Raw genomic sequence first — 62,055 nt, 5'->3', positions numbered from 1 at the left:
CCACTATGTGCTGTCTGCTCTGTCTTTCTGAGCTGGGAACAAACATGTTTTGAAACTTTATTGCTCTGTCTGTTGTAAGGATGCCCAGACCTTGGTTTGCAAGCAAGGTGTGGATGCTGGTAACAGTGTGATGCAAGAGGATGTGTGGTTCCTTGCCCTCCACTTACATACCACCTGTTTTTTTTCTTTCAGCTTGCTTTCCACATTAGACTCACAATTTTCTGTCTTAAACTTTTCCAGACCCAAACCTGGTTATTATAAGTCCTTGCATAATTTTATTCTTCCCCTCTCCCAACAGCCAGTAGCTGTCTTTCAGTACTTGATGCAAGGGACAAGGAGTACCTCCAGCTGCTGCTTGGGAATGGTTCTCGCATCATAGCTCAGAAATCTGTACCAAAATAAATAACCTAGTAGTTTATTAACAAATTGAAGTCGTGGGACAGATGGATAACTACTGCTTCTCAGGACAGATGATAGGAGCAAAACTTCTTATTTTTCTCCTTTGGGTTTGTGTTTTGGGCTTTCATTGGTGGCTGGTTTCTTTCTTTTCAGGTTAACAACTGCTGATGCCTGAAAAAGTACCTGGTAATTAGAACACCTAGCCTGATAAGACCCAAAACCTCCGAACAACATTTTCTTGTTACCAGGAGGTCTCTGCGTGAAGTCTATGCAATGGGGTGATTTAGCTTGGGTGTGTATGGGTGATGCTAAAACGAGAGTTAATGATAAATAGCACCAGTACTTTCCATAATCTTCCCATTAGTGCTGGCATCAGACATGTTTGTTATATGCTTTGCATCTATTATGAGCCCTACCATGTGTTGGATTACCCAGGTTCTGTGTAACTATCACTGCGTATTTGACTGTACCAGGTACTCTTAAGTACCTGATATGTATGAGGTCCAGATACCATTTAACTGTTCAGATACCATTTAACTGCTTCTCTGGTGAAGGAAACCAGATGTTGCAAGCCTTAATTCATTTTATGTTAAATTAAAACACAGTTTCATCCCAGGAAACAAGATACAGCTTTTATTACAAACCAAGAAACCCAAAACTCAAGCGTAGTTGGCATAATTAAAACTGAGGTAGTTTGGATAGTTTTAGAAATGTGCATAATGAAGCCTTGGCAATGTGTTAGAGTAAAATTTAAGTTATACTGTGTATATGCTCTTACGTTCCTTTGGAAGTTGTAGGCATGAAAAATGCATGTTCCACATGGGCAAGGATGGTGTGAGTTGAGATACATGTTGTACTGTATTGCTTGTGATGTATATTCGGTTTAGAAGTTTTCAGTTTGTTAGAAAACAGTGAAGTTTTTAAGATAAATAATCATATAAAATGGTAGGAACGACTATATTTGAGAGGTTTATAAATCAATAGTGTGATTTTGTAGAGTAGAAAGAGCTATAATTTTGCAGTGATTTTGTAGAGTAGAAAGAGCTATAATTTTGCAGTCCGGTATCGTGGTTAACCTGTAACCAGTGATAAAATAGTAGTCTTGGTAGCAAGAGCTCATATGACCATATATGGTGAAGGGTGTATGAGTGAATTTAAAGAGGTATATTGTGAAATTCTATCCAAGCAGAACCTAGAAATTAACAGAGGTAGCCAAGGGAAAATAGAACAATGCTGGCGTCCACATAATGGCTGGGATATGTCCAGAGGACAAAAAGGTGAAAAGAACAAGCCGAGGAAGACTTCTTAGTTCATCCGAGGAAGACTCCTTACTTCATTAGGACGACCACCAGAGGGGGGCTACGCAAGTGCAGAAGAGGCTGATGTCATAATAGACTGATGTGGCAATCCTTAATGCATATGTATTAGTGAATGATGCAATCTATATTGAATATGTATTAGTTATGTAACCTTTAGTATATAAATTACGAACGCGATGTGACGAGACCGAAGCCAGATTTGGGCGCGTGCCCCTGGTTTCCCAGCACTGCAATAAAGCACCTCATATAACCATTCCAGTGGTTATGTGTCAGTCCTTACGCTAACAAGTTGACAAGTTGCAAATCAGTGTCTGCTACTGCAGTGTGCACTTTATTGGAGGTCATGTAGGCTGTTTAGATAGCAGGCTTAATTTTTCTGATCTCCTTCCAAGTGTTAGGAAATAAACAGTTTCCTAACCCATATTATATTGTTGTTATTTGTATTATAACTTGTGCTAGGTGCTGTACAAACACAGTGAGGTACCTTAGCTTCAGACCTCGTACAGTCGTACATGCTTATCAGAGTAACGTTGTCTCCCAGGGGTTTCTGCTTGGTGTTGATGGGTCTATTACAGTGTAGAAAAAACATGTGAAAACAAGACCACAAATATAATTCACTTCAGGGCTAAAATAATTACCATCCTTATTCACACTCTAAAATAGCTCTGTATAGACTAGGATTTTATTTGATTTATCTTATTTCATCAGAAACTAATTTATTCTAAGTGAAGCAGAATCTACACTTAGCTAAGTCCTATTCATGTATTTTATTTAGTATGAGTGTGGACAGCAAAAGGCTGTGCCAAACTGGACACTTTTATCTTAGGAAAGCCACAGCTTTTCACATGAAAAAACTTATTCTATCTAGGAATATATTCAAATGAATGTAAGTGTTTTTAAGGATTTTATTTTAATGTGCTGTGATATAGATGTAGGGGTGTGTGTATATATATACGCATATACACAGAGATAGTGAAACAAGTTTTCTGGTCTTTATATAGTGTATTCTTCATTGCCTAACGTATGGAGAAAAGATGTTCGAAATTATTTACTTTTATTAGCTCTTGTGGCTGTGTTCACTAGGCTGGTGGAGACTGCTACCTTTTGAACACCTGAAGTTGTCTTTCCTGGAAAAAATGTACTAACAGAAGATGGAAAGCAAAGCTGTCTGCTTTGTTGTTATTATTATAATAATTTTTTTTCCTCATCTTTTCCCCCAGCCCCCTCCATTCTATTCAAAGGCATGTCAAACACTTCTTGGTATCTCTAAAGGAATGGCTTATAAATGAAGTGTCTCTTGATGCAGATGAATATTTAAAGCACAACAGTTTGGTTACAGTCAGGCATAGTATTAGGCTGATAAAATCATAAACTACACAAAATAGTAATGGAATCCAAATATTTGTGCTGCCAGTGTATGTTCTGGTCAGGCGTGCTCACTGTAATTATTTTTTCTTGGTAAAGTGTCTTGTTTTGGTTTTGCCTTTTTTTTTTTTCCTACCTTTATCAAAGAAAATTCTTGTATTTCATGTGTCAGCAGAGTTGCTGTTCTGTTTGAAGTTTGGAATGAAGTTTTTGGATGCTTGTGAAGAATGAGCTGGGAAAAAATTACTTTGGCTCTCTGATGCCATGGGTAGCTTGCAAGGCTGACATATTCAGTTTGGAAATGCGATTAGTGACGTTAGAGACCCTACATACATCCTTTCCATGCTGATTTGAGAGAATTTTCACATCATATTGTAAGGTTTTAATATATGTTATCACTCATGTGATGCATAGCTAGTATTTGTTTCTTCAGGAAACTGAGAGCAAGCAATGCCCAAATTGTGAATTTTTGGGTGGGTGTGTTTTGGAGTTGCTTTTTTGTGTGTTTTTTGTTTGTTTGTTTTTCCTCCTCTCTTAGAACAAAATTGAATAACAATCCTCCAAAGGATGATGGCTCAATGTACAAGATTAAACTTGAAGTGATATCAGTCGACATCATGAAAGACAGGGAGGTTGGAACTTGATGATCTTAAGGTCCTTTCCAACCCTAACTATTCTATGATTCTAAGAGATACTAGATTACATCTTCAGTGGGCAGGTATGGTATTCAAATGCCAAATAGCTCCATTTCTGTCTAGTTAACCTGGGTTTTAACACTGCTGTCCTGAAAGATAAGCCTATTGAGGTTTAACCTTTGTGATAAGTCATGTTGGGGCTGTGTATGTGAAGTAGAGGCAATAGGCTCTGCAGGAGTTGTCTCTGCTCTTCTGATGCAGTGGGGCAGGACTCTGAGTCTGTCAAATGCTTGTATTGTAATTTGTGGCTACTGATTCGGAGAAAACTCCAGGAACAAACTTTCCAACAAAGTTTTCAAGCTGACAAGCAGGTATTCTTTATTGCGGCGCCAGGAGACACGGGGAATAACTCCTCCTAATGTGTGTCCCCGTATTGCTATACAAGCCACCCTTATATAGTCCCTGGGCATACATACATATTCATGAGGCTACGTATGGATTACATCATTTTCCAGAGAGTTCCCCGCATGCGTACACAATTGTGGTGGTGGTCTCTGAGGGTTGTTTACTTCTTCCAACAATCTTCATCACTTCTGGCAGGCTTTGAAGCACGCGCAGTAGATGCTCATACTAGTTTAATTGGTTCGTTAGCACCAGAGACATAATAATCCTCCTATCCTCCTACTTATCAGTTAGTTTAACTGTAGCCCATCCTGGACACCTGCCATTCCCAGATACTCCTTATCCCTGTGTCCTGTTCTTCTAGGCTGTTTTTCTTAAAACTAGGCAAACTATAACGATTTATCTTGTGAGAATTCTCAGTATGTTCTCTAGTTGTACTCTATTTTTTTTTCTCCATGTATCATGCACCCCAGTAATTTTCCATTGCTACTGTTACAAAGCCATCAAACTTAACCTTACTTAAAACTACTTATAAAAGTTTCTATATCCCATTTTGTGATTTTGTGCCCCTTTGTCTCAAATTTCCCCCTTTTTCTGTCCCTTTGCAAATTCTTTTGCAACATTTTATATATTACCATTACCATCAAAAGTCTTTTTGAAATAATTTCCCATTTCTACCTGGTGCTTAGTTTCATTCCTTTTCCAGTCTTCGTAATTTATCATAGACCGTTTACAACATCAGAGGGAACATTGTATCATACCACAAGTAATCAATATTTAAATAATTAACACCAATATTCCTGCAACCAGTTGCCTCAACCAGGAGAGATTGGGTAACCATGAAGTTAACTTTTTCCATGTTTCTTCTAAACCCCAGGAGGTGTCATCCATGGCCATTTCATGAAATATCTTAGTTTGTTTCCAAATTTCCTCCAGATCTGTTTCCATTCTGCCACTTTAGTCTGTATAGGAACACCAACTTTCATTGATTATGGAAGAAACCCCTCTTTGTGATGCCAGTAACATGTCTAGAGCCATTCAGTTTTGTAATATCACCTTAGATAGGCTAGTTATTTCTTCTTGTTCTGCCTGGATTATATCGAAGTTTTTACTTTCCATTTCCTCTATGGTTGCCGAGATATTTATAATTGCCTTCTCTAATTCACTTACTGCCAAAGATGGAATTAGCCCTTTTACAAAACTATGAAATGAGTTGTGCCGTTCAATAATAGGGTTAAACCCTCACTTAACTCATTTAGCAAAACTTCTAATCCAGGTCCCAGAAGGGTACCTGTTGATAATAGTCAAATTGGGTATTACAGCACCTAAGGTGCATGCCCCCTTCCAGCTGGGGGTAGAATCTTATGAGCATTTTTTCCACACAACCAATACCATCCTTTCCCTTTAGGAATGGGCCATCACTGAACTACAATACCATCTATATTAATTGTATGATTGCAATTTGAATGGTGACCTACATCTGTGGCATTTAAACAAGCCTGATCTCCTACCCTGGTTCCTGGTGTAATACATCTTTGTGCACAGGTGTAGTATTTATTACCTGGGTTAGGATTAACTATTTCAAATGTTAACCTTTCCTTCGAATACAGATTGCTAGTGTTCACCCACAAATTTGTCCATGAGACAGTGTTAGGAATTGGAACTCCAATTAATGGGAGATCCAGGCTTTCTCCTGATTTAGGCAACTGTGCACACACCCAACAGTCACTACGATTAAAACATTAGTAACATTCTGCACTAATTTCAGGTATAAATTCTGGTCCCAAGCTTGTGCGCCAGTTATCATATGAGTCCAAATTATGACCGACACAATTTCATACGCAAGGGTACTGAAGGTTCGATCCACCATGTCTTCTCTGGCTCTGGTGCTTTCTTTATTCTTGAATAATGTATCCAAGCAGGTTGTTCCTTTATCTTCACTGCTGTAAAGGTGATCAATAATATCTGGTATAGTCCGCTCCACTTCTCCTGTAGAGGATCTCCTGAAAAATTCTTAACATAAACCCAGTCTCCAGATCTGAAAGGGTGAATTGGATAATCCAAACCTCTTGCTCTTTTCCCTATTATCTCCTCCAATTGTTTTCCCAGATTGATCAGAAACTGTCGGAGATAGCCTTCTTCCACTTCCTGAAGACTTTCTCCTTTAAACTGGGACTGATACGGTCTTCCATACAAAATCTCAAATGGGCTAACCTCTTCTTTTGACTGGGGTCTAGTTCGAATTCTTAATAAAGCCAGTGGTAATGCCTGGTACCAATATAAATTTGTTTCCTGACATATTTTACTAATTTGTTGTTTAATCAGATGGTTCATCTTTTCTACTTGCCCACTGGCCTGAGGCCTATATGGAACATGTAGTTGCCAATCAGTTTCTAATTTTTTCCTAATTACTTGTAACAATTTTGCACTAAAGTGCGAGCCTCGGTCAGAAGAAATTGCCTCTGGTACCCCAAAATGATCTTATTATCTTGTTAAATAATATTTTAATCACTTGTTTTGCATTATTTATTCTGTAAGGGAATGCTTCTGGCCAGCCTGAAAAAGTATCCGTTAACACCCATAAATATCGATAACCACCCCTTTTTTTTTTTTTGGTAATTCAGAAAAATCTATTTGCCACTGCTGTCCGGATAACTTCCTCTCCCAATTGTCCCAGTTTGATTTCTATTTTCAGTCTTAGGATTATTCTTAAGACATAGCTGACATTGTTTTGTCACTAACTGAACTGTGGTGTATAGATTTGTTTGTCTAAATATATATGCAAAGAGTTGCTACCCCAATGAGTTTTATTATGTTCTTCCTGAGCTAACATCCAGAGTTGGTTATAGGGGATTACAATTCGCCCACCAGGTATTTGAGCCCAACCCTCTATTTTCCTGTCCCTTTAGATCCTCAATCAATTTTCTATCCTCTTTTGAATATCTTGGTTTAGATTTTTCAATTGTTAGTTTGCCATCAGGGATTAAGGATATGATTTGAAATTGTTCAGCTGCTCATTTGGCTTCAAAATTGGCCAAATTATTTCCAATTTCTTGATCAGAGCCACCTTGTTGATGTCTTTTACAGTACATAACAGCTACTTCTTCAGGTAGCTGAACAGCTTCCAGTAATTGTAGAATTTCTGTAGCATGGTTAATCTGTTTCCCTTGTGTGTTCAAAGGTCCACATTCTTTCCAGATAGCACCATGGACATGGACCACACCAAATGCATATTTAGAATCAGTCCTAATATTTATCCTTTTATCTTTAGCCAGTTCCAGGGCTCTTATTAATGCTATTATTTTTTACTTCTGGGCAGAGGTGTTACCAGGTAAAGGTTTAGGGTTTGTTGGTTTTTTTTGGGTTTTTTTGTTGGTTTTTTTTGTTTTTTTTTTTTTTTTTTACCTGTGAAGTGGTGGTAATGGCATATCCTGCCTTTCATTTACCATTTTTCATGAAGCTACTACCATCAGTAAACCAAGAATCACCATCTTCCAGAGGTTTTCTTTCAAGTCTGGTCAGCTTGAATATGCAGTCTCTATGGTGGTCAAGCAGTTGTGTGTTAGTGGTTCTGTCGATTGTTCCTGCAAAAGGATGCTGGATTCACAACGTTAGTGACCACAATTTCTGTATCATCCTGTTCTACAGTGGTGGCCTGGTATTTAAAAAAGCGTGAAGGAGATAACCAGTGGGCTCCTTTCTGCTCCAGGACTACTGATACCACATGGGACACTAGTACAGTAATCTTTTGTCCCAAAGTAAATTTGCAAGCCTCTTTAATATTTGTGATAACTGCTGCCATAGTTTTTAGGCATCTGGGCCATCCTTTGCTCGCTTCATTCAGCTGTTTTGAAAAATAGGCCACTGCCCTTCTGTAGGGTCCTAGTTTTTGAGCAAGGACCCCCAAAGCTATTCCCTGTTCTTCACAGGAATATAGCCAAAACGATTTAGTCACATCCAGGAGTCACAGAGCTGCAGTTCTCATTTGCTCTGTCTTTAAATTTCTAAAAACCCCCTCTGCTGTATCAGTCCATTCTAAAGAGGGAGAGTTTCCTTTCAACAGTTCATATAGTGGTCTTACCAGAACACCATAATCATGGATCCAAAGTCTGCACCATCCAGTCATTCCCAGGGATGTCCGGAGCTCCTTGACGGTCTATGGTCTTGGAGTCTGGCAAATGGCTTCTTTTCTAGCAGTTCCAAGTTGTCTCTGTCCTCCTGTTATTTCATATCCTAGGTAGGAAACTTGGGTTTGGGTTAGTTGGGCCTTTTGTCTGGATACCCGATAACCATTCAGTCCCAGAAAATTTAACAATTCCACTGTCCACTTGATACATTCTTCCTTTGTTTCTGTAGCAATTAACAGGTCATCCACATATTGTAACAGAGTCCCGTTTGAGTAGGTGGCTTCCGTGATTCTAGTTCTCATGCTAGCTGATTTCCAAAAATTGCCAGACTTGTTTTTTTAACCCTTTAGGTAAACTATCCAAGTTAATTGAGTTTCCCTTCCTCTGTCAGGATTTTCCCATTTGAAATCCAATAATTGTGGCTTTCTTTGGCCAATGCCAACCAAAAGAAAGTGTCTTTTAAATCCAGGATGGCATACCATTTCTGATTATTATTCAATTTAGTCAATCAGTCATACGAATTAACTCCTACTGGACGAATATCGTCTGCAATTCTGTTGATTGCCCTGAGATCGTGAACCAATCTGCAACTTTTCTCATCATATTTCTTTACTGTCCAGATAGGAGTATTATATTCCGATTCACATTCAATTAATAATCTATATTTTAAAATTTATCAATTTTTTTTATTCCCTTTGATCTTCTAATTTTAAGGGATACTGTTTTATTCTAATTGGGTAGGCCCCCCTTTTTATTTCCACTTTAACAGGCAAAGCATTTTTCACCTTACCTGGAACTTCAGATGCCCATACTCCCACATATACCTGATTAAGGATTTCTTCTATTTCAGGGAGGTCCTCCTTTTTGCTTTTCTGTTGAATTAAACGCAAAACTGCAATTAATTGATTGGTTTTAAGTCTGAATTCCATTTTGCCTTCTTTAAATGTTGCTTCTCGCCCTAACAAAGATTTTAGAGAATTTGGCATGCATAAAAATTTATGCATTCCTTTTTGTTTTCCCAATTTGTACTTTAAAGGTTCCAAAAAGAATGCCTTTTTTCTTTTTTTTTTTTTTTTCCCCTCTTTTCCTTGGTGGCCAGTAGCTCCCACATCTGTAACGAATTCTTTTCTCTCTGATTTAACACCAAATAAGTTACTCCTGTATCCACTAAAATTCCACTTTATTTCCCCTAGTTCATAGTCTTAATGTAACCAGTGGATCTGCTAGGGTAGATTCCCCAGGTCCCCGTCAGTTTAGTTCCAGTTCAGTCACCGGAGCCACTCCGTGGCACTGCCCTCCCCAGGCAGTCTCACTTCCAGCGTCCAAAACCCCCCATAGCACGCACACCGGTCCGGTCCCACAGAAGAGAAGAGCCCACTCCCCCACCTCCTGCAGACATCCCTCCTCCCACGCTCAAACACTGGAGCTGCTCGAGCTCCCCTCCTTTCCCCCTTGGTTTTCCTTTTTTTTTTTTCTTTTTCTCACAGCGGCTCCCCCTGCTCTGCAGGGCTGCAGGTGCCTGCCTCTGCAAGAGCGCTTCTGGTTTAACCCCTTCTTAACTCTGAATGTGGATGTGCCGCTTGTTGCCAGTGACAGAAATCTCTTCCTCCTTATCAATATCAGATAGGACAGAGGCAGAGGGTGCTCCTCTCGGAGGTACCTGTAGTACGTGATTTTCCACCTTATGTTCCTCATTACTGTTTTTTAACTTTAAACATCTTTCCCCAATATCAGAGGCTGAGCATCTCCAGCGTAACTTTCAGTTTTTCCCTGTCCTTTTCCAAAGCCAAAATTAAGGAATCTGGTGGAGCTATATTAATTTTGCATTCAGTCTGTCACTCTGTGTGATTTCTTAAAGTGAAAAACATATCTGCATACATTACTTCATCCCATTTTCCTTGCCCCCTTAAAACAACATTAATTGTAACTATGTATTATAGTTCAGAGTTCCATTTTTAGGCCATTTTTCCTGATCTTCCAAAGTATACAAAGTGCCACCATTGGTTACAATATTTTACCAATATTTTCTTATTTACCAAGCCCCCAGGAGACCCTCCAAGTTTTTTCCAGTGTGCCAAAATGCACCCAAAAGGGTTCTTTTTCAAGATCTCTTCACTCTGCTGATTTTCCATTATCAATCTCACATTCACACACACACACACAGATGGGATCCCCAGACATACTCCACACAGTTACAACACTTGAGACAAAGACAGAGACTTAAATTCAACCAAACAAACAACAGTTAATAACACAGTTACAACATCCTGTCACCAGTACCAGAATCGCAAGACCAAAATCATTACTGTAACAAGTCACAAAATAGGCGAATACCAGTAGAATCAAAAGCAATACTTCCTAACCCCTATGACTCAGACCATATCGTAACATTAATAGGGGAGTTTCCTTGAACCCTCTATAGTTGACCAGCCTGTCAGTGTCCCAGGAAGGATGAGACCCTTGTGTCCGACCAGCCTGTCTGCGTCCCCCTGTGGGAACCATACTGAACAGCCCACTGCATTGGAGGGTGATTCTACTAACCTATTCAGGGACCCACGCTGACAGCATCACTGAATCAAATCCCTTATGGGCTGTTGATAGCACACTGGACCCAAAACCATTTCCACAAGACACCCCCCTGTGTCTTGTAGGACCTAAATCACAAGATGCCCCCTGCTTAGTTATAACAGTCTGTCACTGATACCAAAACCACAAGACCAAAATCCTTAATATAACAAGCCATAAAATAAATGAAATACCAGCAAAATCCCAAACCTTTTCTGCAAGACACCCCCTGCGTCTTGCAGGACCCAAACCACAAGAAGCCCCCTGCTTCCTTTGGGTGTATACCAGTAAAATCCAAAACCTTTTCTGCAAGACACCCCCTGAAGACACCCCCTGTGTCTTGAAGGACCCAAACCACAGAAGCCCCCTGCTTCTTGTGGGTGTATACTGAACGGACGCTAGCAGCTGGGTATACGCCTTTACGTACGAGATTTCTTATCTCGATTTACGGAAGGCTTCCAAACCATGCGTACGCTTACCAGGCCAGCTTACCAAACCAAACCGAGGTGCCCCCTGCACCTTACAGACTATATAAAAGAAAAGAATACCTTTTAGGAGATGGTCCTTGTCTGCTCCCGCAGCGATCCGAATGAGCCGAGGGGTCCCTCCGGGAAAAACTCCCGAGGGACCTAGGGAGCCCTGTCCTCAGCGGGTCCTGCAGCGGAGCAGAGAGGGTCCCATCTGGGTCGCCAAATGCAGACAGTGGGGTTGCAGTAACAGGATGAGGGCTATGTTGATGATATATCATCTGCTCCCTTTATTATTTAATAGACATTAAGAAAAAAAGGCAACTTTTTGGCATTTGGTACTTTCACTCCACAAAATCGAGATTATAATTAGTGCATCTGTAGTGAAACTTTGAAGATTTGGTCCATTTTTCTTAATAACATTGTGTTGTACGTTTTGTTATTACTTCCAAATATAAAAAACTCTTAAGTTTGGTTGTTTGGGTTTTTTTTGTTGTTTTTTTTTTTTAATGAATATAGAGGCTTCTGTATGTAGGAGTGCCTTAGAGCTGTTCTCAGAAGCTTGGATTTTCTGATGCTTATCCCTTCCTGTAGGTTCACATGAAGGATGTCATGTCAGCAGTGTGGGTTTCGGGCTTAGATTCTGTGCGCTTAGGTGAGCAGATGGTGAGCGAACCACTGGTACAGGAGATCATCAGAGTGCAACAACATTCCTCTCATACCACTGCATCAGGGAGAGGTGATGCTGGCCTCCTTCAAGCCCCGGGGCTACTCAGACTGTATAGTGACTGTTGGTGGAGAAGATCGAGTGTAAGTGTAAAGTGGCACCACAGGTTGTCACAGCTGGTTAAAAAGACAAATGTCTAGCATTCATGGTATGTCTGAAAACACAGTGTGGAGAGAATATGTGTACCTAATGGGCTTATTACTCTGTTATTTGTTTCTAAGTTGGTCAGACACACCTAAAATACCTTTGTGAATGATTCATCAATAAATAGTTATTTTGTTATAATTTTCTGATATTCAGCATGCAGTAGAGAGTAGGATGTATTGTTTGTTCAGTAGGTGTTGGCTGTTTTTTATTTAACTGAATAGACTTTACTCAAATTAAGCACAGAACATTGGAGAAACACTTTTCTCATGACCTGAAAAGCGTCTATAACAAATTATTAAAAATAATGAGCATGCACTTTAACTGTTTTGTTTATAATAGCTGTGGTCCCCAAAAATGTCCCATTATTGGGGCATCTGAGATGCCAGGTGAGAATTCCTGTTCTGCACAATAGCCCCTTTTGTTTCTTGGGTACCTCCTGTACTAGAGGGGGTAGGGTTTTGTCCTGTTTAAGTTCAGCACTTAACTTTTTATAGGTGCATTACGCTTTTTATAGAAGTGTAATGAAATAGTCCAATAACATTTTGCGCATCAGTTTGCGGATTGCTTTGTTCAGACATTACTAATATTCTCTATCAGTTCTTTTTAGTTTATTCAAAGTTCCTTTGTAAAAAATGTTACAGGCAGATAGAGTTGGAATGAAGTGCATCTGGTTTTATGTCTGTACAAAACTGTTTACACACATTTGGTTTGGGGGTCTTCTTACCAGGGAAATGCCACACTTTCTGAAAGTCAAATATATTAAAACATGAGCAAGCAATCTTTGGACACAAGCTGTTAACAGTGAACTTGTAAATTTCCTCCCCACCTTGTGTTCAGATCATGGAAATCAACCTCAGTGATGCAGTGTATGTGTCCTCTTTATGATCCCAATAGACAGCTCTGGATTGAACTTCCTCCTATGAGTATTCCAGGGATCAATCATGGAGTATTGTCAGCAGGTAAAGGGGAACTTTGTAAAGGCAATATTATAAAAGCATACCAGTGTGTCAAAATACATCTTGTACTAATTTTTTAAATTTGTTGTTGCTGTTGTTGTTGTTGGCTTTTTTGGTTGTTTTTTTTTTTTTGTGTGTGGGTTTTTTTTTTTTTTTCTGGTTGGTTTTTATGTTTTTAAGATGATTGACTGCACTGGGGTTATTTTGTGTTTCCCCTTTGCCCAAAACATTATTTGATTCTGTGAAAATCCCTGCCATGTGTCTTAAAATCACTATTCCAGCAATGTTTTATGGGAATCTGCTGCATCTGTCTCTCCAGGAATATGCCATGTTTTAAGTAAATTTTAGTTGCTGCATCACTGAGTATGTTGAAGAGTATCTGCCAGGGTATACTCGAGTCCAGATATAAGTATATGCTTTACCATCTCCAGTGTAGAGTTTGACCTGTGACCGGTCTGAATCTTAGTGAATTTCAGGATAGAGCTCACTAGTCACCTTGTCTTGCTCAGTGTACAAGTGAGTCCTGCTTTTAAGGTCATGTTAACTTTTGTTTTACAGAAGGATTTTTATTTGTGCTTGGTGGTCAGGATGAAAACAAGGGAACAATAAGCTCTGGAGAAAAATACGATCCCAATTCATGGAGCTCCTTACCACCAATAAATGAGTCAGGATCTCTAACTGTTGCTATTTAGGTTTTTATTTGGGCATGATGTTTCTTTTCTTCTGGAAATTTTACCGTGAATCTGTAGCCACTTGCATCTTAAGCATTCAAATGCATGCTACAGACTGACCTGTGTTTATATCCTGTTGTTATACTTGCAGTCTGATATTTGATCGCTTGTCCTGGGTTCAGCTGTAACAGTTATTTTTCTCCTTCCTAGTAGCTGGTGCAGTGCTGTTTTCAACTTGAGTCTGAGAACAATGCTGATAATACACCAATATTTTTAGTTGTTACTAAGTAATGCTTACCCTGATCAAGGACTTTTCAGTCTCATGCTCTGCCAGTGAGGAGGGGCATGGGAAGCCGGGAGGAAGCAGAGACAGGACACCTAACCCAAAGTAGCCAAAGGGGTATTCCATACCACAGCATGTCAGGCCCGGTATATAAACTGGGGGGAGTTACCCGGAAGGCCTAGATCACTGCCTGGGTTGGGCTGGGTAGTGGTTGGCAGGTAGTGAGCAATTGTATTTTGTATCACTTGTTTGTTTTCTTTTTCCTTTCCCCTTTTGTATTCTCTCCCCTTATTTCCCTTATTATTGGTGGTAGTAGTAGTGGTTTTGTATTACACAATAGTTACTAGACTGTTTTTATCTCAACCCATGGGATTTACATTCTTTCAGTTCTCCCCATCCCTCTGGGAGGTGAGGGGAGTGAGTGAACGGCTGCGTGGTTCTGAGTTACCAGCTGGGCTTAAAAAATTATACTGCTGGATCTGAAATAACTAAACAATTAGCAAAGAGCTAGCTGTATAAACTACAAAATTGCAGGTATTACATAACCAGTTAGTTATATAGTATACTTAATTTTTCTGCATATACTAGTGTTGTGGTTTAACCCACAGCCAGACAGCTTGTTACCCACTCCCCCCCTTCTTGCCCTCCCCCTACTCCTGGGGGAACGGAGAGGAGAATCAAAAAGAAATGCAACTCCCACGGGTTGAGATAAGAACAGTTTAGTAACTAAGGTATAACACAAATCACTACTGCTGCCACCAATAATAGTAATGATAAAGGAAATAACAAGGGAAGAGAATACAACACCCCATCACCAGGTGACCGATAACTTGCACCCCCCAGCCCGATCAAGCACTGACCCATACCTCCTCCAACCCTGCAGTCCACCCAGCCCTTCCGGCAAACTCCCAGTACATCCGGGGCATGACGTGCTGTGGTATGGAATACCTCTTTGGTCAGTTTGGGTCAGGTGTCCTGTCTCTGCTTCCTCCTGGTTTCCCTCCTCCCTGGCAGAGCATGAGGCCCACAAAGTCCTTGGCCAAACCAAAACATTGTTTTTCAGCTCTGTTCCCAGCTGAAAGTCAAAACACAGCACTGCACCAGCTACCAAGAAAGAGAAAAATGACTGCCACTGCTAAACCCAGGACAACTAGCCTCCTAAATTAAGAGAACTCTTAAATGGACAAAGAAATTGGTCTGTGCAGGAATGATGGACTGGCCAACATGCAAGACTTGGCTTGCACAGAGCTATTTAGGTTTGGTTTGAGTTAATGCTTCCTTCTTCATATTTGCTTTCCATCAAAAAGTACAGTTTATGATTTGTTAACAAATAACCTTAATACACCTGTGGTTTTATCTTCTTAAATTGGCATAGGATGTTTATTAAGAAATTGTAGTTTGCCACAGGATTTTCCTCATTACAGTCTCTGGTTGGCAAAGGCTTGTAGTTTTGGCCGTATTTGTAGTTACTGTGTGTTGTTTCCTGCTTAGTATGAGGAAGGCTTTATGATACATTGTGTTTTCTGTTTGCTGTGGGACTGAGGGTAGCTGTTCTACATATAGAATCATAGAATAGTTAGGGTTGGAAAGAACCTTAAGATCATCAAGTTCCAACACCCCTGCAATGGGCAGGGACACCTCACACTAAACCATATCACCAAAGGCCTAGTCCAACCTTGCCTTGAACACTGCCAGGGATGAAGCGTTCACAACCTCCCTGGGCAACCTATTCCAGTGCCTTGCCACCCTAACAGGAAAGAATTTCCTCCTTATATCCAAGTTTTAACCCATTACCCCTTGTCCTATCACTACAGTCCCTAAGGAAAAGTCCCTCCCCAGCATCCCTATAGGCCCCCTTCAGGTACTGGAAGGCTGCTATGAGGTCTCCACGCAGCCTTCTCTTCTCCAGGCTGAACAGCCCCAACTTTCTCAGCCTACCTTCATATGGGAGGTGCTCCAGTCCCCTGATCATCCTTGTGGCCCTCCTCTGGGTTTGTTCCAACAGTTCCATGTCCTTTTTATGTTGAGGACACCAGAACTGTACACAGTACTCCAAGTGAGGTCTCACAAGAGCAGAGGGGCAGGATCACCTCCTTCGACCTGCTGGTCACGCTCCTTTTGATGCAGCCCAGGATACAGTTGGATTTCTGGGCTGCAAGTGCACACTGCTGGCTCATGTTCATTTTCTCATTGACCAGCACCCACAAGTCCTTCTCCGCAGGGCTGCTCTGAATCTCTTCTCTGCCCAACTTGTAGCTGTGCCTTGGACTGCTCCGACCCAGGTGTAGGACCCTGTACTTGTTATGGTTAAACTTCATGAAGTTGGCATCAGCCCACCTCACAAGCGTGTCAAGGTCCCTCTGGATGGCATTCCTTCCCTCCAGCGTATCAAGCTAACCACAAAGCTTGGTGTCATCGGCAAACTTGCTGAGGGCGCACTCAGTCCCACTGTCCATGTCAATGACAAAGATGTTAAACAAGACTGGTTCCAACACCGATCCCTGAGGGACACCACTCGCTGCCTTTTCACAGATAATGGGTCTGAGTTTTGCTGCTATTGAGACCTGAAAGCAATAGCTTCATTGTGGAGACCACTACCATGCAAACTGAAATAGGGCCAAGCCCTGCTCTTAGATTTGTGTTGTCTCTCTGGCATTTGTTGCTCCTTTTTTTTTTTTTTTAATACCATTTGTTTTGTGTAGTTGAATAAATTAATAATCTTATTCTAGAGCTTAGGACTTCACCATAAAAAAACCCAGGCATAATATTGTGGAGACAGTGTTCTCACAGAAGAATGGATTATTGGTACATAAACTCTGAATAATCCTGAAAGATACAGCAAGGCCGTGAGAGGCCCGAGGAAGCTTAAGCAAGCAAGAAGAAGCTGTAATTCACTGAGTTATGAGAACTGTGAACTGTTGGCAAGCTTTCGAGGTGAAGTTCTCACACCTGTGCTTAACTAATGTGTTAGTCGCTAAGGGTCTTCAAGACATGTATCCAATCATTATATGCCAAATCACTGTAAGTGCCTGTAAGAAATAGTATATGAGGAGTTACAGCTTTGTAATAGATTGGCATTTGCTGATCACAGTGATTGTTCCTGAGTTGTCCGTGACTCCCGCGTCGACAAATGGTGCCCGAACAGAGACCCTCAGATCAGTAATTTGCGGCATGCAAGTTTGAAGGTCTGATCAAAGAAGACAGGTTGGAGAGGTTGCCGAAATTCAGCACTGCCCCGGCGCTGTGAAGTCAGATGTCTGCAAACTGTGGGATCTCGCCCTGATCAGGTGAGTGGCCGGGGAGGAGAAGGGGCACTTGCTATCCAAAGAGGAACAGGTAGTGATGGAGCTCCTCCAACATATTCTAAGAGACGACTGCAACAGGTTAGTGCCGCCTCACAGAGGCTGTTAAAGTGGGCCCGGGATAGTGGCTTTATCCCCACAGCGCAAGCTACCTTTGAGGTTTCTGAATGGTAATGTATAGGTCAGGCATTGTGGGATGAGATGAGTAAAGGGACAAAGGAAGCCCTGAAGTATTCTATGTTATGGAGATTGATAACTGAGATTTAAAGGAAACAAAATCGGAACAGGAAGCAGTGGCATCTGTTTTCCTGGCCACTGCTCCTTCACAAAGTCAGTCAGAGGTAGAGAAGAATGCTACGCCTATGGTATTTTCCCCCCCACCCCGTTGTGCCTGGCACAGCATCGCAGAAGCCTCCTCAGCATAAGGGGGAAGATAAAGTGAAACAGCGCTTGCGTCCGAAAGTACAAGTAGAAAGTGCAAACATGGTCACCTTCGACCTAGAGGAAGAAGACCCCGAATCGGAACTGGAACCACACTCAGAGTCTCCGGCAGAACCGGACTTGTACCCTCCCCTTCCTGATCCCAACTCAGACTCAGACGGTTCAGACAGTTCGGCTCATCGGCAGATGCGAACCAGCCTCAGTGATGGTGACCTGCGACAGCTGCTGAGAAATTAAAGTATTGGAGACAAAAGAAACCTCCAAACCCTCTGCCCCACCCTCCTACAATCCAGTAGTAAAGAAAGGGGAGTGGGAGGGGGGTGTTGGGCATGGGGTAGGGGATTACAGTAATAACCCTGCTAAGTGTTGGCGTGGGATGATCAAAGATGCAATTGTTATGGGGGAATTTTTGGCTATGAGTCCCTCGGCATTCCTGGTGTTTAACACTCCACAGGGGGGAAAGAAGTGGGAGGCATTGGATTTAAAGGCAGTAAAGGAGGCCCGTCAGACGGTAACATCCTATGGGTTAAAATCATCGTATACTCAGGCAGTTATCGCAAGTATTTTTTCTGCATATATCCTAGCACCAAGTGATATCTGTATGATAGCTCAACTGTTGCTTACTCCCCACCTTCAGATATGATTTAAAGTGAGCACAGCAGAGGAAAAGGCTGGATACAAGGCTACTGCCTTTGCCACTGCTGTTAAACCCCTTCTACAATCAGGTTAGGGCGATCGTGGGGTGCTAAGGGTATGAGATGTTATAATTGTGGACAGACGGGACATTTTAAAAAGAAACAGTGTACTGTAAAGAAAATTAGTCCAGCAGCCGCCCCCCTCCCCGGCAGTGTTACTGGTTTTGCAGATAAATGTATTAGATATGACAAATTTGGACACAAGACAATTGAATGTCATTGCTGTGCAACCTAGCTTGCCTAGCCCCTTAATGATACCTCAGGGTTGGGATTTAATAGTAATTGATTTAAAAGACTTTTTTCACAATTCCTCTACACCCAAGCGATTGTGAAAAATTTGCTTTCTCTGTCCCAGCAATTAACAAAGGAGAGCCTGCTAAGAGATATGAATGGGTTGTTTTATTTGAAGGTATGAAAAATTCTCCTGTTATTTGTCAACTGTATGTTGCCTGGGCATTGCAACCGATCCGACAAAACCCACAAAAATGTGTAATCTATCACTATATGTATGACATCCTAATTACAGGCAAAGATTTAAACAAGGACCGTTTGCTCTGCCTGCTACAATCAGAATTAGCAAAAGCAGGAAGGGTAATTGCACCAGACAGGGTGCAAGGTGAAGCCCCTTGGAAATATGTGGGGTGGATCATTCCCAGAACTGAAATTAGTCCTCAAAAAGTTAAAATTGCCACACAGATAAAAACCTTGTCTGACGTGCAGAAATTCATGGGTGATATTCAATAGATCCACCCTTTGTGTGGAATCACAGATGATTATCTGACTGATTTCATGCCCCTTTTAAAGGGCGAGTCAAAGGAAAAAAAAAAAAGAAAGAGTTCTATCAAAAGCTCAGTATGAGGCCTTAGATGACATCATGGCAAAACTCACTACCTCTTATGCTCCTCAATGGAATCCAGATTTACAGGTTATTCTGTTTATTGTCAACAGTGAGTATTATCCATTTAGTCTACTAGCACAGTGGGATCTTCAAAAGACTGATCATTTATGCATTTTAGAATGGATTTTCCTGCCTTATCAATTACGTAAAACTGTGACTACTCGGTTAGAAGTATTTGCTCTTTTGACTGTACGAGGTCGTTCAGGTTGTCAGGAAATTATGGGCTGTGATCCATCACAGATTTGTTTGCCACTTACCAGGGTATGGTTAAATTGGGCACAACAATCTAGCTCTACTTTTCAGCTTGCTCTGATAGGTTTTGTTGGTCCTCTTAATATACATTTTCCACCTCATAAGATGTTTACAATGCTAAAGAATAATCAGTTTGAAGATGTTACCTTTTATCCTAGTAAACCTGCTGTAGGATTAACTGTCTTTACAGATGCAAGCAAAATCAATCACACAGCCAGATATGTTTGGCAAACAGACGATGGTTGGAAAGAGCACAAGATACTTGGTCATTTTTCCAATTCACTACAAACACTAGAGCCAAGTGCTGTTATTGCAGTATTTCAGCGATGGCCTGACACCCCCCTTGTCAGTGATTGAATGAATTGAAATTTGAGCTTAGGACATCCTTTTTATGGATGTTTTCAGTCCTTCTTAAAGTAAAGGGAGCAACCTTTTTACGTTAAAGCAAAAAAACAACAACAACAAAAAAAAAAACCAACAAAAAAACAACAAAAACAAACCACCACCACGACCACCACCCACTGCCTCCCCCCCCCCCAACCTCTGCTGGTTGCTGCCGCAGCTGCGAAGACTGAGGACAGAGATGAAGATGATCCTTTTGACTCAGGCCCTATTGAACCCGAGAAGGAGCCTGTGCACGTCCGTCAGACTGCTGTTGCTGCTCCTGAGGTTCTGATGCTTGATAATTCTGATGCTGACCTGGATGGTCCTTTTGATCTGGAGCCTATTCATCTGGAATATGATACTGATTTATACCCCCCTGATCACAGTATCACAGTATGCTAGAGATTGGAAGGGACCTCAAAAGATCATCTAGTCCAATCCCCCTGCCGGAGCAGGAACACCTAGATAAGGTTACACAGGAACGTGTCTAGGCGGGTTTTGAATGTCTCCAGAGAAGGAGACTCCACAACCTCCCTGGGCAGCCTGTTCCAGTGTTCTGTCACCCTCACTGAGAAGTTCCTTCTTACGTTTAAGTGGAACCTCCTGTGTTCCAGTTTGTACCCATTGCCCCTTGTCCTATCATTGTTTGCCACTGAGAAGAGCCTGGCTCCATCCTCGTGACACTCCCCCTTTATATATTTATATACACTAATAAGGTGACCCCTCAGTCTCCTCTTCTCCAAACTATAGAGACCCAGCTCCCTCAGTCTTTCCTCATAAGGGAGATGCTCCACTCCCTTCATCATCTGAGTTGCCCTGCGCTGGACTCTCTCCAGCAGGTACCTGTCCTTCTTGAACTGAGGGGCCCAGAACTGGACACAATATTCCAGATGAGGTCTCACCAGGGCAGAGTAGAGGGGAAGGAGGACCTCTCTCGACCTACTAACCACCCCCCTTCTAATACACTCCAGGATGCCATTGGTCTTCCTGGCCACAAGGGCACAGTGTCGGCTCATGGTCATCCTGTCGTCCACTAGGACCCCCATATCCCTCTCCCCTACACTGCTCTCTAACAGGTCATTCCCCAATCTATACTGGAACCTGGGGTTGTTCCTGCCCAGATGCAGGACTCTACACTTTCCCTTGTTATATTTCATCAAGTTATTCCCTGCCCAACTCTCCAGCCTGTCCAGGTCTCTCTGGATGGCAGCACAGCCTTCTGGCGTGTCGGCCACTCCTCCCAGCTTAGTGTCATCAGCAAACTTGCTGATAGTACACTCAATTCCCTCATCTAAATCATTGATGAATATATTAAATAATACTGGTCCCAGTACTGACCCTTGAGGCACTCCACTAGATAAAGGCCTCCAACTAGACTCCGCCCCATAGACTACAACTCTCTGGCTTCTCTCCTTCAGCCAGTTCACAGTCCACCTCACTACCCGATCATCCAGACCACACTTCCTCAATTTAGCTGCAAGGATGCTGTGGGAGACCGTGTCAAACGCTTTGCTGAAGTCAAGGTAGACCACATCCACCACTCTGCCATCATCTACCCACCGTGTTATTTCCTCATAAAAGGCTACAATACTGGTCAAGCATGACTTCCCCTCGGTGAAGCCATGTTGACTGCCCTCATAACCCTCTTGTCCTTGATATGCCTTAAGATGGCACCAAGGATAAGGTGTTCCATCACTTTCCCAGGGGTGGAGGTGAGGCTGACTGGTCTATAGTTACCCGGGTCCTCCTTCTTGCCCTTTTTGAAGGCGGGAGTGACATTTGCTTTCCTCCAGTCCTCAGGCACCTCTCTCGTTTCCCAAGACTTGGTAAAGATGATGGAAAGTGGTGTAGCAATGACCTCCGCCAGTTCCCTCAGCACCCGCGGGTGCATCCCGTCTGGACCCATGGATTTATGGATGTCCAGATTACTCAACTGGTCTCTAACCCATTCCTCATCGACTAAGGCAAACGGCTCCGTTGACCTGTCTTCATCTGAGGTCTCAGAGGTACAGGGCTCTTCAGGACTGCCTCCGGCAGAGTAGACAGAGACAAAGAAGGCATTCAGTAACTCTGCCATCTCTGTATCTTCTGTCACCAGGGCACCCATCCCGTTCATCAGCGGGCCTACATTGCCTCTGGTGTTAGTTTTATCTGCCATGTATTTGAAAAAGCTCTTTCTGCTGTCCTTGACCCCTCTCACCAGCTTTAATTCCAAGGAGGCCTTAGTCATCCTAGCTGCTTTCCTACATCCTCTAGCAGCAGCCTTATATTCCTCCCAAGTGGCCAGCCCTTCCTTCCATGACCTGTAAACTCTCCTCTTCCACTTGAGCATACCCAGCAATTCCCTATTTAGCCACGCAGGTCTCCTGGCCCTCTTCCTTGACTTCCTACGTGTCGGGATGCTCTGATCTTGAGCTCGGAAAAAGCAGTCCTTGAATGCTAACCAACTATCTTGGGCCCCTTTACCTTCAAGCAGCCTAGCCCATGGTATTTCCCCTAGCAATTGCTTGAAAAGGCCAGAATTTGCCCTGCTAAAGTCCAGGGTTGCAATTCTACTTGCTATTCTACTGGTCCTACCACACAAGATTCTGAATTCCACCATCTCGTGGTCGCTGCAATCAAGGCAGCCCTCAAATTTCACTGCTTCGACCAGACCCTCCTTGATAGTGAGGATGAGATCCAGCAGCACTCCTCTCCTGGTTGGCTCGTCCACCATTTGCATGAGGAAGTTATCCATACACTGGAGGAACCTCCTGGACTGTGGCTGGGTTGCTGAGTAGTCCCTCCAGCAAACATCAGGGAAGTTAAAATCCCCCACGATGACCACGGCCTGTGACTGTGAGGCCGCTCTCAGCTGCCTGTAGAAGGCCTCGTCATCTTCCTCACCCTGATCAGGTGGCCTGTAAGAGACCCCCACAGCAGTATCGCCCCTGCCAGCCTGCCCCTTAATTCTTACCCACAGACTCTCAACTCACTCATCATCTGTCCCCGGACAGAACTCAATGCATTGTAGCTGCTCTCGCACATAAAGAGCAACCCCACCACCCCGCCTGGCTGGCCTGTCTTTCCTGAAAAGGACATAGCCCTCCATGACTATATTCCAGTCATGTGAGCTGTCCCACCACGTCTCTGTAATTGCCAACAGGTCATAATCTCCTTACTTAACACAGGTTTCTACCTCCTGCTCCTTATTTCCCATGCTGCGTGCATTGGTGTACAGACATTTTAGGGAGCGAGCTGAGCACACCGATTTCACCCTAGGATTACAGGAGGCCTCCCAGTCTTCATCAATTCCGGAGTGCTGCCCCACTGGGGCAAGCCCAGCTACAACCCTATCCCCCTTCGAATCTAGTTTAAAGCTCTCCAAATGAGCCCTGCTAATTCGTGCCGCAGGATCCTTTTGCCTCTGTGCGATAAACCTTTCCCCCATGCTATTGTCCAGACTGGTGCCCTATAAAACCAGCCGTTATTAAAGAATCCAAAGCCCTGCCTGTAGCACCAGCCTCAAAGCCAATCGTTTATGGACTGAATTTTCCCATTCAGTCCCACATCATCAGTGGAAGATGGAAGGAGTGAGGAGAAGATCACTTGAGCCCCAGAGTCTTTCACCATCCTCCCCAAGGCCCTGCCATCATCATCATCATCATCATCATCATCATCATCATCATTATCATCATCATGGCTTGACTTTGCGAACGAAGATTTGGGAAGGGCTTTTACCCACGATTACTACAGGCGCGCTGATGACTAAGAAGGCCAATGTGGGATAGGCAAATCCGGCTACAAAAAGCACAGCAGAAGGTCTCCTTGGGTGGAACAGGTGGGACACGATTCTTCCTGCGTTGTCTTTTCTCCTCGAGACTAGTTCTTCGTGAGCACTCAAAGGAGTCAGCGGCATTATGTATGGTGTGCCTCCAAGTCTCCCGATTGGAGGCCAAGGTGGACCACTGATGGTAGTCAGTATGGCCAAGGCTAAGGTATTGTTTCAGGGAGTCCTTATATCTCTTCTTTGGGGCACCTCTCTTGCGGCTAACAGTGGCAAGTTCACCATAAAACACGATCTTGGGGAGGCGGTGATCCTTCATTCTAGAGACGTGCCATGCCCAGCGCAGCTGCAATTTCAGCAATATGGCCTCGATGCTGGTGACCCCTGCCTGTTCGAGGACAGTGACATTAGACACATAGTCAGTCCAATGGATGTTTAGAATTGTACGGAGGCAGAGCTGATGAAAGCGTTCCAGGAGTCGCAGGTGATGACGGTAGATGACCCATGATTCAGACCCATATAAAAGAGTAGACAACACAATGGCTCTGTAGACACTGATCTTTGTACTTTTCTTCAGGTGTTTATTACACCAGACTCTTTTATGGAGTTTTCCAAAGGCTCTATATGCCTTTGCTATTCTGTTGTCTATCTCTTTGTCGATCGTGGCATCCGAGGAAATGATGCTTCCCAGATAGCTGAACTGCTGAACTGTCTTAAGGTCTGACTCGCCGATGGTAATATGGGGATGGCGATGATCTTCTTGGGGTGCAGGTTGGTAGAGGACTACTGTCTTATTCAAGCTGACTTCCAGCCCAAAAACCTCAGCCGCCTCCGCAAAGCAAGATGTTAAACGCTGCAGAGCTGCTTCTGTGTGGGCAACAAGGGCGGCATCATCAGCAAAGAGCAGTTCACGGACAAGATGGTTTAGGGTCTTAGTGTGGGCCTTCAGTCGCCTTAGATTGAATAGGCTACCATCGGTACGATATCGAATATAAATGCCGTCTTGTTCGTCAAGGTCTGCTGTAGCCCTTTGGAGCATCATGCTAAAGAAGATTGTGAATAAGGTCGGTGTGAGAACGCAACCTTGTTTCACACCATTGGTTATTGGGAAAGGCTCAGAGAGTGCATCGCCATACCTGACTTGGCCTTGCTGATCCTCATGTAACAGAATAATCATTTTGAGGAACTTGGGGGGACAACCTAATCGTTCTAAGATCAGCCACAAGCCTTTCCTGCTCACAGTGTCGAAAGCTTTGGTGAGGTCAACGAAAGTTACGTATAACCCCTTATTCTGTTCTCTACACTTTTCTTGCAATTGTCTGAGAACAAATACCATGTCTGTGGTACTTCTATTAGCCCTGAAAACACACTGACTTTCAGGTAGAAGTTCTTCTGTGATAGCAGGTACTAGTCTGTTCAATAGTATTCTTGCAAGAATTTTTCCAGCAATGGAGAGCAGAGTTATACCACGGTAGCTTGAGCAGTCTGACTTGGCACCTTTTTTCTTATACAGAGTGACGATGATTGCGTCACGAAAGTCTGACGGTATTTTGCCTTGTTCCCAACAGCACACAACTAGCTCATGAAATTTAGCGTGAAGTGCTTGGCCTCCATGCTTCCATATTTCAGGTGGGACTCCGTCAACCCCAGCTGCCTTGCCAGTTTTCACCTGCTGTATGGCCTTAAGAGTCTCTCCCATGGTAGGGGCTAAATCCAATTCGTTTTTCACTGGATGTTGCAGAATGTGCTGGATTCCTTCGCCTTGGACTACACGATTAGCACTAAAGAGGGTTTGAAAATGTTCAGACCAACGATTCAGGATGGAGATTTTATCTGTAAGAAGCGTTTGGCCATCTGCACCAAGTAAGGGGCTTTGCACCTGGAATGTGGGTCCATACACTGCCTTCAGAGCCTCATAGAATCCTCTGTGGTCACCCAAATCTGCACATAGTTGAGTCTTTTCTGCTAGGTTGAGCCACCACTTGTTCTGGATGTCTCTAAGTTTCTGTTGGAGTTTGCTACATGCAAGACGAAAGGCTGCTTTTCTTACATGGCAGAGTGGCTGAGCGAGGTGTGCTTGATGAGCAGATCTCTTTTTTGTCAGCAATTCCTGGACCTCCTGGTTGCTATCGTCAAACCAGTCTTTGTTTTTCTTTGAGGAGAACCCAATGGATTCTACGGAGGACTGCAGGGTGCTGTTTTTGATATGTTGCCAAAGCGCTTCAGGTGAAGAATCTATAAGTTGGTCTTCAAGCCTAGTTTGAAGGTTAGCCTGAAAGCTGTCCCTCACTGCAGCTATTTGAAGATTATCAACATTGAGCCTCCTCCTTGGAATGCCGCTCCTCTTAGGTTTGGGCTTGAAGTGGAATTTAAGTTTGCAACGCACAAGGCGGTGGTCTGTTTGGCATTCTGCACTAGGCATCACTCTGGTCTGGCAGACATCACGAATATTTCTCTGGCGCACTAAAACATAGTCAATAAGGTGCCAATGCATCCAGGTTGTCTTCCAGCTGTCTTTCTGCTGGAAGGTAGTGTTGGTGATGGTAAGCTGTTGCTCTGCACAGAACTCTAGTAAGAGATGACTGTTATCATTGCAGCTGCCAACACCGTGCTTGCCTAGTACTCCTTTCCAGGCTTCAAAGTTCTTTCCTACTCGGGCGTTGAAATCACCAAGGATTATGATCTTATCTTCTATAGGAACTTTCTATACTAGGCCCTGTAGTCTTTCTTCATCCCCCTCAGACTGCGGGAAGCAGCTTCCCCCTCACCCGTCTGGAAGACCAGCAGTGGGTAGTAGTCTGTCGGGTGCACCAGGTTGGGGAGCGCCCATAGTGATATCCCTGATCCGGGCCCCAGGCAGACTACACACTTCCCTATGCTGAGGGTCTACTCCGCATATGAGGCCCTCTGTTCCTTTCAGAATGGAATCACCTACTACAATGACCCTTCTTTCTTTCTTATCAGAGGCAGTCTTGAGGTGCAAAGTTGACCGCCTTTTCCTACCTGGCCTTGTAGGCGGGCCTTTCACCACATCCTCACCTACCTCTCCTTCATGATCCAGGGCCTCAAACCTGTTACGGAGGGACACCTGGGGAAGCAGGGCAGGTAGGGAGGAGGGTTGCCCATGATGCCGAACTGGAACTCTCTTCCAGCCCTCATCATCTTTTTGGTTCCCTACCTCCGTGCGCCAGCTACAGGGCAGGGGCTGTCTCGGGCCATCCCCCTCTGTCTGAGAGGGTAGGGGGTCCACCCCCTTTTGGGGGGTATCTCCCTGGAGCCGTTCCAACTGGCACACCAGGGAGTTACTCCACCAGTCAATCTCTCTTTCACACTCCCTGATGGTCCTCAGCGTCTCAACCTCCTCAAGTTCTGCCACCAAGTTAAGCAGATCTTCTACCTGCTCACACCTCACACAGGTGGAATGCTGTCCTCCCCTGGCAGCAGCAGGCTCTGGCACTCCCTCCATCCAGAGACCTGAACAGCCACGGTTTGGGACGGGGTCTCTGTCTGAGCTGCTACAGTCTTCTTACTGCTAGCTCTCTTTCTGGAGGCGACCATATTGGTCAGCAACACGACCTACTTGTTCTTCCCTGCACCTGGTGGGCAGCGTCGCTGCCCTCTCAAAGGGCAAGGGGGGTGGTCGCCGTCACCGTGGGAAGGCCCCCCGCCACCGTGGGAAGGCCCCCTGCCACGTCAGCCACTTTCTCGCAAGGGCTACTGGGGCTTCGGGGATCGGGAAATGTCGGGAATTGCGATGCCTCTGTGCTACCCCCTCTGATTTTCCTAATCTCAGTTGAACCTCGCGGTTGCTGAAGCGTGCTGGCTGCGGCTCTAGCTGGCCTAGCTCCAATCAGCTGACTGAATGATCCTCATGTTAAATGCACAGCTGTAAAGGGAGAAGTGAGATCAGTGGGGGATGCAGACGTATTGTGTGCTTTCCTGGTGGTGTATATGCTGGATAAAGACCCACAGTGGGAAGGTCTATCGTATGTTCTTATCGGGGTATCGGGCAGACTGTGACAGACCGTGGACTCATGACCCCATATACAACTCATTTAATATAGTCTCTCTGTGATACTCATGTACTAGGACAGCAGAAAGAGCTTTTTCAAATACATGGCAGGTAAAACTAACACCAGAGGCAATGTAGGCCCGCTGATGAACGGGACGGGTGCCCTGGTGACAGAAGATACAGAGATGGCAGAGTTACTGAATGACTTCTTTGTCTCTGTCTACTCTGCTGGAGGCAGTCCTGAAGAGCCCTGTACCGCTCAGACCCCGGATGAAGATAGGTCAACGGAGCGGTCTGCCTTAGTTGATGAGGAATGGGTTAAAGACCAGTTGAGCAATCTGGATATCCATAAATCCATGGGTCCAGATGGGATGCACCCGCGGGTGCTGAGGGAACTGGCTGAGGTCATTGCTGGACCGCTCTCCATCATCTTTACCAAGTCTTGGGAAACGGGAGAGGTGCCTGAGGACTGGAGGAAAGCAAATGTCACTCCTGTCTTCAAAAAGGGCAAGAAGGAGGACCCGGGTAACTATAGACCGGTTAGCCTCACCTCCGTTCCTGGGAAAGTGATGGAACACCTTATCCTTGGTGCCATCTTAAGGCATATCAAGGATAAGAGGGTTATGAGGGGCAGTCAACATGGCTTCACCAAGGGGAAGTCGTGCTTGACCAATCTTGTAGCCTTTTATGAGGAAATAACACGGTGGATGGATGATGGTAGAGCGGTGGATGTGGTCTACCTCGACTTCAGCAAAGCGTTTGACACGGTCTCCCACAGCATCCTTGCGGCTAAATTGAGGAAGTGTGGTCTGGATGATCGGGTAGTGAGGTGGACTGTGAACTGGCTGAAGGAGAGAAGCCAGAGAGTTGTAGTCTATGGGGCGGAGTCTAGTTGGAGGCCTGTATCTAGTGGAGTGCCTCAAGGGTCGGTACTGGGACCAGTATTATTTAATATATTCATCAACGATTTAGATGAGGGAATTGAGTGTACTATCAGCAAGTTTGCTGATGACACTAAGCTGGGAGGGGTGGCCGACACGCCAGAAGGCTGTGCTGCCATCCAGAGGGACCTGGACAGGCTGGAGAGCTGGGCGGGGAATAACTTGATGAAATATAACAAGGGAAAGTGTAGAGTCCTGCATCTGGGCAGGAACAACCCCAGGTTCCAGTATAGGCTGGGGAACGACCTGTTAGAGAGCAGTGTAGGGGAGAGGGACCTGGGGGTCCTGGTGGACGACAGGGTGACCATGAGCCGACACTGTGCCCTTGTGGCCAAGAAGGCCAATGGCATCCTGGGTTGTATTAGAAGGGGGGTGGTTAGTAGGTCGAGAGAGGTCCTCCTTCCCCTCTACTCTGCCCTGGTGAGACCTCATCTGGAATATTGTGTCCAGTTCTGGGCCCCTCAGTTTAAAAAGGACAGGGACCTGCTGGAGAGAGTCCAGCGCAGGGCAACTCAGATGATTAAGGGAGTGGAGCATCTCCCTTATGAGGAAAGACTGAGGGAGCTGGGTCTCTATAGTTTGGAGAAGAGGAGATTAAGGGGTGACCTTATTAGTGTATATAAATATATAAAGGGGGAGTGTCACGAGGATGGAGCCAGGCTCTTCTCAGTGGCAAACAATGAAAGGACAAGGGGTAATGGGTACAAATTGGAGCACAAGAGGTTCCACTTAAACCTGAGAAGAAACTTCTTCTCAGTGAGGGTGACGGAACACTGGAACAGGCTGCCCAGGGAGGTTGTGGAATCTCCTTCTTTGGAGACATTCAAGACCCGCCTGGACACGTTCCTGTGTAACCTTATCTAGGTGTTCCTGCTCCGGCAGGGGGATTGGACTAGATGATCTTTTGAGGTCCCTTCCAATCTCTAACCTACTGTGATACTGTGATACTGTGTGATACTAGAAGTTGGTAAATATAAGTATGTCCAGGTTTCTATGGACCTTTGGAGACCTTTATAAATACTGCTGGCCACTTCTTCCAACATAGGCTGGCCACCTGTGTCGGAATGAGTGTGCATTTTGGTCAGTATAAAAGCCCAAGCCTCATGCGATGTGAGGGAGGCAGAGCCTCTGTGGGGACGCCAGCTAAAGTTGAGCCTGCCACCTCGCACTGCGATGATGCTTCTCGGAGCTGGTTTTCCTATTATTCTCCACAGAGTCCTTGTGCCACGTTCTGTATGTGGGATTGAGTAGTGTAAGTAATGATTGTTGGGATTTTGTGCTTCAAATATTTTAGTTGTGTGGAGTGTGCTTGTGGGATCCCATACGTGTGTGTGTGTGTGTGTGTGCATGTGTTGAGGGCAGATGGTGTTCTGTGTATTTTTTTGGGTTCATGTAAAAGTTTCTAATAGGTAGCAGTTTAACATTTTGGGCAAGAAAGGGTTAATGCAAAAGTGCGGTTGCCCTCAGGTATTTATGGTTGCTGCTGAAGCAGGCAGGCAGCTGTAGCTGCTGCCGAGCAGGCTGGCATTTGTAGCCGTGCAGAGCAGGGTGAGCAACTTCGGGGAAAAAAAAAAAAAGAAAAAGAAAAAGAAAGGCAAATATTTGATGAGAGTTCGGTGCCCATGTTCAAAAGAAGCTGCCCTCTGATTCGGTTCCCGGTACTCCACCGGTGGAACAGCCAGGATGGATGTCAGAGCTGAGGAGTGGAAAAAAAGAAAAAAGAAAAAAAAATGGGGGGGGGGGCAAGGATGTGGCAAACTCCTCCTTTAACCTGTCTACTTCTCAAGAACTGACAACCTGGAGGAAGGGGAATATTTGTGTCCTCCTGCCTACAGGTCCATGGCGACTGCCTGCAAAGTTTGTCAAGCCTTGTCATGACCTGGACAGACGAATGGAGGAACCTGATGCGTCAGCTAGAGGAGCTGACTGTGAATACCCCAAGCAGAATGAGATAGAGGAAGAGAGAAACGAACGATTGCAAAGCATCATTTGGGGGCAGCTGAAAAGTAACAGCTTGAATATGTGTGCTTGTAAAGTAGCTATTATTAGAGGCTTTGATTTTGTCTATAAAACCACCTGTATTTGCTAGCCGGTTGCTAATAAGAAACTAGACCTTCTATTGTATAGATTCGTCACTTGTAAAAGAGATGTTAGAGTATGGAAATTTGCATTAGCTGTTAGAAAATGCTAAGGCAAAAGCTGGAAATATTCTAATACAATGGTAGTGTTATAAAGCAGGTAATGGAACAAATTAAGAGGGTGGGAGAATTCCACTGGTAACTAATTTCTTTGGCTAGTTCCTCGCTGCCATCAGCATCTTCAACATGCTGCTGCAGCCTGTAATAGTTACTCTGCTAATGTAAATCTGTGTTTGCCTTGCCATAATAACAACTTGTTATTGGATGAAGCAGGTGAAACTCTGCGTTGACAAGCTGCAAGGAGTGAGGATGACCAAAGCCTGCTACCACAATCAAGGGCAAGACTGGGTTGGCCTCTGTGTTTGCCACCAAGAAGAACCTTTAGCTCCGCTGCTGTCTGCAGCCCAGCAGGCATGGAGTGGTGGGGACACATGCCATGCCAGACCTTGATGTGAAGAATGGCCTCCCCTGTTATCAGAGAGCAATGCAGGAGAAAAAGGGGCAGGCCCAGCAGCCTGTACTTGGCATATGTTGAAAATATGATCTAGCCCAAATCCCCTGGTCAAGTAGGGTCATCTAAAACATATATATATGTCCTGGGTTCAGCAGTAGCAGTCATTTTTCTATTTCTTGGTAGCTGGTGCAGTGCTGTGTTTTGACTTTCGGGCTGGGAGCAGAGCTGATAAAAATGATGTTTTGGTTTGGCCAAGGACTTTGTGAGCCTCATGCTCTGCCAGGGAGGAGGGGAAGCCGGGAGGAAGCAGAGACAGGACACCTGACCCAAACTGACCAAAGAGGTATTCCATACCACAGCACGTCATGCCCAGGAGGGAACTGGGGGTTACCCGGAAGGGGCTAGAGGGGACTGCAGGGTTGGAGGAGGTATCGGTTGGTGCTTGGTCGGGCTGGGGGGTGAGTTATCGGTCGGCTGGTGATGGGGTGTTGTATTCTCTTCCCTTGTTATTTCCTTTATCATTACTATTATTGGTGGCAGCAGTAGTGATTTGTGTTATACCTTAGTTACTAAACTGTTCTTATCTCAACCCGTGGGAGTTGCATTCTTTTTGATTCTCCTCTCCGTCCCTCTGAGAATAAGAGAGGGCGGGGGGGGGGGGGGGGGGGGGGGGGGGGGGTGAGTGGACAAGCTGTCTGGCATTGGTTAAACCAGGACAATATAAAACAAAAAGGGGGAGATGTGGAGACAGTGTTCTCATGGGAGAATGGATAATTGGTACATAAACTCTGAATAATCCTGAAAGATACAGCAAGGCTGTGAAAATCCAGAGGAAGCTTAAGCAAGCAAGATAAGAAGAAGCTGTAATTCACTGAGTTAATGAGAACTGTGGACTGTTGGCAAGCTTTTGAGGTCAAGTTCTCACACCTGTGCTTAACCAATTATATGTTAGTCGCTAAGGGTCTTCAAGACATGTATGCAATCATTATATGCCAAATCACTGTAAGTGCCTGTAAGAAATGGTATATAAGGAGTTAAAGCTTTTTAATAAATTAGCATTCGCTGACCACATTGATCGTTCCTGCATTGTCCGTGACTCCCGCATCGACATAATATCAATATTTTTTTGCAGACAGATATGCTGGAAAAGGGTTGTATTGATTTATTCCCAATGGCAGTTATGTTTTACAGTGTTTACTTCATTCCCTAGGCCCAACATAATTTTGGTGTGTTAGAGATTGATGGAATTCTGTATATCTTGGGAGGTGGGGATGGTGAAAGAGAGCTCATCTCTATGGAGAGCTATGATATTTAGAGCCAGACCTGGACCAAGCAGTCAGAGTTGACCATGGTTAGAGAGGTAAAGACTGTGTTGTATGTTATCACATTTACTTGCAGTTAAATAGTTAATACCATCATATATGTATATATTTCAACCTTTTGTTTCAAGTACAAGCTGTAACACTCTTGAAATGAGAGAGAGCAGCTGCTTTCTTTATATACCAGAACAAAACTGTAGCTGAGGATTTTTGTGTAGCATTTTGACATGCGGTGCAGGCAACTCAACTACATGTGTGTGTTTATGTACAGTTTGGAGCTTTCGATACTGTACATTTGTGTGTAATTTTAGATCTGCTTTTTCTTTTTTCCACAAGATTGACTGCTATGCAGCTATGAAGAAGAAAATGGGTGGAGGCTCCTATGGAAAACTTTGAGACTGTTGAGTGTTATGACCCTAGGACTCAGCAGTGGACAGCAATCTGTCCTCTGAAAGAGAGAAGGTGGGTGAAAATGGAAGGGGGGAGCTAGGTTGCTATGTACAAACTTCTTTAACACTCTGATGAGAGGAAGTTCATATTTTCTCTGATGAATGCCTGAAGATGGACTATGAATTTCATCATGTCTTCTGGTGGCCAGTAGTTTAACATGTGGCTGAGTAAAGATAAACATCCAAGCAATAAATATGAATTTTGTAGAAACATGCTCCTGATGTTACAAGCAATATTTCCCTGATGCAAAATGAAAACTAGAAATTGTAGTTCATCTGGAACTTGAGAGTTTTTCCTGGAGATTAATACTTTGCTGTTTTGTTCTTTTACATGGTCTGAATTAAGTGCTTAGAATTCATATTCATGATTCATCTTGTTGAACATAAGGGGTATGTGTGTATCTAAATTTTTTAAAGACTTTTAAAAAATTGAAAAAGTTCAGAAGGCTATGAAAAATTGTTTTGATTATATTGCTTTTTATGCCTTCTCCCCCCCCCCCATTTGGATTCCCAGGTTTGGGGCCTGTGGAGTTGCCTGTGAGATTTATGTATTTGGTGGGGTCAGGGGTCGTGATGACTGTCAAACTGGTGAGATGGTAATGTGCAAATCTGAACTTGATCATGACGAGTTTAAAAGGTAACTAACTACAGCTATAAACATAAAATATATATGCTTTACACACGCACCTGTCTGCTCTCCCCCCGCCTTGCTTCAGCACTTCAAAGCATATTAGATCTCTGCTATGCACCTCTGTTGCTCATTTTACCGTTTATGATGCAGCATGGCTTTTTACCAAAGGTCCACTTGCTTCAGTGGCATGTCCTTCTAAGCTACCATGCCTAAACCCCTGAGCCACCATGTCAGTCTTGAGTGCCCTGAACAGGAGCAACACCTTCATCTTTGCATCTTGGGGAATTTGCATCTTGGGGAATTCCTAAGCTAGAGATAAGAAATTTTGTGTGTCTTTGTTCCAAGCATTTATAGTTGATTGATGTTTGAACCCATGTAGGTTTTTACCATAGGAAAAACATTATGTATGCTATGCATTCCACAGCTGTATCTCTGCTAAGTTAATCTCCTTTTGTTTGTTTTGAATCTGCTTCTGATGAAGTCATTTGCCATCTCTTGGGTATGATACTGGGGTCCACCTTACTACACATGGTAACTATTCAAAATGTTATGTTAGAGTTCCGTGTATAGTCACCTTATTCTCCAGTCATAACTGACAAGCTCTGGTTCCTCCAGTGTTTTCTTGCATATAACTATAAATTGCATGGTTCTGGTTTTTATAAGTTAAATTGAAAAAACACTGGTCAGATGTTTAAAGGCTTGTTGACAGTGGAGGAGATTAACATGTCTATTACAAGATCAAAACTGTATGAAAGCACACAAAAATAGAACAGTAAATGTAAGTTCATGGTACAATTTTCTTGTAAGATGTGGATGTAGAGAGACGAATTTCTGTATGAAGAGGTCTTCTGTGTTCTTCAAAACTAGCTATAGTCAAATGAAGCTAGAGGAAAAAATACTCTGTAAAGTGGTTATAGGAAGCAGACTGATAAGGAAGGCTATTGGTGGTGGTCTCTAGTGTTGTTTAGCCCTGGGGGAGGCAGGGAAATGCTAAGAGCTGATTAACGTTTTGGCAGGAGCACTTTGAAAGGGAAAGAAATCTGGACACAAGTACTCCCTTAACTCCTACTTGCTATTTTTAGTTGATTTACAAGAAATATTTTCAGGTTGATTCTGTTCTTCAGAAGTTGGTGCATGATAGCTCATGATTCCTCACCAGTGATTGTAAGCCTGCGTCACTAGTTGATAGATTGAGGTCCCTGTTGCATTAAAAGGCAAGACAATTTGGCAGAAAAAAACCACCCTTGCATTCCACCTGGTCCTTGGATATTAGAGGGGCTGGGTACACCTAGGCTTAGATTCTGAGTGATGCCCAATTTACTGCTATCAGTCCAGTCGCATTCGATATATTGAACAATCACTATTCCGGACGCACTAATAGTGCGCTGCACCTTCAGTCTAATCGTGCTTGTGAACTAACACAGCCACACTGAAGGATTTGGTCACGTTCAATGAGAAAGCTATTATGATTAGCTATTTAAACAGTGCAGTTTATTGAAACAACATGTATAGGTTCTTATGGATTGCCAGTGATAAACACATTGTCTGCAAAAACATGTGCAAATAATAGGTTACGCAGAAGTGCAATAAAGAATAACACAGCCTGGCTCTAAAATATAAAAATAAAAAGTGGAAACTAACTCTATATAGCTATTCCTGATTTTCCTGGGGAAGCACTTAATACAGTGCAAGTCTTAGCCAAAAGTTGGGGGGGGGGGGGAGGGGGGAGGTCAGGGTTTCGCCCCAGCCCATTGACCCATCCCAGGAGTCAAGGGTAATCTGCTGATGGAATTTTCCTTGACTCATCCACGATGATGTCTTCCCTACTATTCCCCCTTTGTTGGGCCATTTTATACTATTTTTCACCTTTAAGGTGGAGCTTGAGTGACTCTAGTCATACGTACCTTTATTATTATTAGTGTAAAATTCTCTCACTTTGCTTTTAAAGTTATATACCACAAAGAATTCAAAGAGCATGCTCAAAGAGGGGCAATCTCACTTTGGATAGAAACCTTTATAAGTAGTTTTAAGTAATGTTAAGCTTGATGGCTTTGTAACAGTAGCAATGGAAAATTGCTGAGGTGCATGATACATAGACAAAAAAAATAGAGTACAGCTAGAGAACATACTGAGAATTCTCACAAGATAAATTGTTATAGTTGGCCTAGTTTTAAGAAAAACAGTCTAGAAGAACAGGACACAGGGATAAGAAGTATCTGGGAACTGCAGGTGTCCAGGATGGGCTACAGTTAAACTAACTGATAAGTAGGAGGATAGGAGGATTATTATGTCTCTGGTGCCAACGAACCAATTAAACTGGTATGAGCATCTACTGCGCATGCTTCAAAGGCTGCCAGAAGTGATGAAGATTGTTGGAAGAAGTAAACGACCCTCAGAGACCACCACCACAATTCTGTACGCATGCGGGGAACTCTCTGGAAAATGATGTAATCCATACGTAGCCTCATGAATATGTATGTATGCCCAGGGACTATATAAGGATGGCTTGTATAGCAATACGGGGACACACGTTAGGAGGAGTTATCCCCCGTGTCTCCCGGCGCCGCAATAAAGAATACCTGCTTGTCAGCTTGAAAACTTTGTTGGCAAGTTTGTTCCTGGAGTTTTCTCCGAATCAATTTGGCGACCCAGATGGGACCCTCTCTGCTCGGCTGCAGGACCCGCTGAGGACAGGGCTCCCTAGGGCCCTCGGGAATTTTTCCCAGAGGGACCCCTCGACTCATTCGGATCGCTGCGGGAGCAGACAAGGACCATCTCATAAAAGGTATTCTTTTTTTTGTATAGTCTGTAAGGTGCAGGGGGCACCTCGGTTTGGTAAATTGGTTTGGTAAATTGGTTTGGTAAATTGGTTTGGTAAATTGGTTTGGTAAATTGGTTTGGTAAATTGGCTTGGTAAGCGTACGCATGGTTTGGAAGCCTTCCGTAAATCGAGATAAGAAATCTCGTAGGTAAAGGCGTATACCCGGCTGCTAGCGTCCGTTTGGTATACACCCACAAGAAGCAGGGGGCTTCTTGTGGTTTGGGTCCTGCAAGACACAGGGGGTGTCTTGCAGAAAAGGTTTTGGATTTTACTGGTATACACACAAAGGAAGCAGGGGGCTTCTTGTGGTTTGGGTCCTGCAAGACACAGGGGGTGTCTTGCAGAAAAAGGTTTTGGATTTTACTGGTATTTGATTTATTTTGTGGCTTGTTATATTAAGGATTTTGGTCTTGTGATTTTGGTATCAGTGACAGACTGTTATAACTAAGCAGGGGGCATCTTGTGATTTAGGTCCTACAAGACACAGGGGGGTGTCTTGTGGAAATGGTTTTGGGTCCAGTGTGCTATCAACAGCCCATAAGGGATTTTATTCAGTGATGCTGTCAGCGGGGGTCCCTGAATAGGTTAGTAGAATCACCCTCCGATACAGTGGGCTGTTCAGTATGGTTCCCACAGTGGGACGCAGACAGGCTGGTCGGACACAAGGGTCTCATCCTTCCTGGGACACTGACAGGCTGGTCAACTATAAAGGGTTCAAGGAAACCCCCCTATTAATGTTACAATATGGTCTGAGCTATAAGGGTTAGGAAGTATTGCTTTTGATTCTACTGGTATTCGCCTATTTTGTGGCTTGTTACAGTAATGATTTTGATCTTGCGATTCTGGTACTGGTGACAGGATGTTATAACTGTGTTATTAACTGTTGTTTGTTTGGTTGAATTTAAGTCTCTGTCTCAAGTGTTGTAACTGTGTGGAGTATGTCTGGGGATCCCGTCTGTGTGTGTGTGAATGTGAGATTGATAATGGAAAATCAGCAGAGTGAAGAGATCTTGAAAAAGAATCCTTTTGGGTGCATTTTGGCACACTGGAAAGAACTTGGAGGGTCTCCTGGGGGCTTGGTAAATAAGAAAATATTGGTAAAATATTGTAACCAATGGTGGCCTTTGTATACTTTGGAAGATCAGGAAAAATGGCCTAAAATTGGAACTCTGAACTATAATACAGTGTTACAATTAATGTTGTTTTAAGGGGGCAAGGAAAATGGGATGAAGTAATGTATGCAGATATGTTTTTCACTTTAAGAAATCACACAGAGTGACAGACTGAATGCAAAATTAATATAGCTCCACCAGATTCCTTAATTTTGGCTTTGGAAAAGGACAGGGAAAAACTGAAAGTTACGCTGGAGATGCTCAGCCTCTGATATTGGGGAAAGATGTTTAAAGTTAAAAAACAGTAATCAGGAAGATAGGGTGGAAAATCACGTACCACAGGTACCTCCGAGAGGAGCACCCTCTGCCTCTGTCCTATCTGATATTGATAAGGAGGAAGAGATTTCTGTCACAGGCAACAAGCGGCACATCCACATTCAGAGTTAAGAAGGGGTTAAACCAGAAGTGCCGTTGCAGAGGCAGGCATCTGCAGGCCCTGCAGAGCAGGGGGAGCTGCTGTGAGAAAAAGAAAAAAAAAAAAAAGGAAAACCAAGGGGGAAAGGAGGGGAGCTCGAGCAGCTCCTGTGTTTGAGCGTGGGAGGAGGGATGTCGGGAGGAGGTGGGGGAGTGGGCTCTTCTCTTCTGTGGGACCGGACCGGTGTGCGTGCTATGGGGGGTTTTGGACGCTGGAAGTGAGACTGCCTGGGGAGGGCAGTGCCATGGAGTGGCTCCGGTGACTGAACTGGAACTAAACTGACGGGGACCTGGGGAATCTACGCTAGCAGATCCACTGGTTACATTAAAACTAGGGACTAGAGGAAATAAAGTGGAATTTTAGTGGCTACAGGAGCAACTTATTTGGTGTTAAATCAGAGAGAAAAGAATTCGTTACAGATGTGGGAGCTACTGGCCACCAAGGAAAAGAGAAAAAAAAAAAAAAGGCATTTTTTCTGAAACCTTTAAAGTACAAATTGGGGAAAACAAATCGGAATGCATAAATATTTATCCATGCCAAATTCTCTAAAATCTTTGTTAGGGCGAGAAGCAACATTTAAAGAAGGCAAAATGGAATTCAGAGTTAAAAACAATTAATTGCAGTTTTGAGTTTAATTCAACAGAAAAGCAAAAAGGAGGACCTCCCTGAAATAGAAGAAATCCTTAATCAGGTATATGTGGGAGTATGGGCATCTGAAGTTCCAGGTAAGGCGAAAAATGCTTTGCCTGTTAAAGTGGAAATAAAAAGGGGGGCCTACCCAATTAGAATAAAACAGTATCCCTTAAAATTAGAAGATCAAAGGGAATAAAAAAAATTGATAAATTTTAAAATATAGATTATTAATTGAATGTGAATCGGAATATAATACTCCTATCTGGACAGTAAAGAAATATGATGAGAAAAGTTGCAGATTGGTTCACGATCTCAGGGCAATCAACAAAATTGCAGAGGATATTCGTCCAGTAGTAGTTAATTCATATGACTGATTGACTAAATTGAATAATAATCAGAAATTGCCATCCTGGATTTAAAGGACACTTTCTTTTGCTTACCATTAGCCAAAGAAAGCCACAATTATTGGCTTTCAAATGGGAAAATCCTGACAGAGGAAGGGAAACTCAATTAACTTGAACAGTATTACCTAAAGGGTTAAAAAAACAGTCCGGCAATTTTTTGAAATCAGCTAGCATGAGAACTAGAATCATGGAAGCCACCTACTGAAATGGGACTCTGTTACAATATGTGGATGACCTGTTAATTGCAACAGAAACAAAGGAAGAATGTATCAAGTAGACAGTGGAATTGTTAAATTTTCTGGGACTGAATGGTTATCGGGTAACCAGACAAAAGGCCCAACTAACCCAAACCCAAGTTTCCTACCTAGGATATGAAATAACAGGAGGACAGAGAGAACTTGGAACTGCTAGAAAAGAAGCCATTTGCCAGCCTCCAAGACCATCGACCGTCAAGGATCTCCGGACACCCCTGGGAATGACTGGATGGTGCAGACCTTGGATCCATGATTATGGTGTTCTGGTAAGACCACTGTATGAACTGTTGAAAGGAAACTCTCCCACTTTAGAATGGACTGATACAGCAGACGGGGTTTTTAGAAATTTAAAGACGGAGCTAATGAGAACTGCAGCTCTGTAACTCCTGGATGTGACTAAATCCTTTTGGCTATATTCCTGTGAAGAACAGGGAATAGCTTTGGGGATCCTTGCTCAGAAATTAGGATCCTACAGATGGGCAGTGGCTATTTTTCAAAACAGCTGGATGAAGCGAGCAAAGGATGGCCCAGATGCCTAAAAGCTATGGCAGCAGTTATCACAAATATTAAAGAGGCTTGCAAATTTACTTTGGGACAAAAGATTACTGTACTAGTGTCCCATGTGGTATCAGTAGTCCTGGAGCAGAAAGGAGCCCACTGGTTATCTCCTTCACGCTTTTTTAAATACCAGGCCACCACTGTAGAACAGGATGATACAGAAATTGTGGTCACTAACGTTGTGAATCCAGCATCCTTTTGCAGGAACAATCGACAGAACCACTAACACACAACTGCTTGACCACCATAGAGACTGCATATTCAAGCTGACCAGACTTGAAAGAAAACCTCTGGAAGATGGTGATTCTTGGTTTACTGATGGTAGTAGCTTCATGAAAAATGGTACATGAAAGGCAGGATATGCCATTACCACCACTTCACAGGTAAAAAAAAAAAAAAAAACAAAAAAAACCAACAAAAAAACCAACAAAAAAACCCAACAAACCCTAAACCTTTACCTGGTAACACCTCTGCCCAGAAGTAAAAAAAGAATAGCATTAATAAGAGCCCTGGAACTGGCTAAAGATAAAAGGATAAATATTAGGACTGATTCTAAATATGCATTTGGTGTGGTCCATGTCCATGGTGCTATCTGGAAAGAATGTGGACCTTTGAACACACAAGGGAAACAGATTAACCATGCTACAGAAATTCTACAATTACTGGAAGCTGTTCAGCTACCTGAAGAAGTAGCTATTATGTACTGTAAAGGACATCAACAAGGTGACTCCGATCAATAAACTGGAAATAATTTGGCCAATTTTGAAGCCAAATGAGCAACTGAACAATTTCAAATCATGTCCTTAATCCCTGATGGCAAACTAACAATTGAAAAATCTAAACCTAGATATTCAAAAGAGGATAGAAAATTGAGGATCTAAAGGGACAGGAAAGTAGATGGTTGGGCTCAAATACCTGGTGGGCGAATTGTAATCCCCTATAACCAGCTCTGGATGTTAGCTCGGCAAGAACATAATAAAACTCATTGGGGTAGCAACTCTTTGCATAAATATTTAGACAAACAAATCTGTACACCACAGTTCAATTAGTGACAAAACAATGTCAGCTATGTCTTAAGAATAATCCTAAGACTGAAAATAGAAATCAAACTGGGACAACTGGGAGAGGAAGTTATCCGGACAGCAGTGGCAAATAGATTTTTCTGAATTACCAAAAAAAAAAAAAGGGGTGGTTATCGATATTTATGGGTGTTAACGGATACTTTTTCAGGCTGGCCAGAAGCATTCCCTTACAGAATAAATAATGCAAAACAAGTGATTAAAATATTATTTAACAAGATAATAAGATCATTTTGGAGTACCAGCGGCAATTTCTTCCGACCGGGGTTCACACTTTAGTGCCAAATTGTTACAAGAAATTAGCAAAAAATTAGAAATTGATTGGCAACTACATGTTCCATATAGGCCTCAGGCCAGTGGGCAAGTAGAAAAGATGAACCATCTGATTAAACAACAAATTAGTAAAATATGTCAGGAAACGAATTTATATTGGTACCAGGCATTACCACTGGCTCTATTAAGAATTCGAACTAGACCCCAGTCAAAAGAAGAGGTTAGCCCATTTGAGATTTTGTATGGAAGACCATATCAGTCCCAGTTTAAATGAGAAAGTCTTCAGGAAGTGGAAGAAGGCTATCTCCAACAGTTTCTGATCAATCTGGGAAAACAATTGGAGGAGATAATAGGGAAAAGAGCAAGAGGTTTGGATTATCCAATTCACCCTTTCAGATCTGGAGACTGGGTTTATGTTAAGAATTTTTCAGGAGATCCTCTACAGGAGAAGTGGAGCGGACTGTACCAGATATTATTGATCACCTTTACAGCAGTGAAGATAAAGGAACAACCTGCTTGGATACATTATTCAAGAATAAAGAAAGCACCAAAGCCAGAGAAGACAGGGTGGATCGAACCTTCAGTACCCTTGCATATGAAATTGTGTCGGTCATAATTTGGACTCATATGATAACTGGCGCACAAGCTTGGGACCAGAACTTATACCTGAAATTAGTGCAGAATGTTACTAATGTTTTAATCGTAGTGACTGTTGGGTGTGTGCACAGTTGCCTAAATCAGGAGAAAGCCTGGATCTCCCATTAATGGGAGTTCCAATTCCTAACACTGTCTCCTGGACAAATTTACGGGCGAACACTAGCAATCTGTATTCGAAGGAAAGGTTAACATTGAGAATAGTTAATCCTAACCCAGGTAATAAATACTACACCTGTGCACAAAGATGTATTACACCAGGAACCAGGGTAGGAGATCAGGCTTGTTTAAATGCCACAGATGTAGGTCACCATTCAAATTGCAATCATACAATTAATATAGATGGTATTGTAGTTCAGTGATGGCCCATTCCTAAAGGGAAAGGATGGTATTGGTTGTGTGGAAAAAATGCTCATAAGATTCTACCCCCAGCTGGAAGGGGGCATGCACCTTAGGTGCTGTAATACCCAATTTGACTATTATCAACAGGTACCCTTCTGGGACCTGGATTAGAAGTTTTGCTAAATGAGTTAAGTGAGGGTTTAACCCTATTATTGAACGGCACAACTCATTTCATAGTTTTGTAAAAGGGCTAATTCCATCTTTGGCAGTAAGTGAATTAGAGAAGGCAATTATAAATATCTCGGCAACCATAGAGGAAATGGAAAGTAAAAACTTCGATATAATCCAGGCAGAACAAGAAGAAATAACTAGCCTATCTAAGGTGATATTACAAAACTGAATGGCTCTAGACATGTTACTGGCATCACAAAGAGGGGTTTCTTCCATAATCAATGAAAGTTGGTGTTCCTATACAGACTAAAGTGGCAGAATGGAAACAGATCTGGAGGAAATTTGGAAACAAACTAAGATATTTCATGAAATGGCCATGGATGACACCTCCTGGGGTTTAGAAGAAACATGGAAAAAGTTAACTTCATGGTTACCCAATCTCTCCTGGTTGAGGCAACTGGTTGCAGGAATATTGGTGTTAATTATTTTAATATTGATTACTTGTGGTATGATACAATGTTCCCTCTGGTGTTGTAAACGGTCTATGATAAATTACGAAGATTGGAAACAGAATGAAACTAAGCACCAGGTAGAAACGGGAAATTATTTCAAAAAGACTTTTGATGGTAATGGTAATATATAAAATGTTGCAAAAGAATTTGCAAAAGGACAGAAAAAGGGGGGAATTTGAGACAAAGGGGCACAAAATCACAAAATGGGATATAGAAACTTTTATAAGTAGTTTTAAGTAATGTTAAGTTTGATGGCTTTTTAACAGTAGCAATGGAAAATTACTGAGGTGCATGATACATAGAGAAAAAAAAATAGAGTACAACTAGAGAACATACTGAGAATTCTCACAAGATAAATCGTTATAGTTGGCCTAGTTTTAAGAAAAACAGTCTAGAAGAACAGGACACAGGGATAAGGAGTATCTGGGAATGGCAGGTGTCCAGGATGGGCTACAGTTAAACTAACTGATAAGTAGGAGGATAGGAGGATTATTATGTCTCTGGTGCTAACGAACCAATTATACTGGTATGAGCATCTACTGCGCGTGCTTCAAAGGCTGCCAGAAGTGATGAAGATTGTTGGAAGAAGTAACCGACCCTCAGAGACCACCACCACAATTCTGTACGCATGCGGGGAACTCTCTGGAAAATGATGTAATCCATATGTAGCCTCATGAATATGTATGTATGCCCAGGGACTATATAAGGATGGCTTGTATAGCAATACGGGGACACACGTTAGGAGGAGTTATCCCCCGTGTCTCCCGGCGCCGCAATAAAGAATACCTGCTTGTCAGCTTGAAAACGTTGTTGGCAAGTTTGTTCCTGGAGTTTTCTCCGAATCAGGAGGCAGGTAGCATTAGAGATGGAGGTGTATTTTTGTTATAATGTATTAAAATGCATTATAATGAAGCAAAGTTTGCACAAATGACAGCACTTTTTCAAAAGATGACAGACTGTTGCCTCAGGGTAGCAATTACGCAGTTTATCATTTGCTAGTACCACCTGGTTCCCATCTCTACTGGTGTTAGGACAGAACGTGGCCACAGAATCTCCACTCTGCTCCATCCTCTGTCAAGGTTGCCATGGAACTGCTGTGGAGCGCAAATTACTGGCATACCAGGTGCAGCTGCATCTTCTCCTGAAAGTTCATTTTCTCTTTATGTGTGAACAATGCTACATTTTAAATATGAATTTAATTTCTAATTCTTTCGCAGTCCCATAAAGCGGAGTTTGAAAATTGCTGCAGGTGTGTCCTTGGTGCCACCTGCTGACCTGCAGCACAGGAGCCTGCCCAGCAGTGCTTCTGATGTGTGTAATTGCCTTTGTTTGGTGGCATCCCAGAGGTGTGTGGCACTAGCACTGTGCTGGTGCAGAGGGAGGGCAGGCAGCAGCAGCAGGTAATCTGAGTCTTGAGTTTCTGGAGGACGTATGTGTTGAGGGCTGCTGAGACATGCAAACTTTGCTTTTATGCTCTGCCTCTGCATAGAATTTGAGTTTAAACATTTAACTCGAAATAAATGTGTGTTTGCACTGCAAGCAGTGCACAGGTTGTGTGACCTCCTTTGGAAACAGAGGGCAACGAAGACTGAGACGATGACCCAGCTTCTATTGTAGCGGGTGCTGATACCAGGAGTTTGTGCTCTGTGATTTTGGAAGGCTCTAGTTTCAGCCCCGGGAGGCAGGAGGGGTGTTACTGGCCAGGAGAGGGCGCAGTGTTACTGCGGTTTCTCCTACTACTTTAGCTTTACCCCGATTTTAGTACCCTTGGAAGGCTGTGGGCATGGATGATGCCCGTCAGGGTGGCTATGGCAGTGACTCTAAGACCTGAGTGGTTGAACTGATGTGGAAAAGAGCCAAATTAGCCATAAAGGGACTTGCTTTCGGAGTGCAGTTAGCAAATATCTCTGCCTGCTAAATACTGAGACAAAATACTTTGTCTGGTATTCTTCTTTGAAGTAAGATTGAATCTTGAAAATTACCAAAATTTCATTATAATGGTGTTTTACAAATATCAAATACCAAATGAAGGCAGGTTGACCCTCTGGAAAACATGAAGGTATTGTTTCCTGGGTTGATTCAGAAATAGCAGAAAACAAATCTAAATTGCTTTAGTCTGAGTGAAGGGTGAAAGCTTAAAAAATATGCTTTTAAGTCTGTGAAAACTTTATCATCGTCATCATCATGGCTTGACTTTGTGAACGAAGATTTGGGAAGGGCTTACCCACACTTACTATGAGCACACTTATGACTAAAAAGGCCAATGTGGGATAGGCAAATCTGGTTGCAAAAAGAACAAAGAAAGGTCTCCTTGGGTGGTATAGGCGGGGCACGATTCTTTCTACGTTGTCTTTTCTCCTCAAGACTAGTTCTACATGTGTTCTCGAAGGAGACTACGGCATTACCTATGGTGTGTCTCCAAGTCTCCCAATTGGAGGCCAAGGTGGACCACTGATGGTAGTCAATATGGCCAAGGATAAGGTATTGTTTCTTGGAGTCCTTGTATCTCTTCTTTGGGGCACTTCTCTTGCGGCAACCGGTGGCAAGTTCACTGTAATACACAATCTTACTGAGGTGATGATCCTTCATCCTAGAGACATGCTCTGCCCAGTGCAGCTGCAATTTCAGCAATATGGCCTCAGTACTGGTGACCCCTGCCTGTTTGAGGTCAGTAACATTTGACACACAGTCAGTCCAATGAATGTTTATAATTGTATGGAGGCAGTGCTGATGAAAGCATTCGAGGAGTCTCAGGAGATGGCAGTAGATGACCCATGATTCAGACCCATATAAAAGAGTAGACAGTACAATGGCTCTATAGATACTAATCTTTGAACTTTTCTTCAGATGTTTCTTGCACCAGACTCTTTTATGGTGTTTTCCAAAGGCTCTATATGCCTTTGCTATTCTGTTGTCTATCTCTTTGTCAATCATGGCATCCGAGGAAATGATGCTGCCCAGATAGCTGAAGAGCTGAACTGACTTAAGGTCTGACTCGCCAATGGTAATGTGGGGATGTTGATAATAATCCTGTGGTGCAGGTTGATATAGAACTACTGTCTTCTTCAAGATGACTTCCAGCCCAGAAAGCTCAGCTGCCTCAGCAAAGCAAGATGTTAAATGCAGCAGAGCTGCTTCTGTGTGGGCAACAAGGGTGGCATTGTCAGCAAAAAGCAGTTCACAGACAAGGTGATTTAGTGTCTTAGCGTGGACCTTCAGTCGCCTTAGATTGAATAGGCTCCCATCAGTACGATATCAAATATAAATGCCATTTTGTTCATTGAGGTCTACCGTAGCCCTTTGGAGCATCATGCTGAAGAAGACTGTGAATAAAGCTGGTGCAAGAACGCAACCTTGTTTCACACCATTGGTTATTGGGAAGGGCTCAGAGAGTGCATCGCCCTATCTGACTTGGCTGTGCTGATCCTCATGTAACAGAATAATCATTTTGAGGAACTTGGGGGGACAATCTAATCGTTCAAAGATCAGCTACAGGCCTTTTCTACTCATGGTGTCAAAAGCTTTGGTGACGTCAATAAAAGTTACAGAGAGCCCCTTATTCTGTTCTCTACACTTCTCTTGCAGTTGTCTGAGAACAAATACCATGTCTGTGGTACTTCTGTTAGCTCTGAAACCACACTGACTTTCAGGTAGAAGTTCTTCTGCGATAGCAGGTACTAATCTGTTCAATAGTATTCTTGCAAGGATTTTTCCAGCAATGGAGAGCAGAGTTATACCTCGGTAGCTTGAGCAGTCTGACTTTACAACTTTTTTCTTATATAGAGTGATGATGATTGCATCACGAAAACCTGATGGTAGTTTACAGAATCCCACAGAATCAGAGAATCCCAAGGGTTGGAAGGGACCTCGAGAGATCATCTGGTCCAACCCCCCTGCAAGAGCAGGGTAACCTAGAGTACATCACACAGGAACTTGTCCAGGCGAGCCTTGAATATCTCCAATGTGGGAGACTCCACAACCCCCCTGGGCAACCTGTTCCAGTGCTCTGTCACTCTCACAGTAAAGAAATTCTTCCTGATGTTAACGTGGAACCTTCTATGCTCCAGTTTACACCCATTGCCCCTTGTCCTATCACTGGACATCACTGAAAAAAGCCTAGCTCCATCATCATGACACCCACCCGTTACATATTTGTAAACACTGATGAGGTCACCCCTCAGTCTCCTCTTCTCCAAGCTGAAGAGACCCAGCTCCTTCAGCCTCTCCTCATAAGGGAGGTGTTCCACTCCCTTAATCATCTTTGTGGCTCTGCGCTGGACTCTTTCAAGCAATTCCCTGTCCTTCTTGAACTGAGGGGCCCAGAACTGGACGCAATATTCCAGATGCGGCCTCACCAAGGCAGAATAGAGGGGGAGGAGAACCTCTCTTGACCTACTAACCACACCCTTTCTAATGCACCCCAGGATGCCATTGGCCTTCTTGGCCACAAGGGCACATTGCTGGCTCATGTTCATCCTCCTATCCACCAGGACCCCCAGGTCCCTTTCCCCTTCGCTACTTTCCAGCAGGTCAGTCCCCAACCTGTACTGGTACATGGGGTTGTTCTTCCCCAGATGCAAGACTCTACACTTGCCCTTGTTGAATTTCATCAAATTTCTCCCTGCCCAACTCTCCAGCCTGTCCAGGTCTCACTGAATGGCAGCACAGCCTTCTGGTGTGTCAGCCATTCCTCCCAGTTTAGTGTCATCAGCGAACTTGCTGAGAGTACACTCGGTTCCCTCATCCAGGTCGTTGATGAAAATATTAAACAGCACTGGTCCCAGCACCGACCCCTGAGGGACTCCACTAGTCACAGACCTCCAGCTAGACTCTGCACCACTGACCACAACTCTCTGCCTTCTTCCTTCCAACCAGTTCTTGATCCACCTCACTACCTGATCGTCAAACCCACACTTCCTTAGCTTATCTATGAGAATGCTGTGGGAGACAGTATCAAATGCCTTACTGAAATCAAGAAAAAACACATCTACTGCTCTACCATCATCCCTCCACCTAGTCACTTCCTCATAGAAGGCTATAAGGTTGGTCAAACATGACTTCCTCTTGGTAAAACCATGTTGGCTGTTCTTAATAACCCCCTCATCCTCGATATGCCTAGAAATGGAGTCAAGAATAAGTTGTTCCATCACCTTTCCAGGGACGGAGGTAAGGCTGACTGGTCTATAATTACCCGGGTCCTCCTTCTTGCCCTCCTTATAGACTGGTGTGACATTTGCCATCCTCCAATCCTCAGGCACCTCTCCCGTTTCCCACGACTTACCAAAAAAGATGGAGCGTGGCCTAGCAATGACCTCCTCCAGCTCCCTCAGCACCCGTGGGTGCATTCCATCCGGACCCATCGATTTATAGATGTCCAGATTGCATAGCTGATCCCTAACCCAATCCTCATCTACCAAAACAAGCTCCTCCTTTGCCCTGACTCCTTCTGGGGCAATAGGAATCTGGGGCCCCTGGGGAGAGTCTGCAGGAGTAAAGACAGAGGCAAAGAAGGCATTCAGCACCTCTGCCTTCTTTATACCTTGTCCCTAACAGCACACAACTAACTTGTGAAATTTAGCATGAATTACTTGGACTCTGTGCTTCCAGATTTCGGGTGGGAATCCGTCAACCCCAGCTGCCTTGCCAGTTCTCACCTGCTGTATAGCCTTAAGAGTCTCTCCCATGGTAGGGGCTAAATCCAATTCATTTTTCACCGGATGTTGTAAAATGTGATGGATTTCTTCACCTTGGACTACACGGTTTGCACTAAAGAGTGTTTGAAAATGTTCAGACCAACGATTCAGGATGGAGATTTTATCTGTAAGAAGCGTTTAGCCACCTGCACTAAGTAAGGGGCTTTGAACCTGAAATGTGGATCCATACACTGCCTTCAGAGCCTCATAGAATCCTCTGTGGTCACCCAAATCTGCACATAATTTAGTCTTTTCTGCTAGGTTGAGCCACCAGTTGTTCTGGACGTCTTGAAGCTTCTGTTGGAGTTTACTGCATGCAAGACAAAAGGCTGCTTTTCTTACATGGCAAAGTGGCTGAGTGAGGTGTGCTTGATGGGCAGATCTCTTCTTTGTCAGCATTTACTGGACCTTCTGATTGTTATCGTCAACCCAGTCTTTGTTTTTCTTTAAGAAAAACCCAAAGGATTCTACAGAGGACTGCAGGATGCTATTTTTAATAATGAAAATTTTAATCATGAAGCCAACTCCAGAAAGATGACTTTCAGTTTTGGTTTTACCTGACCAGTGGAGTGCATAGATGGCACCATGTTCCTTAAGGCTGCCTTCCTCATGAAGGTGAACTTCGCTGAGAGCAGCAATATCAGTGTTGAGTCGTGACAGTTTGTGGGCAATTAGCACAGAACGGTGCTCACTGTAGCCAACCAGGTGGAGGGGGAGATGAGCTTTGGTTAGGCCACCTTTTCTAGGCCTCTCTCCATATGGAGCAAGCAGTGCTCTCCTTGAAAAAAGGCTGCTTGGTCATTCAGGATGTTGCCGAACAAGACTGTCATCTCCTGGGTCAATCTCGAGCAACCAATGTCCTGAACCACCTGCATGCATGGTTGGGTCTGCGACTTCCAGTGTACCTTATCACTTGCCATTTCATCCCTCGCCTGTCGCTACAGGGCTTTGCAAGTGTGGGTAAACCCTTCGGGCCTGCGCAGTGGATTTATTTTAGGCCAGGCAAGGCGTGCGCAGAACTGGCCTCACCCTTTACACCTGAGGTTTGTCTGCCAGGACCTAGTGAGCTTGGAGGGAGACAGTAAAGTTCTCAGGTCATAGGTTTGATTAGAGTATCCTTCTCTTAGATGGATGGCCTTACAGGGCTAAAGGAGCTCCATCTGCCCTTGTTTGAAGTTAGAGTTGTCCTTCTTCTAGGATGGTTGCCCAAAGGCTAGTGAGCTCATCCTGCCCATGGACACACTTTGTCTGACCCTTCAGTTGAGACCTGTCTGGCATGGGAAACCCTGCTGGAGGCATATGCCACCACCAGCATAGCTCCCAACCTCACAAGGGCATGCAAGCTCTTTCCCCATGACAAGAGGGTGTCCGTGAAAGAGGTGAAAACCTTATACACATTGGTATTTAGCATATCTGATTAGTTAAGCAGTTTCACTTGCACTGGGTATCATAATCTCTGCTGTGCATCATTACTCAAGTGACGCTATAGATTTTACCAGGGTGGACAGTACTTCTCTCTTATTTCCTTAGTGCATAGTTCATGTGATCTATACAAAGAGTGCTTCTTCATATTAAGCATTATGCAATTTCTACAAGGTGATTTTATAATTGCAAAGTGCATTTCTTCAGCAATTCTTAAATAAATAAAGATGATTAATCCCATTCAAACCAGCAGCTTCCAAAAGTCATTGTGAAGGATATAAGTACCTTCAGACTCCACAGCACATGTTCTTTTTGTAGTCACAGTGGAGGAGTAATACTGCAATACCACATTGACAATGTATGTGTGTATTACTGAGAGAAGTCTAAAAGTGTTGGGTTGAGAGAGATTTATGGAAAGGAGGAATATGTTTGCAAGATCATTTAACACCAGTGGGTCAGAAGCACTGCATATAAATCCTAGCAGTCTCAAACAAAACCTCATAGTGCTTTTAAAAATAGTTTTATCTATGTATTGCATGCTTTGCTTCGTAATGAACTACACACTTTGCCAGCTGTTTTTAAGCAAGTGCAGAACTCCAGCATATTCACTTTCTTTCTGAATGGGAAGAATGTTTTGTACTGTGAGTTCAGCCATCAGATGATGTTGGCATACAGATATGTGCAGCAAGGTACACAAGTATGAATCTGCATTATTTTTCATATGTGTCTTGGCTCTCATTACACGAGAACACAGGGTCTGGCGTAATCCAGAGTCCATGAGGGTCTGAGTTTGACTTAGTGAATATGTCTAAGTATGTACTTAGATCAGTATATAAACATATTAATTCATATATCATTTTGGCTTGACTTGGATTAAAAGACTAGACTTGTTTAACATTGCTTATTTTGACAGTAACTTACTCCAGAATAACTCACAGTGCACAGTCTTTCAAAATTATTCTTCTTGACCATGACACATACAGGCAAAAAATGACTTAAAATACTGCTGTCATGGTTTAACCCCAACCAAGACAGCTTGTACACTTACTCCCAGTGAGTGGTGCCAGGCTGGAAGCAATCGAGGCCCACGTTAGTCCGTCCCGGCCCTTCCCCAGGGGCTGCCCCCCCCTTTCCCCACTCCCAGAGGGATGGGGAGGAGAATCGAAGGAATGCAACTCCCACGGGCTGAGGTAAGAACAGTCTAGCAACTAATGTACAATACGAATCACCACCGCTACCACCAACTACAACAATGATAAGAGAAAATAGCAAAGGAAAGGAGTACAATACCACGCGCCGAACCACCAGTCCGACCCAGCCGACCCCCTGTCCTTCTGGGTACCTCCCAGTTCCCCCCTGGGCATGACGTGCTGTGGTATGGAATACCTCTTTGGTCAGTTTGGGTCAGGTGTCCTGTCTCTGCTTCCTCCCGGCTTCCCCTCCTCCCTGGCAGAGCATGAGACTCACAAAGTCCTTGGCCAAACCAAAACATCATTTTTATCAGCTTTGTTCCCAGCCCGAAAGTCAAAACACAGCACTGCAGCAGCTACCAAGAAGGAGAAAAAATGACTGCTGCTGCTAAAACCAGGACAACTGCTTAGCCAAGAACCTAGTCCCAGTGATCTTAACCAAGAGGTGAGGTCCCAAAAGTCACCTTCTTTTAATTTGTGCAAGTTGTCTTTGAGTTGTTGCAGCTCCTTGTGTATAGAGCTACTATGGCCTGAGAGATTCATGCAACACGTATGGCTCTCTGGTAACAGGAGAGGCCATCCTTCACATCAAGGTCTGGCATGGCATGTGTCCCCACCACTCCACGCCTGCTGGGTTGCAGCCAGCAGTGGAGCTAAAGGTTCTTCTTGGTGGCAGGCACAGAGGCCAACCCAGTCTTGCCCTTGATTGTGGTAGCAGGCATTTGGTCAGCCTCAGTCCTTGCATCTTGTTGTCAATGCAGTTTCACCTGCTTCATCCAATACCAAGTTGTTATTATGGCAAGGCACACACACAGATTTACATTAGCAGAGTAACTGTTGCAGGGTGCAGCAACATGTTGAAGATGCTGATGCCAGCAAGGGACTAGCCAAAGAAATTTCTTACCAGTGGAATTCTCCCACCCTCTTAATTTGTTCCATTACCTGCTTTATAACACTACCGTTGTATTAGAATATTTCTATCTTTTGCCTTAGCATTTTCTAGCAGCTACTACAAATTTGCATACTCTAACATCTCTTTTACAAGTGGCATCCATATAATACAAGGTGTAGTTTGTTATCAGTAACCGGCTAGTAAATACAGGTGGTTTCATACACAAAATCAAAGCCTCTAACAATAACTACTTTACAAACACACATATTCAAGCTGTTACTTTTCAGTTGCCCCCAAATGATGTTTAGCAATCGTTGGTTTTTCTCTATCTCATTCTGCTTGGGGTATTCACATTCAGCTCCTGCAGCTGAGGCATCAGGTTCCTCCATTCGTCTGTCCAGCTCATGGCAAGGCTTGACAAACTTTGCAGGCATTCGCCATGGACCTGTAGGCAGGAGGACACAAATATACCCCCTCCTCCAGGTTATCAGTTCTTGAGAAGTAGATAGGTTCTGTATCTGCCACCCTGATGCTGCTTAGGTGACGGCTCGTAAGGCTTGTGGTTGCACTACCCCTCTCGCTTTTTCAGTTAGCAGTACTTGTTTCAACCGATCTATCTGTTCCTCCAAGTCTTGGACTCATCCCCAGGTTACTTTAAACATATTAAGCTTGGCTTTGCTTTATTTTGTTTTGTTTTGTTTTTTCTCTCCTCGGCTCTGGTGTCCATCCTGGTCCTTCCACCGGTGGAGCACCGGGAGCCGAATCGGAGGGCAGCTGTGTTTGAACATGGGGACTGAACTCTTATCAAATAACTCCCTTTTTTTTTTTTTTTTTTTGAAGTTGCTCACCCTGCTTTGCATGGCTACAAACGCCTGCCTGCCCGGCAGCAGCTACGGCTGCCTGCCTGCTTCAGCAGCAGCCATAAATATCTGCCACCAACCTCACTTTTGCATTAACCCTCTCTTGTCTGAAATGTTAAACTACTATCTATTAGAAACTTTTACATGAACCCAACAACAAAAAATACACAGAACACCGTCTGCCCTCAACACACACACACACACACACACACACACGTATGGGATCCCACAAGCACAGTCCACACAACTACAATATTTGAAGCACAAAATCCCAACAATCATTACTTCCACTACACAATCCCACATACAGAACATGGCACGAGGACCCTGTGGACCCTAACAGGAAAACCAGCTCCAAGAAGCATCATCGCAGTGCGAGGTGGCAGGCTCAACCTTAGCAGGCGTCCCCGCAGAGGCTCTGCCTCCCCCACATCGCATGAGGCTTGGGCTTTTATACTGACCAAAATGCACACTCATTCCAACACAGGTGGCCAGCCTATGTTGGAAGAAGTAGCCAGCAGTATTTATAAAGGTCTCCAAAGGTCGATAGAAACCTGGACATACTTATTTTTACCAGCTTCTAGTACATGAGTATCACAGAGAGATTGTATTAAATGAGTTGTATATAAGTCCACAGTTCATCACAGACCTTTCCACTGCAGGTCTTGATGCAGAACTTTTACTTTAACGTAAAAAAGGTTGCTCCCTTCACCTTAAGAAGGACTGAAAACATCCATAAAACGGATGTCCTAAGATCAAATTTCAATTCATTCAGTCACTGACAAGGGGGCGGCGGGCTGCTGAACTAGTTTTTGTTACAGTACACTGTTTCTTTTTTACAATGTCCCGTCCATCCACAATTATAACATCTCATATCTTTAGTACCCCCGTGATCGCTCTAACCTTATTGTAAAAGGGGTTTAACAGCAGCAGCAAAGGCAGTAGCCATGTATCCAGCCTTTTCCTCTGCTGTGCTCACTTTAAATCACATCTGAAGGTGGGGAGTAAGCAACAATTGAGCTATTATATGGATATCATATGGTGCTAGGATATATGCAGAAAAAATATGTGCGATAATTGCCCGAGTATACGATGATTTTAACCCGTAGGATGTTACCGGTTGACGCACCTCCTTTACAGCCTTTAAATCCAATGCCTCCCACCTTTTTCCCCCCTGTGGAGTGTTAAACACCGGGAATGCCGAGGGACCCATAGCCGAAAATTCCCCCATAACAATTGCATCTTTGATGATAACGTTTAGCAGGGTTATTACTGTAATCCCGTACCCCGTGCCCAACACCCCCCTCCCATTCCCCTTTCTTTACTACTGGACTGTAGGAGGGTGGGGCAGAGGGTTCGGAGGTTTCTTTTGTCTCCAATACTTTAATTTCTTCAGCAGCTGTCGCAGTTGACCATCACTGAGGCTGGATCGCATCTGCCGATGAACCGAACTGTCTGAATTGTCTGAGTCTGAGTTGGGGTCAGGAAGGGAAGGGTACAAGTCTGGTTCTGCCGGAGACTCTGGGTCTGGTTCCAATTCCAATTTGGGGTCTTCTTCCTCTAGGTCGAAGGTGACCGCATTTGCACTTTCTACTTGTACTTTCGGATTCGACCGCCGTTTCACTTTATCTTCCCCCTTATACCGAGGAGGCTTCTGAGGTGCTGTGCCAGACACAACGAGGGGGGGGGCAAATCTGCTGCAGCTGATTTATGACCTCCCTCCAGGTGACCTCCAGGTCTTTAGCAGACTTATTCTCTCCTATGCTACCGTCCCACAAAGAGTCCCCAGTTTCCCTCCATTCAGCAATGATGAACATTAGCTGTGAGTCCTTAAGATGTCCTTTCTCCTTCGCCCACTGACATAGCTCTCTGAGCTTTTTTGTGCTCACACTAGCCTCTCGCTTAGCAAGTAATTGTTCTAAAAGTGTGAGTGCCGCCTCTCGATCCATGGCGGATTTTAGAGCGCGGTCTTACCCGTGCAAGTGTGGGTGCGCAGGCCACATCAGCTGTCCCTCCTAGCCGAGCTTCACTGCTTTTGCTAGTAGCCGAGCTGCGCCGCTTTTGCCAGTAGCCGAGCTTCACTGCTTTTGCCAGTAGCCGAGCTGCGCTGCTTTTGCGAGTAGACGCTTCCTGCACTGCCGGCTCCTCCGCTTCCCCCGTCTGTGCCTTTGCTGCAACGGACGGACACAGTTTGGAGAAGTCCGAGTCCAACCTCGAGGTCCCTGTTCGGGCGCCAAATGTTGGAGGAGCGACCCGAATCAAGAAGACAATCCCAATATGAGTTACGCTTCTTGTTCGATTTATTGCACAGGCTCACCTAATTTATACCATTGGTGATAGTTTACGTGACAGCTGTACATCTTTCATTGGCTACATAAACCTGTTCACACGCCTGTCTATACATTGCTATTGGCTAAGCTAAGTTTTACACACATATCTCTGCAACAGCAGGGTGCATGCCTTGTGATAAGCGGTGCATTCCTTGCGGCCAGCAAGCTCCTGTTTCAGCGTTCTGCTTACATTTCTTCGACTCCAGGCCTCCTCGGCTCAGCTGAGTCAGAGAGAGTTCAAGGCTGTCTCACTCAGCTCTAATCCTGGGTTGTGCAGGCCCTCGTGAGAATAACCATTGCTCCACACCCCAATTAGTCCTCCTTTTGTGTATGGAGCTGTGCCTATTGGAGCCAGCATATATGTGGTTGGGGATCTTGATTCAGGTCAGAATTAGAACTAATAACCTCCTGTTGCTTATCTTTCAGTCTTTTAAATATTTGGCACTAATGAGACTGGATTTTGTTAGAATAAAAAGCTGGGACTATGTTCTGATAAGTTACTGTGGTCTTCAGGGGAACTATGTTGGACATACAGAAATGTACAGGTTGGTCTTGTACACTGGAGCTCTTCAGAAATAAATTCAGCACTAAAACATTTGGTTGCTTAGCAGTTTGAAGATCAGAAGAGATGAAGACCAAGGGTATGTTACGCATTTGTCTAAATACAAGAAAAAATGTTAGTGCCTGTAGGTGTTTCACCTGCCTTTGAAGAACCACCTGCTTACCGCTGCATTTTGGGAACATCATTCAGTGGTTCACATGGATATGATAGTGACTCTTGGCTGTAAATCTCAACTTGGAAGACAACATGCTTTTTTCATGGCCATATGTATGTAAATGAGTGTTTAACAGGGCTTTCTGTAAGATATAAAAGAGCAGAATTCCAAATGTGGTGGATTTAAGTAGATAAGAAATGTCATAGTAGTTTCCTTTTGACAGTAACTTCAAGCATGCATCCAGAAACTGATCTATATTTCTGTGTGTGCTCTTGTCCATATATTGCATTATTACAGGATAAATGTGATGGTAGCTAAAGTATATTTTGAGCATCTTTTTTTTTTGTGTGTGTGTGCATGTGTGACTTTAGGTACAAATTACAATTATGTTAGAGAATTGAAGAGAAGCAGAGCACTAAACCACTGTTCCCATCAGACCTCCGCCGTACTATCTGTGCAGTTTTGCGTATCGCAAACTGCAAGCTCTTTCGACTGCAGCTTCAACAAGGGTTATTCTGCATCCATGTACCTTCTCCATGAGCCATATGCTGATGGGGAGGAGACTGGAAGAATTCTGTGCAGCCCATCATAATATAGCTCTGTATAAAGGAAAAGCTGAGAAATTACACCTGAAATTTATGCTGTATGCTGTGCTTTGGTATGGTAACTGTTTTAAATGCTTAAAAACTTAAGTCTCATTTCTTGTTTTGGGTGCAAATAACTTAGGCATACATTAGAAAGAAAGGGGAGGGGGTAATTAAAGGGGGATCAAGGAAATGCCCTCAGTTGTAACCATCTGGAAGCTTAAAACATTAATAACACATCGAAGGAGGGTTTTTTTTTTTTTTGTATCTGAAACAGGTGGGAATTGGTATCCCTTTGGTGAAGTGTATTGACAAGCAAAAAAGACTTAAGATGCGTTTTTTCCCCAAGGGGAACTGCTACGACTTAATGTTCTGTCTTGGACTTGGATAGCTGTAATACACAGAAGCTATATGATAACCAAGCTCCCTAGTATACTGCGAAGACTGGTTAGACCATAATGCTGTAGCAGATGTTGGTTGTTGCACCTTTCATTTCTAGTCTTTCCTCAAAAGTTAAGGTCTATACCTAAAAATGGTGGAGTTGTGTACATACAGTTTTGTTTTGTTTTGTTTTATTATTCATTTGCAATGGTTTAATTACTACAAATATCTTTAAAACATTTAAGATGAAGTAATCTGAAATGAATGCAGTATACTACAGAGAAGTAAACTGGTTTTCTGTGCTGTCATTTGGATAGCCTGATGACCTGGAATAAAGGTGGGGGGCATGTGTTCCTATGTGGGTTTTGGTGGCTGTTTCCTTGAAGTAAAAATAAAACAGTGTTTGCAATTGTTAATGATGATTGCAGCTTTTGGTAATAGTTTTGACAAACAAACAAATGTTGTGTTCTTTATTATTTCAGATAGTTTGTGCTGTGGTTTAAGCCCATCTGGTAACTCGGAACCATGCAGCTGCTTCCTTACTCCCCTCCCTCGGGGCAGGGGGGGGAGGAGAATCAAAAGAATGTAAACACCATGAGTTGAAATAAGAAGAGTTTGGTAACTACAGTATAATACAAAGCTACAACAACAACTACTACTACTAAGGGAAATAACAAGGGGAGAGAACATAAAACTGAAAGGGGGGGGGGGAAGGAACAAATGCAAGAAATAAACAATGCTCATCACCCACTGGCTGATACCCAGTCTGACCTGAGCAGTGATCGGGGCCTTCTGGATGATCCCCCCAGTTTATGTAATGGTTTAAACCCTGCCAGATGGCTCGTTCACTCATTCCCCCCCTTTTCCTCCCTCTTTCTTTCCTTCCCTGCTCCCGGAGGGATGGGGAGGAGAATCGAAAGAATGCAACTCCTATGGGTTGAGATAAGAACAGTCCAGTAACTAAGGTATAACACAAACTACTACTGCTACCACCAATAATAACAATGATAAGAGAAAATAACAAGGGAAGAGGATAGGATACCACCCGCAGAAAATGAGTCCGACCCAGAGGACCTTGTGTCCTTCTGGGTAACTCCCAGTTACCCCCCGGGCATGACGTGCTGTGGTGTGGTATGGAATACCTCTTTGGCTAGGTTGGGTCAGGTGTCCTGTCTCTGCTTCCTCCCAGCTTCATCTCCTCCACGGCAGAGCATGAGACTCACAAAGTCCTTGGTCAGGGTAAACATTACTTAGCAACAACTGAAAACACTGGTGTGATCAGCACTGTTCCCAGGCTGAAAGTCAAAACACAATGCTGCACCAGCTACCACAAAGGAGAAAAATTGACTGCTACTGCTAAACGCAGGACAGTATCCACCCCTTATACCATACCATTCACGTCGGGCTCAGATCCCACATTTTCAATATATCATTGCTCTCACATATACATACATCCACACACAGACTGAGAGAAAGAGGTCATTTCTTAGTGCATGGACCAATCCCTCTAATGCTGCCGAGTTCATTCGGTCCATGATGTCAGGTTGCATCCCTTGTAACAATCTTTCAGGGCAGGAGAGGCTGTGTGCAGTATTGGATCGTTGCCTGCTGATGCTGATTGTTCCCTTACTGCAGAACTCGTCTGGTTCTATCAAAGTTCATTCTCTGTTGGGATGATGGTTGGAGGGAAGTCAGGGCTAGTGGCTGGTGACCTGAAGACATCTGGTTGATGGGCTATAAAAGTATTACACAGCAGGCAACAGCATACAATTAAGTTCATTGGCTGTTTTCCCCTAAAATCAAATCCCCTTGAGGTATACACTGGACTTCCCCATTTTCCCCAGTACCCACCAAGTATATCCAGGTCCCTGAGCAAAAGCAATCCCACGAGTGGGTTTGCCTTTACTTGAAGCAGGAATAACCCAGACTGTCTTCCCCAGCAAATTCTTCATATGCACCACAGGAACTTTGTCCCCCTCTACAATATGTAAAAGTTCTGATTGGGCTGGGCCAGCCCTGTTGGCAGATCCTCTGGTGTTGACCAACCAGGTGGCCTTTGGTAAGTGTGTATCCCAATGCTTGAAAGTTCCCCCACCCATTGCTCTCAGTGTAGTTTTTAACAGCCCATTGTACCTTTCGATTTTCCCAGAGGCTGGTGCATGGTAGGGGATGTGATATACCCACTCAATGCCATGCTCTTTGGCCCAAGTGTCTATAAGGTTATTCCGGAAATGAGTCCCATTGTCTGACTCAATTCTCTCTGGGGTGCCATGTCGCCACAAAATGTGTTTCTCAAGGCCCAGGATAGTGTTCCGGGCAGTGGCGTGGGGCACAGCGTACGTTTCCAGCCATCCGGTGGTTGCTTCCACCATGGTAAGCACATGGCGCTTACCTTGGCGGGTTGGTGGCAGTGTGATATAGTCAATCTGCCAGGCCTCCCCATATTTATACTTCAGCCATCGTCCTCCATACCAAAGAGGTTTTAACCGTTTGGCTTGTTTAATTGCAGCACATGTTTCACACTCATGAATAACCTGGGCAATAGTGTCCATTGTTAAGTCCACCCCTCGATCACGGGCCCATCTATATGTTGCATCTCTGCCCTGATGGCCTGAAGTGTCATGGGCCCACCGGGCCAAAAAGAATTCACCGGTATGTTGCTAATCTAAGTCCATCTGAGCCACTTCAATCTTAGCAGCTTTATCCACCTGTTGGTTGTTCTAGTGTTCCTCAGGGGCCCGACACTTCGGTACATGGGCATCTACATGGTGCACCTTCACCACAAGGTTCTGCACCCTGGCAGGGATATCTTGTCACAGTGCAGCAGCCCAGATGGGTTTATCTCTGCCTTGCCAGTTGCTCTGCTTCCATTGCTGCAACCACCCCCACAGGGCATTTGCCACCATCCATGAGTCAGTATAGAGATAAAGTACTGGCCACTTTTCTTGTTCAGCAATGTCCAGGGCCAGCTGTATGGCTTTCACCTCAGCAAACTTACTCGATTCACCCTCTCCTTCAGCAGTTTCAGCAACTTGTCATGGAGGATTCCATACAGATGCCTTCCATCTCCGATGCTTTCCCACAGTATGGTAGGACCCATCAGCAAACAAGGCATAGTGCATGAACTATCCACGTTTAATTTGCTCAAAGGCTTGTTGTTGCTCAGGGCTCCATTTAAAATCATTCTTCTTCCAGGTCACATGATAGAGAGTTCTTACATTCTAAGTGTAATTTGGGATGTGCATTCTCCAGAACCCCACTGCACCCAAGAAAGCTTGTGCTTCTTTCTTACTAGTTGGTGGAGACATTGCTGTTATCTTGTTGATCACATCTGGGGGGATGTGCATCTTGCCATTTTATTCCAGAAAATTGAATTTCCTTTGCAGATCCCTTGACCTTACTCTGTTTTATGGCAAAACCAGCTATTCAGCAGGATTTGGATTATTTTCCTCACTTTCTCAAAGACATCTTCCGCTGTATCGCCCCACACAATAATGTCATCAATGTATTGCAGGTGTTCTGGAGCTTGCCCCTGTTCCAGTGCAATCTGGATCAGTCCACGGCAAATGGTAGGGCTGTGTTTCCAGCCCTGGGGCAGTTGGTTCCAAGTGTACTGGAAGCTCCTCCAAGTAAAGGCAAACTGTGTCCTGTACTCTGCTGCCAAAGGAATTGAGAAAAATGCATTGGCAATATCAGTCGTGGTATACCATTTGGCTGCCTTTGACTCTAAGGCATACTGCAGTTCTAGCACGTCCGGTATGGCAGCATTCAAGTGTGGTGTAACTTGGTTCTGTCCACGATAGTCTACTGTTAGTCTCCACTCTCCGTTAGACTTTCACACTGGCCATATGGGGCTATTAAAGGGCGAGCGGGTCCTGCTGATCACTCCCTGACTCTCCAATCTACATATCAGCTTATGGATGGGAATCAGGGAATCTTGGTTGGTGCGATATTGCTGCCGGTGCACTGTTGTGGTCGCAATTGGCACTTGTTCAACTTTCAGCAGCCCCACAACAGAAGGATCCTCTGAGAGACCAAGCAAGGTGGACAGCTGCTCAATTTCCTCAGTCTCCAAAGCAGCAATACCAAAAGCCCATCGGTACCTTTTTGGGTCTTTGAAGTACCTTCTCCTGAGGTAGTCTATGCTGAGGATGCATGAAGCCTCTGGACCATTCACAATGCGATGCTTTTGCCATTCTCTCCCAGTCAGGCTGATTTCAGCCTCCAGTACAGTCAACTCTTGGGATCCTCCTGTCACTCCAGAAATACAGATGGGTTCCAACCCTGTACAGCTTGTTGGCATCAGGGTACACTGTGCACCGGTATGTACTAGAGCCTTATACTTCCTTGGGATTAATGTGCCAGGCCATCTAATCCACACAGTCCAGTAAATCCGATTGTCCCCTACCTCCACCTGGCTGGAGGCAGGGCCCCTCTAATAGTCATCACAACGTTGGACACTTAAGTCGTGTTGAAAGGGATTATTCTTCATTATCACAGGAGCTGGAGTAAAATCAGCTCTTCCACTCCATCTGGGAAACTGCTCACCAGAGACTGAAGCTGTAGCTCTCATGGGATGATCAGTCTTGGCCCTTGCTCCCCTCTTCAATTCACTCACCTGTTCCTCCAAAGCTGAAGTAGGTTTTCCATCCCACTTCGTCATGTCTTCTCCGTGATCCCACAGGTAAAACCATAGGGTGGCCCATGGCTTATACCTCCTGTATGTCCTCTCTCGAACAACAGGATGCCCTTTGTTAATAGCTGAGATATGTGTTGGTACACATGAGGAGCTGGATAAATCAGATAGTTAGTCCCTCAATTGTTTGAGATCCTGGGACAGTTTTTCCACAGCTGAGATGATGGAAGGGGTGAGATTGTCATCAAACTCTCGGAGTTTATTAATCATTTCATCCACTGTTAGTGGTACTATGTCATTCCAGGTCACTGTTGCCAA

General features: G+C 43.9%; 1 pseudogene; it reads left to right on the top strand.

Moving 5' to 3' along the window:
• The first annotated feature begins 11,879 nt into the window (after positions 1-11,879).
• Positions 11,880-56,676, top strand: LOC133222422 (gigaxonin-like; annotated as a pseudogene).
• Positions 56,677-62,055: the final 5,379 nt, after the last annotated feature.

Source organism: Neopsephotus bourkii, unplaced genomic scaffold (genome assembly GCF_033783945.1).
Source record: "Neopsephotus bourkii isolate Nb327-2 ecotype Australia unplaced genomic scaffold, CSIRO-AGI_Nbou_v1 NB_19, whole genome shotgun sequence".
NCBI classification, from domain to species: domain Eukaryota; kingdom Metazoa; phylum Chordata; class Aves; order Psittaciformes; family Psittacidae; genus Neopsephotus; species Neopsephotus bourkii.
The sequence above is the reverse complement of the archived record's forward strand: the minus strand, read 5'-3'. Positions and strand labels throughout refer to the sequence as shown.